This window comes from Ixodes scapularis, unplaced genomic scaffold (assembly GCF_016920785.2).
Source record: "Ixodes scapularis isolate PalLabHiFi unplaced genomic scaffold, ASM1692078v2 PGA_scaffold1__304_contigs__length_218370807, whole genome shotgun sequence".
Classification (NCBI taxonomy): Eukaryota; Metazoa; Arthropoda; class Arachnida; order Ixodida; family Ixodidae; genus Ixodes; species Ixodes scapularis.
Genome location: NW_024609846.1, coordinates 206,215,129 through 206,287,217, shown reverse-complemented (window position 1 = coordinate 206,287,217; position 72,089 = coordinate 206,215,129).

The following is a 72,089-nucleotide window of genomic DNA, read 5'->3' as shown; positions in this document are numbered from 1 at the left end:
TTAGCATTATTTCGCACGTTTAGTTCCCGGAAATTAGCAGCACATTCGGGAAGTTGAAGTTGAATGTTATTTTTTTTTTCATAACTAGCGGAAATAATGACAAGCGGTTTATCTAGTCATTTAGTCGCACATTCACAAGAAATATTATAATTTATGTTACATAATTATCAAACTCGCGGCGTTTCTGTAACCATCGGTTCGAAGCAGATTCTCTGTCACTCGGTTAACAGGTATTCATTCAACGCAGTAGCGCACTTCAACGACCCCCTGATCAATCTTGCCCTCTGCTACACCATTGTAAAATTTCATTACGGGCTTGAATCATCGTGCTATGTGTCATAAGCCTTCCACCGATAAGAAGTGTTTCAGAATTGAAATGCAGAAATGTGGTTATCAAATATATTATTTTTGTTTTACTACAAATTCTTGCCTCACTCTGAGTACCTATGCATTTAATCATAAAACGTAAAAACGAAACATGAGTAAACAACAGTCAAGGGGAGCACAGCGTCATGCACGAAGCACGAGAAGCCCGGGCTATTGGCGCCTCAGCGTCGCGTCCAGCCGGCGCGCGGGTGCGCCGGCAACCCGCCGTGGCCGTGGGGTAGGCGCCTCGACGTTGCGGCGCCGCGCGCCGCCGTCCTTTACATCTCAGTGTAAGAAGGCACACGGCGAATTCTACGAACCCATCGAGGGAGACCAGGGGCGGATCCAGAACTCCGTTTGGGTTTCTGGATCCGTCAATCTTTACCGCTCCCCTTCAAGATCTTGGGAAGCGACACGGCGACAATGCGGATTACTGCTGTGCGACACCTCAAGTAAGTGAAGTTTACATTAATCGTTGAAGTGAACGAAAATAAATGTGCAGGCTTGAAAAGTGGTCTGACCAAATTGTTTTGCAGACTACTCGGCAAAATAGCATATTTATACAAGTTGTTTTACAAGTCTCTGAGACAGCCATATAGAGAAATACAGTAGGAAACATCGGGCCGATTTTTGGCTTCGCTTTGACGTCGAGAATCAGGCGATCAGGCTTTCTTTCAAGCGAGATGCCCGTCGACCCGTTTCGGCACTCGTAGTTTTAGGCGTGCATTTAGTTGCGACCGCGCGCGCCGTTTCGCACGTGCGGTAGCAGCCGAAACCTTCCAAACCTGCGAGTTTTCAAATAGTGGATTTTCGTAGAACAAATTTTTGTTTGTTTCGACTACCAAATTTAATGCTGAGTCTAGTAACAAATCTGATGGCGTGCAGAAAACAGGGTGCAAAAGTTTTTCTTCAGAAAAAGGTCATGCAAAGCTTAAATATCCTTCTCTACGTATACTTTTTTGCCTGTCGCCTTTTTACACCAGGCTAGTGCACTGTTCTCTAGCACACAGAGTTTGGATCTAATTACCCACATTTTATTCTAGTGTCGTAGGGGCGTCGGGAGAAAAAGAGGACGGTCGAGCGAGGCGCGAGGGGGCCAGCCGGCGAGGAAAGAGAAAGAGCGGGCTGCACGAGGCTGGGGCCGGGCAGGAACGATAGAGCCGTTCTGGCGGGTCTGGCCCATGGCGATCCCCGGAGCATTCCACCAGCGAGGTTCGGATCGGGACCGGCGGAAACGGCGAGCCCTGGCCTGACCGTCCTGGGCTATGACGATCCAGGAGTGGTTCCGCAGCGAAACTCAGGCTGTGATAGCCTGGAACAGCTAGTCTGCGCAGTGTTGGCGTGGGAAGGACGATCCGCAGGCGTGGACACCGACTGCGACTGCGAGCTATGAACGACGGGCGACAACTAGGGTCGGCGGGTCCGCATCCTGCCGGCTCTCGAAGACGGGCAACAGGGAAGTACAGTAAACCCATTCGCTGCCTTCTCGTTGGGTTGTGTGACTTCCTGGGAGACGAGCGAATCACAGACCGATCGGGCGGCGACTATTATAGAGCGAACCCCACAAGTGGTGTTCAAATGACAACTCTAGAGTATGCTCTAAACTCTTCGACCTATCAAGGATTCTGGTGGTCTTAAAAAACCGCATAAAAAAACCAGGGACATGGCGCGCACGTGCACTGCTGAAATCGGGGTCGCCGCCGCTCGCCACGGCCCGACAGGCAGACTGGCCTGCCCATTGACAGAGACACCTCCGCTTGTGGCGCTGAATGCAGCGCTCTCGTGGCGCCGCCTGGCCATTGCCGGCTGGCTATCATGCACTTGCGCCATCTTGCCCCGAACGACACGTACAAGCGGTATATCACACAATGTGAACGATTTCACTCGAAGCTTCGATCGATCATGACACTGCCTTTGTTGCACTTCCTGAGTGATGACTTGTTTGTGAAAGGAACGGTGATGTGCGGAAAAAATGAAATTGTTTGTGCGACTGGGTGCTGAGGAGGATCATGGGAGTCATTTAATTTTATCGCAGCCGTGCGAACGTTATAGTAGACGTAAGCATAAAATTCTATGCCCACCGGCACCAACTTGGCAAGAGGAGCCGAAATCCACACGAGCCTTTCTTAGCCACAGAGAGGAGCGCTAACCGTTTGGAGCGCTTCCCCAACCCCGACGTTACCGCGCCGCCTCGAGGCGCCATCAGTCCAATGGCATCTCGCCGTCTGCCGGGAAGCGAAGAGCGAACACCGAGAGCGACAAAAGCGAACCCCCCCCCCCCCATACCCCCGCTGCTCTCCACAGCTGGTTGAGACATTGCGGAGGGCGCTGGCAAGGAGGAGCCTGCAAGAGCAAGCACTCCCCCCCCTCCCTCCTCCTCCGCCCTCGGCCCTCCAAAGGAACCAGCGCGTTTACATGGCGAAGGAGCAGGCGAGCCACACCCAAACCAACCTGAACCCCACGCAATAGCTGCGATGCGAGAGTCTCCTCGCCCACTAAGACGACCCGGGAGCTCACAAGACCAACCCAGCTAAAATAATACCAGCGCTCACCGCGACTCATCATGGCCATGGTCATCAGACTCACCTCAACACGCAGAGTAATGCAATCACCGGACTCATATCCACCCTAAGACTCGTGTCTTGATTCAGGCTTATGCTCATGAAACTCGAAACTCACAATCACACTCAAGAGATCTCAAAGCTCACGGTCATGAGTACTTCACTTAGAGCTCAAGCTCACACTCACACTGAAGAGTTTCCAGAACTCACGATCACACTCACGATCAAACTCACACTCACATTCACGAGTTCTCAGAACTCGCGATCCCACTCACGATCAGACTCACGCTCATGAGTTCTCAGGACTCACACTCACACTCACACTCATGAGTTCACATAACTCACGATCGCACTCACTCTCACACTCACAGTTTCTCGAGACTCGCGACCTCACTCACAATCACCTCAAAACTGACGGGGAGCGTGAGTGATCGTGAGTGATCGCACTCATGAGTGAGAATGCCGTGGTATGATTCGAGTACACTGCAGTAGAATGGCAGTATGATGTTAGGTCTGCGACGCGTGAGTAATTCTAATTTTGTGAAATACGAGCGATATAAAAGTCTTAGCTTAAACTACCACGTAAGAGAAGTGTAAGCGAGCACATTGATTCCGAAGCCGACCATCCAGGATCCAGGGAGCCCGCGATTCACACACCGCAATACCACCATCGCCAAAAGTGGCAAATTTTCTTGGAACACTGCTCGGTGTCAACTATCTCGTGCGACTCAGTTAAAGCTACTTGCACGGGCGCGTTGATTCGTTTGGCATCTCTTTCGCACGAGAGTGCGTGTGAATAAGACGCAATCCGAAGCCACGTGCCCTCTCGAAGCAGTGCTGAGCTGCAACACCCTGGAAGCTACCCTATAGCCTTGAAAACGCTCCCCAAAAACTTGACGCTAAGTATTTTTTTTTTATAGGTTCCTTGTCCACATGAAATACGTCACGTGTACGTCATGTTAAAGAAAAAAGGTGGCATCAAAATGAGAACGTGGGGCTGCAACACTTTGTTACTACGCTTTATATCGGCTATACGTCGCAAGTAAATATCTATCCTTTGTTCCTACGCCCGTATACGCCACAAACAAGATGGCGGCGGTCAGGAAAAAACGGCCTCTATAATGTGATGACTAAAAGTAGTAGTGTAGGAATATTGCTTCGAACTGAATAGAGTAGTGTCATGCATGTGGCTCAACACTACAAAGAGAGCCGCTACGTCGTTGCTTTACTTTGCACTGTAAAGGCTGTAAATAATGTGGCGCTATTCGACTTGAACCTCTATTTTCACCCCTCTACTAGTAAGGCAAAATCCCCTATTACCTTTTTTGTTCTCAGGCTCATATTGGAAGGAACAAACAGCATGATAAAAAAAACCTAAATAAAAGAAAACAAAACAAAAACGTGTGACTGAGTTAATGACAAACAGCTGTGTTTCGTGGCATGTAAGTTTTCTTGAAATCCGGACATACCTTTGACGGGTCGCTTGAAATGACATAGTTTATTTTCATGTTTTTGCATCTATTATTACTAAGTTTGCATTAGGCACCATGGCAAGACGTCGTTTTTTTATATTTCTGTATCGGCCGACGCTATTATGACTAACTTAGCTGGAATGAAAATACCATATCGTCGGCCGAGCGACATTTCATTATCACATCGCACTATAATGTATTTATATTGGAGATGGTTGGGCCAGACGCAGTGCTCCCATTTCGACCAAGTGCCTTGAGATGTTCGGGAAAATGCGAGAAGTGAAAAACCAGTTGTCCAATGGTATTCATCGCGAGCAGAACCGCCGTAATAGTGAAGCATTTTATCATCAGTCCCGGTAATAGCTGGAAAAAAAGGAGAAACAGTCTAGTTTAGGAGAAACTATTTATTTGCAACAGCACAGCGTTGAGCATACACACTAGATATATACCAAATAATATCGGAGATATAATATATGCTTTTATGTGCGTTTATGTAACATTTAAATGCTTTTGTTATTTCATGGAGAAAGCTTACTTTCTACTTTTCTACTATAAAATTTCACTGTTTAAAAATTTACATGAAGAGCGCATCGATTATAAAAAGATTTGATCAGAACGTGCAAACAAAACTATTTCTTCGACGTAAAAACTAAATGGAGTCTTTTGATCAAACATATAAAGTATTCGAATAAGTCAATAGTTACAGGGAAAAAGGAATATGATGAAATCACTAAGATCCTCGAACACTTTTGTTTTTTGTGTAAGCGTAAGCATGCCAAATAAACCGAGTGTTCCTGCTAATGCATACGAAACATCCTAAAACTAGGATGTTTCGTATGCATCCATTTCAGTGTTTTCATTCTTCGTGGGAACTACGAAAAATATTTAGTGAAATTTTTCAGTACAGGGGAATAGATTCACTTACGAACAAATATTTTTAATAATGAGATAGAATCTTTGTTGAAGTAGGTAAATGTTCAGCCAGGAATTTAGTACATTTTTACCGTTACCAAAATTTGACTGTGCGAAGTTCACATCACAGCTGGACAGCGGCACGCTAAGATGCTACATAAACATATGGCAGCGGTAGACGCGGTTTGCGGAAACATGCTTCAATGTTTCTTTTTTGGGTCTGTGAAACACCGCTTCACAAGCAGGGTTGGCCAGAAATAATCAAAAATGTATTTGCAAATACAAACACAGGAATACATTGTAGGGAGGGCAGAAACACAAATACTGAAATGCTGATATTGCAATACATTTTTCAATTTTTTTTTTAAATTACCCGAGACTGGGGCGAGAAAACTATGAAGCATCAAAACGGTGAAATAGAAAGGCAAAGTTCTTCCAAGTTTTGGTGCTTCGTTTCCTCTCCTCAGTCTCGGGTAATTTAAAGAAATGGCAATGCTACACCAGCTCGCCTGCGCTCTCACTGTTATTATATTTTTCAAATTTGTTTGAGACGACAACTGAGATGAAGCTTGAAGTTTGAAGTGGAAGTTTTATATCCCGAAAATACTTTCCCGCAAGCTTAACAGTTCGCCTAGAATGTTGCGGTTCTGGACGAAGAGGAATCTTCAATGGGCTCAAAAAACATTCAATCAAGGATTGGATGCAGTCCCTTCCCTGACATCCTGTCTGCCTGATGAGTGAGGCGAAAAGACCTAAAGCTCTAAATAAGCTCCATGTCACCCTAAATCCCAACAAAACGTCACCACGGTACTGCCCCTGTCAAAAGTGATCACATGATGTCACGGCGGAATGAACTCGTATTCTTGTATTTGTAGGTGTGGCCTTGCACATGAAATTTTATCCACGTTCTTGTATGAAAGGACAATACATACTTTCATTGTAGGTGACCTAGTTGAAGATTGTGCAGGCAGTTGCATTTTGAATTTTCGAGAATAGTAGAAATGGAATACATATGTTATCTTCTGTTACGGTTGAAAGAACAATACAGCGGTATCGCTGTAGCGGTCCTTCCTGCCGACCCACCGACGCTACGATGCATGAATGGCAGTCCTCTAGTTTCACCTAGCAACATCCAAACACAGGCCCTCGTCTCGTGGATTGCGACCTGAGATTTCCGGCACAGGTGCGAGCTCTCTGAGAAACAGTGCTCTCGAGATGAGTTGCAGCCTGCAGGTGTACCAAGTTTGGGTCGCCACAGCAAGGCCACATCTGGCCTCCTTCCTGGGTATCGGATCACCCGAGCAGCGGGTCGCGTTCACGTCAACTGATGACGTACCCTTGAGCCGTGCAATATTATGTGTGCAGACGCATTCGGATATGTGTTGAACTTCGCTACGTAAGTCATCCTACTATTTCAAGTCCACCACCGCCAGGTTAGTGCTGCAACGGTCTGTGACTCAGCTTTGCCGGTTGGGTGTACTGTGTACGCTAAGGCAACATAAACGGTTAGCAGCGGGCATTGGCTGCCAGCAAACAATGCCTCGTTAAGTCCCAACTAGGGACCTGCAGCAGAAGATGCTCCGCTCCACACCTACGCAATACGCAACACTCCTCAGAAGAGAGAAGAGGACGCATAGAAAAATAGTTCCGAAAATCGGAAGGAACCTTGTTCAGCAGAGTAATAATGCCCAGCATCTCCTTGACCCTGGTTACCTCAAAAATAAAAGAGGCGTTCGGATTTCTTTTTTTGGTGTGTGTGTGTGTGTGTCTGTGTGCGTGCGTGCGTGCGTGCGTGCGTGCGCGCGCGTGTGTGTGTGTGTGTGTGTTTGTGTGTGTGTGGGGGGGTATTCTTAAGAAATGTAATGAAATACATTTCATCCTGATTGTATTGCGATACAAAGAAACATTCCAAATGTGTTTCGATACAGGAATACAGATACTGATAAAAAAAAAAAAGAAATGTATTGCAATACATAAATACAGATACGAAATGTATTTCTGAAATACTATCGCGATACATTTGTATCGCGATACTGCCCAACCCAGTTCATAAGGAACGTATAGACGAATGATGTGTCCACTTCACATGTAAGATTTGAAGGCAAATACACGAAATGCATAATTCTTTGAAAAAAATCCAATACTGCGAGACTCCTTACTGCAAAGAGAAGTACACGGAGATGCAATGACATTCCCAACATAGATCACACTTAGGCATCAGCATCAGCTAGAAAGTTTGCCAAATACTGCCGTCAGGCTCGTGCTATATTCGGTCTCATGTGCACGTGCATCTGGGCCTTCGGTTTACAGCTCTGTCCTTCATCAGTCATGCGCTATAATATTTGCTTAGTCACCGCACCCGCGAGACTGACTGGAAAGCTCCATATCTTGAACAAATGGTTAATGCCGCCTGCCTGGTTGATATGTGGCGAATACGTTCGAGGTCTTCATGATAGATCTTGACACACACGTCGAAGTTGTGTCGTCCGCTAACGTCGCGGTGACAACAGCGCTATTGTGTCTAGTAACGTGGGACGTTGCTTCTACGGATATACATTGAAAATTTCAGCTAGATCGAAATTCCTAACGCTTTCTTAAAAAAATGTATGCCGCATGCTGTTCCAAGTTTCTCTACGTGGCCTGCTCTTGGAGATAAAACAAACAAAAACGGGTGATGATTAGAAAGTAGTCAAATTAGTGCCTATATATAAGAGTGGAGAGAAAAAGAACGCAATTATACACCGGTGTCGTTGTTGAGTACATGTAGTAAGGCTTTTGTACATTTCATCTTGAACCACATTATAAATGTTCTAGAATTTACAGCGTTTCTAATAGATTAAAGGACTCAGAAAGGACTCCAAGGACTAAAGTGTTTACCCGTTTTATTTAATATTCATGCGTATTTATTGGCTTTCCTCACTCTTTTACTGTTCTACCTACATCATGCTTTGGCTTTCAAAAGTTGGACAGCAGTATCTACAAACTAACGAAATAAATCAATTGCAATCTTGTATACGGCAATTTTCCAAAAGATGTAGAAATACTGCTGTTATTATTTTTTTTGTAATTTGAAACATTCAGTTTTTAAATGTCACGTGACGTAAATATTTCTGCTAAATATAGCGCGGAACCTAAATTCGTTTGTATGTCTCGTGACGTCAGGTCACTGTAACATTAATTTTACCGTCGAATTTAGCGGGGAAACTGTTTATTTTCCTTTACGTTCACGCCGCCGCGAAACCGGGGGACTGGCCACTAATAGCTGCCGCTGTTAAAATATTTGGGTGAACCGCTTTTAACCGGTTAGCGTTAAAGTTTTTTTTTGCGGTGCAGTTTCGGTTCAGTTCCAAGATAGCGGCGACGATTCCGGCTCTGCTCTGTTTCGTTTCGACTAAAAATAACGGTTCGATTCGATTTGGATCCGGTTGGACACTCTGGATCTGGCTTGAACTTTTACAGAGTAAAATACAGTACTAAAATATATCTTTGGTGAAAGTATAAACCCTCGTTATGCGCAGGTGCCAATTGGTTCGGCTGATATGAGAGCGAGCCCTCGAAGTATAACACTGTGGTGTGCGCGAAATACTAGTAATACGAGGAGTATTTCTCTTGCTATCATCATCATCGTTTTTGACGTCGCGGGTAGGAGAGACCGAGCTCAGATTCCTCTGCTTGTCAGCTCGGTTCATTCGGTGTTTCAGTCGCTTGACATAACCGGTTTCATGGGTTGTGTTAATTAAGTGGGGTGACACTTCTGTATGACATTTCATCATACTTGAAGTAGTTGCACGCGTAGTCGCGATAAGCAAACACTTTGGTTACTGAAGTATCAAGCGCCAGGATTGTGGTTAACTATTCGCTAACCCACAACTAAAGAGCTGAATAATAAAAATAGAATACCCAGCACATTACCCCAATACAAACCTTTCTCGCTGAACAGGGTGTAGGTTTACTATTATCTAAGTGAGATGAAACCTTTGAAGGAATGGTTTTATCATGTTGAAAATGTGCAATTCAAACTCGAGCCCCGCTCGCGTGTATTAAAGACTCCAGTAAAAGCAGACTTCGCGTACCTTGTTGGTTCCACTGCGTTATGTTAGGGCTGGTCCCTTATTACTTTCAAGTTGATTACCTTCTGAAATTCGGAAACTAATAAAAAAAGTATTTTCTAAAACAATTGGTTGGTTTCCGAAGTCCTTTCAACTGAATCCCTGCTTATTCACCCGGTCGACGCGAAGCATAATGAACAGCTGCAAACCTGTAAGATCTGAAGTCGGTGACATCCCAAAAATGAGGGATACGCCTGGTATGGATTTTGACCGTTTTTGCCAGCTTGTTTTGGTAACATCAATATTTGTGTAAAATCTGTGGTGAACTTTTCCGCGAGAGCTCTTGAGTTTAAGAGCAGTCCTTACCGAAATCTGGAGAAAATGAATTCACCAATTGCCTCAATATAACTAATACAAAGATGCAAGCGAGCTGGACAAGAATGACAATAGTAATCCCCGGAGACAATAGTAATCCTCGGAGAAAGGGACAAAGGACAAACACAAATCTCCAAACACAGTTAGGTCACTAGTTCGCTGCCGAAATAATCCGCCTGGTCCTGGTATCGAATCAGAAACCTCTCCAGACGTCAGTGGAGCAAACGGGATTAAACCCGTTTGCTCTACTGACGTCCAACGCCTGGTTAGCTCAGTTCGTAGAGCGCTCCACTGGAAATGAAGAGGTCCCTGGTTCGATACCAGGACCAGTCGGATTTTTTCTGTCCCGCACCAGTCACCTAGCTGTGTTTGGAAATTTGTGTTTGTCCTTTGTCTCCTTTATTCCCCTTCTGCGGAGATTATTATTCTCATGCTTTAATTAGTCGGGCCATGCCCGGCAATTTAAGTTACTGGAATATGCCGTGCTTTGCTTTAAGCAGAACCCGAGAGGTGACAAACTCATTTGTCACATATTCTGCATGGGACAGTAAAAACGTCATTGCAATAGAACATCAGTAACTTCTACTTCGTTTGCATGGTATACCATATGAATGACATCCACAAAAAATGGAGAGGTCCCGGGTTCGATACCAGGACCAGGCGAATTGTTTCAGTGGCGCAACAGTCACCTAGCTATGTTTGGAGATTTGTGTTTTTTGTCCTTTGTCCTCCTTGTTCCTTTTTCGCCATGGATTATTTTCGGTATTCTTGTCGAGGTTGCTTGCATTTTAGCTTTTGATGGCATTATCATCATAACCTTCAAAAATGTAGATCGTTCTCCCTTGTTGGTATTAGACTGGTTACAGCTGGTAAAACTTGTTTGCTCTACTGACGTCTAACTCCGGGTTACCTTAGTTAGTAGAGCGCTGCACTGGAAATGGAGAGGTTCCTGGTTCGATACCAAGACCAGGCGGATTTTTTCGGTCGCGTACAAGTCACCTAGCTGTGTTTGGAGATTTATGTTTGTTCTTTGTCCCACTTTTCTCATTCTCCAGGGGTTATTATTGTCATGCACCTGTTTTACTAATAAATTAGGACATATTAATCGGCACAGATGCGAACTAACACAACCACTATTTGCGATTGCCTAGTGTGTCATTTCCTCGAATCATACTCGCTACATTACGGGAGAGCGCCTGCAAGGTGGTTCCGCGAAAACACCGTCGCTAATATGTCTTATTATGAAAATAAACGAAAAACAACCAGAATGACGAAAACAGGACTAATTAGACAACTTTCGCTGTTTCGAGTTCAATCTCGTAATTAAGCACTCTCTAATGTGGAAAATCGTATCTTTAAATTTTTTCAACCTGTTTTTTAATACTTTACCAAGTCGGAAACGGTGATATCGGCGTAGGATATAACAACTGTGATGGCCAGATTTGATGCCGGCATCATCAAGGACGTGCTAGCTGCGATGGTCACGGGAAGGGCGTAGTAGACGGGGTCCACGCGGGACATCTCAGCCTGGAAGAGCGACAGGGAAGGCAGCCCTTGACAGTGCTGCTGTGTAAAACGTCTGCGGACGTTTTATGTATGAGACCGGAAAAATGACCCAGTGTGTTTTCTTGTCAGTCACTGGAGGCGCAAGGTGTGGCTCATTATGTTCACGCTTCCGTCTTCGTGATTTGTCCATCGGCTTTCTTATCGGCTGGTGCCTCAGTCAGGTTGGCTAGGAAGCGTTAATTAGATGCACGTTACTCGATACGCCCTACGTTTAGTACGTTTTTTTGTGAATATTGGTAAACGGGTTTGAATTTGGGCTAGTTGGGTGAACATGTTTTAGGGGTTAAAAGCGCTAAAAAACGACGGACGAGTAGAAGAGACGCACACCACAGAGCGCCACTTACAAGTGGTGAAATCTTTAGAAAAACACACCCACTGCGAAACCGGCAAGACACACATTCCATTCACTCGCAATCGCCACACATCCTATTTTCCGCTTTCACATTGTGCTTGAGCGTAAATACGGTAGCTCCGATTCATACAGGGTCACTGAGGGGGCACTAACACAATTATCCTTGTCATAATCTGAAATAAACAAAAAAAAAAAAACACTTCCGCTATCTCCCTTGTATTCTTATTCTTGTTTCGTGCCAACATAAGGGTGTTGTCGAAATAAAGTATGCATTCACACCTACTACAATGCACTGTTAGATTACCAGAGGGGGCTGACGTCAATGACAGGGTATGCTCCCTCAGCCTTTCGCTCACGCATCTCCCCAACTGCCCCACGTACACCCTCCCACAAGACAGAGGGATTCTGTACACAATCCCCACTTTGCAGCCCGCATACTTTGTCTCTTTCTGCCCCAGTCTCAGGTTTACAATCATGTTCATACTTTGTCGCGTGTTTTTTTTTTTTTTTTTATACATATTTACTTGTGTTTCTCCCCGTTCCACCCTTCCGCATAGCTTGCTTAATTGTCTTGAAGCTGAGAGGAGAACCAAAGTGCCATGCTTTTCCCCCACCTTTTTTTATGCTATGAAGAGCATTATGTATATACGGAATCCTTACTGGTCTCTTAGCTGGCTTGGCCCTCTCCCTCCGCTTCCCTCCTCTACCAATCCCCCAATGAGCTCAAAGGGGAAGCCCCCTCATACAGTTTCCTGACCTGTAACCAGAAGCTATTGGCTACCTTGTGCGGGCAGGACTTCGATAAGGACGCGTTCAAGCAAGTGGCTATACCCCTCTTAATAATCTTGGAGTGGTTAGAGTCATATTGGTAGAGTGCGGCACCTATAGACGGCGCGCCGCTCAATCTGGGCACAGAGCCGTATATGTAGAGTTTGGTCATTAATTGATAAGAATAAGGTGAAAATAATGGCTTGTCATTGGCCGAAATTGTTTCAATTACCTTGGGTACAATGATTGACAGCTCTTGTGACTAACCCCTAGCCACAAATATTCCCCTAACGAAGGCAATGAGCTTAACAAATTCCGTCCAATCACAATCGCTGGCTGAGGATGTATTGAAATATTTTTTTTCATCACGCTAAAATTGGCGACTCTTTGTAGCTGAAAGGGCAACGCAAGGGACGTTGACATCAAAGCGACATTCATAATGCACCCCATCACTTTTTTAATTGCAGTCGCAGCCGTGACAATGGCTGAGAGACCGGTAAAAACCGTGGACGTGTCTTCGTGAGAACTTCGACCCTAACCCAGAACGCGCACCCCATGCTCGCAATTTTGCCTCATATTTCAGAAAACCTTTCTCGATAATGTCCCCTTTTTGGCTCAGTAAACGCACTTAGTTCCTTGAAACTCCCTATTTTCACCAATCTCTTAAAATTATCAGTTCGTGTACTTTCAGCCTCACCCAGAATTTAAAAAAAAAATCCTGCTCCGCGCTACGCGAATATTTCAAGGCCATCCCAGCTCATTCTTACATCGGAAGTTCACCACGAGGGGAAAACTGCGGCGATGGCGGCGCCGCTGCTTTCGGTGCTCCAGAGCCGTATATTGGGAGAGTTTGGCCAGTGGGTGTGGCTACGAAGGCGCCGGAGAGGAAAAAAGTAAATGAAAGGGAGGAGAGCGCCGAAGGAGCGAGAGGGAAAGAAGGCGGCAGAGAGAAGACGACCGCCATTTTTTAGCAACGCTGTCGGAGACTGGTCAGAAAAGAGCACTGCTGAGGCTACGCGTCGTCTGCTACGGGCCGACTTCTTTTTCGCCTGAATAAAAGTGTGTGGCCATACGCCGAAAAATCTTCATTTATTAGCTTTTTAACCCACCGAGAAATAACAGAATGTAATTTTCTTGCCAGAGCCAGTGATATAAAAGGCAATAATCGAGATTTAGATGCCGATCCCACGCATTCCGCCGGGTGAATGATTGAAGATGGCGGCCCTCCCCACTCAGGTGGGAGCAGCCGGGAGTTCACGCGCATGCGCTCATGCCTCTCGCTCTACGCCGCGTGCTGATTGGCTCACTTGGGAGGAGAGCGTTACGGCGGCGAGATCATAGACTGACCAAACTCTCCCCATATACAGCTCTGCGGTGCTCCACCCCGGCTCCCGCCGGCTATCCCATTGACCAGAGGTTGGCAGCGCCACCAGTGGCAGCTTCCTCGTGACGCGGCAGAGTGAAGCGCTATCCCCTTGGTTTATGTTGTAGGTAGGGCTCCGTGTTTGCGGATAAATCCGAAAAACTCCGAAAAGCACCTGCCGGTAAATTTTCGGTCAATTCGGATTTATCCGATAAACTCCGCTTATTTATGTGTCAATGCCATTCCCCCCCCCCCCCCCCCCGCAAAAAAATAAAGTAATATATATATATTTTTTTTTTACAGTTTGATTAGCACAGTGCAAATGGTCCTGGAAAAATTCCACCATCATTATCTTGCAAATCTCCGACCGTTGTCAGTAGGGGTATTGCCGCTTGTCTCTTCAGGGTTGATTCAGGGCAACAGGTCGTTCGTTGTATATTCGGGTCACGACAAACGGCACTCTTTTGGTTTCTAGTTTGGGCCATGCGATTTGTGATTTAGAGAAAGGAAATGGTATGTTTCAGTAGCAGTGAAAGCTATGGACCATAGCGATTGTATAAAATTGGGAAGAGGGGCAGTTCAAACTCTCTATTACCTCCTTAACCACTCCACCTCGCGCGGCCGCGGGCTAGATTGATGGAATATGATGGGGTGACTACGAGCTTTCTAGCCACTACACTCCAGGAGTTTATTGATTTTAAGTTATCGGCGTTTATCAAAGCGCCACTTTTGTGTGACTTTTGTTGTGGATAAATTATTAATGCCAATGGAAACGGCACAAACGACAAATTGAACTGAAGATATCTCAATTGATACAAGCGCGTTTTATTTTTATCTGGCATAGGTTTACACTCGGTTATTATTTATTTATTTATTTATTTATTTTTAACAGAAAATAAAGCGAAATTAAATTCCGAATTTCAGAGAATTGGGAATCAAAAATTATAAACTCCGATAAACTCCGAATCTTTGGCAAAAAATAAACTTCGAAAAACACCCTCCGAATTTGACGAAAAATAAACTCCGAATACACGGAGCCCTATTATAGGATGCCTTCTAAGGGATGCCAAAATAATAAAGAAGCTATAAATCTGAAGACATTCCAGTTTATACTTTACACAAAATACTTACGATTCTTATGCCTCTTTTTCTGTAGTAAGATTAGCTTTTAAAGATTACTTTTGGTTTTGGCAACCCAGACTAAATTACACCAGTTCAGATGGAATAAAAAAAAAAGTTATTTAAAATCATCCTAACTCCAATTCAAAGTACATGGGGATGTTTGTGTAATGTGCCACTGATACACGCCAGTTTAGAAATTACATATACCACATATGTTCAGTTGAAGTCATGTTCTTAGCGAAGATCACCACCAAAGTTTTAAACCTAATAACTATATTAGTAGGTGAGGAATGTCAATTGGAAGGTTAATACTCCTATTTCTCGAACGCAAGAATTAAGCTTTGGTTTAATTTTTTTTTATGTTGAGAGTATTAGCACTAGTCCACATTTCAAGATCTTTTATGGTGTCATTAGCTACATGCGAGATATCATTACAAGATGCAACTGAGAAAAAGAGGCTGGTAAATGTGAGTAAATTATGTAGAGTACTTACTGTGCAACGTTAACAATACAATTGATATACTTTATATTAAAGAGTAACGGTTCTAGTAAGCTGCTTTGTGGCCCTCCAGATTTAAGTGGATTAATATCAGAGGAGTGATTGTGGATATTAACAAATTGGTGCCTATTTTTAAGTACAATTTGATGAGAAGAGCAGCTTGCTTTCTAATAAAATAAAGTAATAAAGTAATATTCAGTGGTTTAACAATTAAATTACAGTCGTTCTACTTGCTGCTTCGCGGAAAATCTAGTGGGTTCCAGTTTTTGGTGCTTTCTACCAATGCAAATGCTCCTTTCGTACCTCGGATATTAAACTCTCACCGCCCTATGCAATTCTTCATTTGAGAAAACCCCTCGCTTATCAAAACGCATGAAAGACGGAGCAGAGGATGTCCGCGACACACAGGAAGAAAGTGAACCGACCAGAGGATACAGAGTCTCCTGGGCCTCGTCTCATTGCGCGTACGATCGTTTCTTACCAGGCGTGCTGAAGGGGGCACGAGGATTCCGCAGGTGCCGGTGTCGTCCATGACCTCGGTAAGCACAGAGGCCATCAGCGTCAGGATCAGCTGACTGATGGTCGGGTCCGCAGACTGCAGCTCGAGCACCAGGTCCGAGATGGTGGCAGCCAGCCCCGACACCTGTCGAAGCGCGCCACGCCGACAAACAAGCTATCAGGGACACGGTGTAGGAGTCAAACCCCTATTCATGATTCGTGTACTCGCGTTCTTGCGAAAGGAAAGGCGCTGCTCTACACAATGGAGTATTCCTGAATTTCGAGGTAAGACGAGAGGAAAGCCGCATGCTTTGTAGCTGCGGAGACGATCACCTGCGAATGAGTATCTTTCAAATCTCCAGTTTATAAGGCCATGAAGGAGACAACACAATTGTGATTCGGGTTTTATGTGTACTCGTCTGTAAATGTTATTTCTGTGCATGTGCAACTGCATGTGAGCGCGTTTCTTGTAAACTCGTTGCATATAAAAACAATTCTCTAGGATTCTGCTAAGAGGATCAAAACGCTACTTTTAGGGTGTTCGCAAGCGTCCTATGGCTATGAATATAATGCAAATAATGTAAAGGTGCAAGCGAGCTGGACAAGAATATTGGTAATAATCCCTGGAGAAGGGGAAGAAAGGGGGCAAAGGACAAACACAAATCTTTAAACAGCGCTAGGTGACTGGTGTGCGACTGAAAACGTCTAACACCTTCACCAATAACCAGGGACGTCTCCATTTCCAGTAGAGTGCTCTACCAGCTGAGTTAACCAGGAGTCAGACGTTAGTAGAGAAAACGCTTCTGAACACCTAGTTGTGTTCGGAGATTTTTGTTTATTTTTGGTCCCCTTGTTCTCTATCTGCAGGGATTGTAATCGTTATCCTAAGGCTGTTGCTCTAATAGCCTAGGAGTATTAGCCCTCCGACAGTCTTGCTTACACTCTTGAAGCCCGACGTACACTTCGCGCTTTCCACTTTTGTCCGCCACCTTTATTCCTATATAATCTCCACGTTTTACCTTGCACCAACATGGCTCTCCCTCGCAGCTTAGGAGAGCGGAGCGCTAAGAGGATTATCTTCCCTGCAGAAAACCGAGGTTATACGTCGGCCTATAAGGGCGTAAAGGGTTTTGGTGTGCCCTGTTTGTCCTAACACAAAATACACTCAACGTCCATCAAATGTTTTTGAAAGTTTTGCTTTCTAGATTTTGTTTCCTACGTCTTCAGATTAGTAGACGTGGGGGCCGACCTTTATTAATAGAAAGCACGTCTATTACTCAATTAAAACTGTAGAGCCACTGACAGCTAAAAGGGCCCCTGACAACACCAACATGAACATTTTTTTTTTCTTTTGAATATTGCAGAGATTGAAAATATCTTTCGGAATCCGCCCTAAATACATCAAACTTGAGAACTGCGGTCTAAAACGATTTCTAAAAAAGGCAAGAAAGAAAATGACGTGTAGCAGCCCTTGGTGGTCGGCGTCAGGGGTGACGTCGCAAAGGTGCGGGATGAGAGGTTATTAAAAAATATCATTCGGAACCAAAAAAAAGAACAAAAACTTGTCCGAGTTGCCTTCGACTTCCCCTTCGCGCGCACCCCTACCAACGCCCCCTGCACAGCCGCCGGGTGCCGCCATGTTGAAAGTACGAAGAAAAGCTAGTAGACGGCCGATATTTCCTTATTAAAACTTCTGGTCTCTGATTTTTATTTTTTGAAGCCAGTACCAGTGCCTTTAAACTGTCGTTCGAAAACGCATTCAATAGGTGAAATAATAATTGTTACAGACATGCAGCTTGCGCCACTTCCTAACGCTTTCAGAAGTGCCTTCGCCAATTACGTGCCCAATCAAAGCAGCGACGAGCATGTCAAATGGGGGGAGAAGGACACAAACTTTAGTTAGCTCTTTCGTGCGCCAATTTTATTTTTTCCTTCGCGATTACTGTTTCGTGTGTCCTTTATTACTGGATACAATTGAGAAGGTTAAAAAAGTAGGTCGATGTTTGGGGTTGTCAGTGGCTCTTTAAGAAATGCAGGGCGTGGCAAGTTACGAGCACCTCATTATTGCCCCCCAGCGAATGAGAATGCAGCATTTGGCTATAAGGGCGCGGAAAGAAGAGCCACAAAGCAAGGAACGTAAACATAATAAGCGACACTCTCTTTGTCTTAAGCGCCGGTGAGTATAGTTTCCTTTTTTTATTTTTTACTGAAAACATGAACTCTTTTTTTTTTGTTTTACCTATAAACAAAGTAATAAAGAAACACTGAGGTTCGCCCACCTTGAAGGCAGCAGTCATGCACTGCACTCCGCCGTAGACCAAGAGCACCGCCCAAGGCATGTTAGCGATTACGACCCTCCACTCGACCATCCCGGACTGGAGTCCCTTCAGGTCGGGCATGGCAAAAATGACGATGAACAGGAGGTTCCCAGCCAGATTCCCGATGGAAGGCCTGGTCGCCAGGTAGGCACCCCAAATTCACGGACACATGTAATGGTCGGAAGGAGTGGTAACCTTTTTTGATACAGTGGCTGAGCAGCATACGTACACCCTACGACGCCTTGCTTCAATTTTAATAATTGTCAACAGCATTGCAGAGGGCTTACTGTAAATGCTTCAGGAATAAAGATAACGAATTCGACCGTTTCTTTACTACCAGTGCGTACGCTAAGCACTCATAATCTCCAAGGTTACACCGATGCACTCGCGCTGACTGGCAGCAAGAGGGTGTGGCGAGTTATATGGTCTATTAATGATAATATCACAATATCCCACCGTATATAGGCAACCAAGAACCAATCAAGAAATATTGGACGCCGGTAAAAGCAACGACGCGTCGCAAATAATATGGTTCTTTAAGATACGTGAGACGTCCGTTGTCTCTTTGGAGGGAAAAAAAAGGGGGGGGGGGGGGGGGGGGTCCAAAAACTTTGTAAAGCCTCCGATAATCTTGATGCTAATCGGCTGAGCCCAGCATAACGTCACGTATGGCGTCACACGCAAGCTCGCCGATGGTTGGCTGATTTTTTTTAAAACAACGAATATTCTTGGTATCTTCCTTCCAGGAAGTGTTATCAAGTGTACGTACATTCCACGCGTTAAGTTAACAGCCGAAGTAACTGATGAAGAACACAAAGAGCTTAGGTGCCAGCCCCCAAAGAATATGACTGAACGAAGACGACTGGCTCAAAGGACCAGGCGGGATGCTAAACGACCACAATCAATGTCCGAAGACGCGACCGCGAGAAACATTGTCGAATAAGACACACACGGCCAAGAAGGTTCACACACAACAGCCAGGACCGAACGCGCTGAACGAGCCGAGCCTCACCGAAGTAGCGAGATACCGTGACATTTCACGTGCAACAAAAGTGCCCAGCAGTTTGCTATGGATTTGTACGGCATGCCTCTGCGCATTCGAGTGATCCTCTAACACCTTTCCTCCAAGATGAAACCACCACAGCGGAGGACTACGCAAGCCGTCAACGTTTCGGATTCGAGGAACTGAGACTTACGCCAACACGACAGCGCAACTCTCGCAAGTTTTTCCTCAGCCTGGAAGTGTCACGCTGCCTCGACGTGTTCATACGCGCAAACGCCGTGAAGGGATCACTGCAGAATCCATATGAAGGACCATTTAAAGTTTTAGAACGAAGTGACAAGTACTTCACCGTTCTCGTCGAAGGACTTGAAGATACAAGTTCACTCGACAGACTAAATTTCGCACGTCTCGGGCCAGTCCAAGCACACACAACTCCAACCACAGTACGACGCGTACAATTCAAAGAAACTCCTGAACGCTCGTCTCCCGGACATCCTCGCTGAAATGGGGGGGGGGGGGGGGGGGTAGTTTGTAGCAAGGAGGTCTCCCGTTTTCTATCATTTACACTATTTACAAAATTGCCAAAGGAATTATCGGTTGTAGAATGTAGAGTACGCAGCCGATGGCAGAGTTATCTCGAGCTTCTCCATGCAGGTGATGATATTCTCTCCCGCTGGTGTATTTCGCCCTTGATTGCTGTAGCGTGCCGCTACACATTTATTTCGGTAAGTTTCTTTTCTATATGTATATATGTATATATATATATAATACATATATACATATATATATATAATATATATATATACATATATATATAATATATATACATATATATAAATACATATATATATACATATATATATATATATATATATATATATATATATAGAGAGAGAGAGAGAGAGAGAGAGAGATAGATAGATATATATATAGATAGATATATACCAGTGTGTCGAACCGAAAAAAATACGGGTTCGATTACGGTTCAGGTTCAGGTAAATTTATTTTGTTCCGGTTCAGTTCCGGTTCGATTAATTCGATCCGCGAACCGGTTCGGAAATTATAAATGACAAATTGGAACATCAAAATAAACTACAAATAAAACATCTGAAATCAGCACGTACGAAACGAGATACATCGTAGTGTAAGGCTCAGGGATTTCTACCAGGAATGGTTTCTTTATGTGCACTCAAAGGTTACCTCACCGACGTTTACGCATTCGGACTTCATCTAATTGGGTCCGACGCAGTAGCTGTAAAATCCGCGACCTCCTTACAAACCCACTTACAAGTAGAACTCGCTAACTATCCCGCCACCTCGGCGTGTAAGCAATTGAAGGAACAGTGGGGTCAAATTCAGCTTTCTTTATTTGAACTAGCCTTCGGTAACTCAAATTAGACCGTTAAAGAAGTTTTCATTAAACAAGATACGGAATATGAAAAACACTTCACCGAACGCAACGCCAGAAGGGCGTAATAGGATAAATATTAAAATAGAAGAGTTCGCTCTCTCACAAATGTGTCAGCTTCTAAGTGCCTATACGAAACCGGATGCATTTTTATCAAACTCCACAGCCTTTTCTTTTCTCATTCCGATGGAAGCAAGCTTCAAGAACTCGCGCGTTCTAGAAACGTGTTATGAAATGAGCACACAGCAGCATTTAGGATTTACGAGATTGTAGGAAAATGAAATCCCGTAACGCGATCTTTTTTTTTTTATTTTTTGCACAGCCTTCCAATTCTTTTTCTTCCGTGCAAGCCGCGACCAGCGCAATACTGGTTCCTATGTCAAGATTCATGGATGCAGCGTTTGTCAAGATTCATGGATGCAGCGTTTATATTCCTAAGACTGAGGGGAGAAGAAAAATATGTAAGCGAGGTGTGTGTCAGTTGACGGCCCTTAAAAAACAAATGGCATTGATAGCACATTCATTGCCAACAGCGCGTGACCGAACCGTTTTGACATGAGCCGGTAACCGTTTTTTTTTCCGGTTCAGTCCCGGTTCGGGTTCATCGCGATAACAATATAACGGTTCGGGTTCGGGTTCAGTTCCGGAAAAAATACCGGTTCGGTTCCGGTTTTCGGTTCGGTTCGGTTCCGGTTCGACACCCTGATATATATATATACAGTAGAAGCTATCTACATGCGGGGTTTGCATGAATGCGATCATCGGCTATCGAATCGGACAGGGACCAATCACACGCACCCTGTCTCTACTCCTTCCTCTTCTAACCATCTACTATCAATTGAAACAGTCAAATCTCGATTCGATACTCTCCGTTCGCATTCATGTAAACGCAGCCATATATCACGATTGGCTGCTCGTGGTGCGCGAGAGCTTCCTCCTATAACACCCGAAGCCACCGCAGCTCGCAGGCGCATGTGTAACATTACACTTCTCTTCACTAGATTAAAAGGGCAATCAAGCGGATTCGGAGATTGTCTGTTTTTGGTGATAACTCAATCTACGGGATAGCATCCTAAAAAAAACGAGATTACACTCATGGGTGGCCGATTTCCCTATTAAATTATACTCGAAGATCGTTACACGCCCCTCTTCCTGCTCGTTAGAGTATACACCAGGGGGCGCTGTCGAATAACATTAAAATAATAATTGCTGCATGAATTGTCTTGTGTAGCTGACGTTTTGATGTTTTTGTAAAAATATAATGCACAACGTGCCTGATGGAGGTAATAGAGGCCGCAGGTGCCCCCCACCCTCTCCCAAGAGAAAATAGTGCTCCTGTATTTCTATTTTGTGAGTGTACTGGAAGTCTCGTCATCTAGAACTGGTCATTTTTATTAAGTTAAGCCCAAAAATTGATATGTCATTCAATACGTCCTTCTACAAAAAGCCCTTGAGTGCCCCTTTAAAGGCGCGATGCAACGATATGGAATTGGAATGTTCTTCACTTTACATGAGCTTACTAGCACTATAGTGGGACTCAAGAATACTCGCGCGCAGCGCCATTGGCCATGAAACTCGTTTGTTGCGGTGTGATTTCAAGGACGAAAGCGAGGAGTTATCTCTCGTTCGCGAAACTTGATGACGTTACTGGGGGATCGCACTGTCCTCCAATGACGATATTTGAATGTGGCTCATAGATTGTACACGAGCACTGCGTAAGCCCTAGATTTGGGCTTAGCATATTCGACAGCTACAGAAGCATTTGGGTAGTGGCCCTTGTCCAATCGCTGCAATGACGAAAATAGCCAAACCATAACAATGTCTGGAACTCAGCGCGTCTCCTGTGCCTTGCCGACCCCAGCGCGTGGTTATGATCAACATTGGCGGCATATATTCGGCTCCAGATCACGTGACCGCTTGTTCTGGATGTGGGTTGAGGGGGTGGACTCTAAAGTTTTCATTAATTGTTTCTGCGACTTTGATTGCGTGTGAAGAAAGACGAACTGGTGTCTTACAGGTCGTTAACGTCAGGAATCCGTTCTAACCGGTATTTGCGGAAAGTACAAAACTCGTTGCATCGTCTCTTTAAGAAGCACAATTATTGAAGTAGGCCGGGCGGTGTGTGACTCTGCATAGCTGGGAAAGTACAACAGGCAGAACCGTTGATGCACTACGTTGATCTACCAGCGCGGTATAACCTAGAAAGAAAAAAATCGCCCCTAAGTTTTTAACAACCTATCAGATGCGCTACTTATAGTTAAAACTCACAAATTAAGAAGGCTAACTAAAACTGGATAATTTGAATCAACAAATCTTACCATAAAACACGATTGAAATAAAAATAAAAACCCCCGTTGAAGTAAACATAAAGGCTCTCTTTTTCTAACAGTTAAAGTTCCTGTTGTAAAATTTTAATTACAGAAATGTACATGTGCCAATAGTAATGACATCTAATTGTACCAGGAATTCTTTCCTTAAAGTAATAAAATTTATAGATTGCTACAAAGCAGCAAGTTGTCGGAAAATGCAGCCATGTAAAGTAAAATTATCGTGCATTGGTGTTTGCGTTGATTGAGCAATAAAAAAGCAGAAGTGCAGTCGCGTCCCACCTACAAGCCACCATTGGGTCATATGGGCTTTATGAGTATTACATTGAAGGAATATGTGAGTGAAGATAGTACTGTATTGCATTTTCGCCTGTGGGGTGCAGTTGACCAGAAGAGTGTAATCAAAACACACGAGCCCCCCTCTCCCCTCCCGGTCAAGGTGAGAATGCCGGGGTGTATAGATACAAAAAGAATCGAGGCGGGAAAATACAAGCGAATTTTCTATCTTAACGCACCTCATCGTTCAGTTCTACGCACTGCCAAGTGAAATCCAAGAACTAATTTGTGAACCCTTTAATCAATGAAGAGCAACGAAAAACAAATTGGCAGCGACCCTTACCTTGAAAGTCCTACGATACATGAAATGCATTATGGGAATTTGTTGAGAGAATTGGTGTTTCACGTGATGTAAATTCTCCCGCTAAATTTATGGGGGAAACTGAATGATTGTATAGGTCACAGACGTCAGATCACGGGACGTAGATTTCCACAGCTAAATTTAGCGGTGAAACTGAATTGGTTTCTAGGCCACAAGACGGAAATTTTCCCTCTACATTTAGCGGGGAAACTGAGAAGACGTTTAAATCGCGTGCCGTTAATTTTTCCCAAGCTGTATACGTTAGGTGACGTCAGGTGGCGCCACATGATGCCACTTTCCCGCAAAACTTTAGCGGGGAAACTGAGTTTGCCTGCGTCTCCTCTGACTTCAGGTCACGTGGCATTAATTTTCTCGCTAAATTTAGCTCAGAAATTGAATCCGTGCATAGTTCTCGTGATGTCAATTTTCTGGCTAAATTTAGCGGGGAATGCACAATCGAGCATTTCATGCTTTAAAACAAAAATCAATGTTCCTTGAAGCTTAATTGGACTCACGACAGTATCCGGTGATCCTCTGACAGCCACGCCTGGCCGAAGCCGCTCTGGCCGATGCACCAAAGCGCCAGCAAACTTATGATCAGGCACTCGCTTGGACTGCAAACACAAGCTCAGATTACACATTGCTCTTCCACTGGATGAAATGGTTCAGTGCGCAGAGCCAGAGGATGGGCGCTTGTAACTGTTTTTGAAGAGTCGACGGAATTATGCACCCCAAGAGATTTTCAAAGTGGCTATCGACCTTTCCTGCGGCAGTTTTGAGCCAGGCGGTTTAGGTGCGCGTCTTCGGTTTTGGGAGAGTACGTTAGTGTTGGCCGACTGCGTTGGGATGAGCGTTTTCTCGTCAGTGGGCTGTTGCAGCCTGTGTAAGCGCAATTCCTGACACTGATAGCGGATAAATTGCGGTCTTTTATTGTTTCTCGCGTGCTTTAGGGCGAACAGAATTTGTCGGGGCCTTTAGGAAAGTATTCTATCATCATCGGAAACAAATAAGAACAAATACGAGTTCTTTTAGGGAGCATATGCGCGACAAAATGAATACAACCCGAATGTTTTTTTAGTTTACGCAGACCTTTCAAGCCGCCCAGCATTCCGCTATGCCGATCTACAAACGTCTTAACTGTTGAAACTATTTGGTCACGAGATAGCCGAAAGTCATGGGTATTCCCAGCTTACAATATCGATATTCAATAAGTCTAATCAATCGAACAACATATTTCACGTTCCCAGCGGTTCCGGGTTGTCCGAACTAAATTTATTTGAGAAATAACTAAATACCTTCCTTCTTGTAATATTAAGATATCCTAAATTTTTTGTGTATTCTAGCCAAACCAATTTCGGTTTTCCAACGTTCCATTTTCGACATTCATGTATTGTAATAACTGGCGCTCACATATAAACACGTTTTTGACTGCTGTATTTTGAGTAGGGAGTCAAAAACCATCTTGGGTAAATTGCTTCCAAAAGTTATTCCTTGCAGTTACAGTTACTTTCGATAAAAGTAGTGAAGTTACCGTTACAGTTACCGCAACGAATGAGTAACTGGTTACAGTTACATATACCTTTAAAATGTAGCGGCGTTACTTTTTAGTTATTTTTCATAACACTAAAAAGATTTAGGAACAACAATAATTTATTTATTCATATATTAACCCTTTGTTGCATACTGGCCACAACAGTGAACAAAGTTATTTATTTTTTTAAATAAAGCGCCAGGCCGTATAGTAACCGTAAGCATGGTGTCCATTTTAGTGGACATATGTGTTTTCGATTGCCACTCATAGATGGTGCCACCATTCCGCAGGTGGTGACATATTCAGCATCTAAGATCGCAGCTTCCACAAGTTCCAGGAAAGGCACGTGCATCCTCGGAAAAACGTCATGAACAGTTGCAAAATCTTATTACTCCTCGGTTAAACATTTTCATGCCTTCAAGCAAGTCCTGACATGTAATCTCTATAAATATCAGTGATCAGTAAGTGCGCATTGCTCAGTAAGTGATATATTTGTGGCTTGTCCACTCTGGTGGACACTATGAGCAGCAACATTACGGGGCCATGTATTATGCACAAATTGTTTTAGGTCAGCAGCGCTGTAAATATACTGGATCGATCCTCTTTTTTGTTGTAATGAATAAGGCGCCATAATTCTCCATATTCAAAGGAAAAAATACAATATTTTGTGATTTTTCTCTTAGGTGCCAGAAAAGTGATGACAGGGATGAAGAAAATCATCACACGGAAACCTAATCTCCACCACTAAGAAAAATACGTCCAGTTCAAAAAGGAAAGCCAAAGTTATCGTCAGGCGACGAAAGGGATATTGTGCCCCAGTGCATGCTGTGCACTGTAGTAGACGTTCTGTAATTAACAAACTACATCCCTCAAAGCTAAGAAACAAAAACCTTTCAGCCTTTTCACTCTGGTGAAGAAGGAAGGGCAGCGGAGCTGTAGCTTCTGTTCTCGGCGTTTCTTTCCAAGCGAGCAATCTGCTCTTCTTTCGGAAGGGGATCTGAAACGCTCGACGCAGTGGAACTTTAGGCGATAGCGGCCTCGCGGCGGTTACGGAACCATTCGCTCTCCTGCGCACATCGCCGGTCATTTCGTTCCCGCTGTTCGAGCCGGGGTTTAGGCCGCACGTCCGGAGGCTTCCTGTCTCGCGACGACGTCCAATCCCCGAAGTGAAGAACCCAGGGGTTCAGTGGAGGTGGGAGACTTGGTAACGTAACGAACGGTTTAATTACATGGTAGCGATACAGTCGTCAAATCCGAGAGAACAACGGAGCAGCCCCGCGCTCCGCCTTATATAGGGTCCGTTTCTCCCTCACTCCCCGCCAGGGCAGCCAGTGCGATGCAGCAACCCACCGTCACGTGCGATGCAGCAAAGTCCGCCGTCCAGTGCGACGTAGCCAAAGTTCTCCGCAGTTAGGCCATGCCTCTCTCCCTTTCCCGAGCGCAGCAACCACCACGCACACACACACGTCCCGCTAACGTCACGGGCGCGTTGAGACTTGTTGCTGCAGGCCCCGTCACGCAGGCGACGGTCCCGGACTCGTCGGGACTCGTTTCGCGCAGGCCCCGACAAGCGGGCGACGGTCCCGGACTCGTCTTGACTCGTTTCCGCAGCGTTGAAACTCGGAAGAAGGTCGCCGAAGGTTCCATTCTTAACACCGCTCTTCTTCCCCGGAGAAATGTTGCCGCCATCTGTGAGCGACGGCGGCAAGCAGAGTTCGTGCGGACATTTGTTTGGTACCGGACACGATCCCGGGAAACTAGCCCTTAACAGCTGCGCTGTAAAAACTTTCAGCCTTTCTACTGTCGTGAAGAAGGAAACCAGCGAAGCTGTATTATGGTGGGAAAAAAGTATTTATGACTGTAAGGATTAAGGCAATTGGTTCTGTGAGAACCGTATTGTCCCCGGTTGTCTTTGTTATACCATATCAACCGCCTAAGGCTCATGAACGGTAGTCGATGCGCCACTAGTCGTTCCTCCACTACGTTCAACCTCGGTAGGTGCTCCCGTACGGTTAGGTACTTGTAGCCGTTTACGGTCGCGAACCGGGGCACCGCGTCTTTGAGCAGGGAATCTCGGCACGTTCTGCACGCCGGTTCTTTGTAGACGTCCGCCCACTCGATACACTGCCGCAGGGTCCATATCACAAGAGCGAATGACATTTTAGCGAACGGCGACATTTGAGCGAATGGTCGTTTTAGCGAATAACGGGGGCGCGCGTTAACCCATCCGTCGCGCTGCGCTTTACGCCGCTTCGCGGCGACAGTCTGCGGCAACTCATTACAAAAATATGAACTCACTTGGCCCACCCGAAAACGCCGCTTCGCGGCGTCCCACTATTCGCTAAAGTGTCGTTCGATGAAACGTGGGCGTTCGCTAAAACGTCATTCGATCAAGTGAGTGCCTCCCGCCGCAACACGCTCGCGCCCGTTTCCCGATTCTTCTCGTCTGACACGTCGCCTATCGTGGATAAGTTTCCAGCGAACCACAGTCGGTCGCACTCGGCGCACGTGACGCCAAACGGGTTCTCCACGAACTCCCTCCAGAAACTCGCCGTCGCACTCGGGAACTCTTCAGCGGGCGTGAAGTGCTGCCGTCGCCGGGCCTCGTGCTTGCGCTTGGCCTCCGTGGCCACCGGCGCCGTTTACATCACTGGTTCTATTCTCGGCGGCGGCTTTGCAGGCGAGCGATGTGATCTTTCGCAAGTGAGTCTGAAGCGATGGACGCAGTGGAAGCCGAGGCGACAGCGGCTTCACGTTGATTGCGGACCCATTCGCGCTGCTGCCTACATCGAGCTATTTCGGCACCCAGTCTTGTTTCCCCGAAAGGGCACGTGCACGGCCCATATTGAGTCTAAACCGAAACTGATAAGAGCGTAGGAAACAGCGCTCAAAACAGACGAGGACGGAGAAACACACGTGACGAGCGCTGCGCTCGTCACGTGTGTTCCCCAGTGTCTGTGCTGAGTTTTTTCCAAGCAACAAGCAAGTCAACCATGTTGTCAAGGAGCTATAGTTTAGGGTCTCCTGCAGATGTGACAAGTTCTTCCATTGGATTTCACAGTTTATTTCCTCTCATCGTAGTCTTGACATTGACTATGGCCCACCATGTTGCAGTCAGATCGACGACGTCTGCAGACTCCACGCTGTGTTGAATGTCGAGATGCTCACCAAGTGTTCTTAGAGTTTGAAGAACGTAGTTTTAATAACGTTCAGGACCGATTTCACTCTTTGGCGTTCCCCTACTGAAAACGATTTGTTTTTTCGGAATTTCATTTTCAGTAAAAAATTACTTTATTGTATTTTGGGACTCTTTTCACTTCTTGTAAAGCCGGAATTCACTAAAATGTCACCGCATTTTTTACCTTAAATGTCACAGGATATTTTACCGGAATGCCATCGGATTTTTACCTGAATTTCATTTTAAGTGAAACATCTATCTTACTGGATTATGGACTCTTTTTACTTGAAGTAAAGGAGAAATTTACCAGAAATCACCGGCTTTTCCGCAATTCACCGAAGCTTATCGTGTTTTTTTTTTCGGACGTCAATGGGAGGCATTTAGGAAGAAGTCTGTGAACAGCGGGTGGTGTATGTTTACAAGATACTGGACGAATCGGTAACAATTAAAACGCGGTTAATCCATATAGGCGTGAAAGTTCCAAGTCTCTATTTCACAAGGTCGATATCAGTGAAACGATTTGCACAGCTGTCGACAAAAGCAATCCGACCAAATAGAAACAACCGAGTTCTTTGTCGCAAAAAAATATCTTTCAAGGCACATCACAATGCCGCTGGGTAAATTCCTAGATGTGCGGTAGTTCAATTAATAAAACCGAGCAAGTGCACCACACGGACACGCACACACACACACCCTGTCAGTAGCAGGTTTAGCGAAAGCCACGAACGCGCACCAACATCCGCCGCCGCTGAGATTAAATCATGGACACAGTCACGGTCTCGTCACCGATGCTGTCGCAGCGAGTGCAGCATGCGGACACTTGCACACTGTCAGTAGCACGCTTAGCGAAAACCCCGACCGCGCGGAACGAAATTCCGCCGCCGGTGAGAAATCACGGGCACAGTCATGGCGTCTCCAGCGTCTTTTTTGCTCACTGGACGCTTCTGAAGCCGGACGGACAAAGAGGCGCAAGAAACAGGTCACTGAAAGATATAGTAGACCGCAGCTCTTAGGCGCCCGTTTCCGGCTTGAGAGACGTCGCCGTCGGCGTAACCGCGCGATGACGATGACGATGGCGCAAAATTCTCAGCTGAATTAAGCGGAAAAGATTTTCCCGCTAAATCTAGCGGAACAAATTTCTCCGCTAAATTTAACGCAAAAAAATTTCCCCGCTAAATTTAGTGGAAACAATTCCCCGCTAAAGTTAGGGAACAAAAATGCCCCGATAAATTCCCACCAAATTGACACGCGATGCTCTCACCAAAGATGTGCATTTTCTATGACTTGCATGAAGCACACGTCGGTCCACACCCATGTTAGTAGCTTCTCTTACCTGCTCCCCTCAGTACCCATCCCTCCTCCTCCTCAAGAGCTGTGCTCTAATTCGGTGTTACAGGGGATTGTAAACGTCTTTCCTTCTCTTTTTATCCGCACACCCAGCTGCTCTGGAAGGTACAGGTCGCACTCATGGAAGGGGAAGCCTACACTGAGCATCCGTTCGGGGCCGCTGCTCGTTGACGGACAAAGAAACCGGTTTTCTTCAAAAGAGCAAAAAGACCTCCTCACATTTTCCCCACGAACCCAATGCGATGGAGAGATGGTGCGTGGGGACTCGTCCTTGGTGCGTTCTAGGAATAGTAATTACACACCGAGTCCCCGGCTCGTCTCGGCTTCCCCCTTTCCTCGCGTCGGCTTCCAGTGAAGTTCGGTAAACGGGGAAACAAGTCACTCGTTTCCGGTGACATTTCCAGGAAAACCGACTAGTCTGGGAAATGAAAGTGGCTGCCGGTGACATTTCAACGAAATCTGGAAGCCCGCTGCCGGTGAAGTTAGACTGGTAAACTACGCTGGTTCCGGATGGAAACGCGTGAAACTTAACCAGTTTTCACCGGATGTCACTGAAAGTTCACCGGATGTCACTGGAAGTTTTTGCCCGATTTTTTAATAGGGAACGTAGTTATTTAAAGTATTCAGGACCGATTTCACCTTTTGGCGTTTAAGATTTGACGGATGTAATGCCTTGGAACTAAGTCCGTGGCCGAAGCTCGCCAGCTTGCCACTCCTGGGAAAGTGTATTTTCAGCAAGGCGTCCAACGAAGCTATTTGCAGTGATGTGGCAGCAGCTGCTGATCCGATGTTTTTGAGGCTTGGAAATATAATACAACTTTTAAACTTATTTTGATTCAGCAAATTGTTTCCAATGCATTTCAACGGGCGCATGGAATCCACAACGAAAAAGAGCGGACGTGCTTTGTCTTTTGGGTGACCGTGAACGATCTGGAGCTCGGCAGGGTAAAAAACTGCGACATCATCTTTCGGTTGATGGCATTGTTGTCTGTTACAACGGCGATTATTGTAAATCCTAAGCTTTCTAGTTTGAGTTTGTTTCTTCAGAAAACATTTTAGCTGCTTCGCGTGTTTCTTGAATAAAAGCGGGATTTGAACTACATCTTTGCTTGAAAAGAGGACGCTCTGAACCATAAAAACATGAGCTGTTCGTGACGCTTTGTATGAATTGGCAGAGCTTCCTCTGATGCTTTCTACATTCTAGTGAATGTGCGGTTTGAAGCGTACAGTCGGTATCAAAATGAGTAGGCTCCAAGGAACGACGGCCAGGGCTACATAAATTCCGCATGCGGAGCCCCTATCGCGATAAGCCGTTGAGAGCGAGGTTGGAATGGGTTGCTGCGATTTAATGTACGGGGGAGGTTGTAGTAATTATAAGCCATATGGATAAGTGTGCACCTAGCCAACAACATCTACTCGTAAAAAAATAATGGTCCAATCCACGCTGTGAAGGAGGTTGGACAGCGAAGCCGTAGTATCACCTGCAACGATTGCCCACCACACTTAGACCCGTTTTATGGCAAACACCATCAGGTGGTGCTCTAGTCTTTCATGTGACAGAGAACTTGCGGTTTATAAACAAAATAAACAAAGTCCACCTTAACACCGCTGCTTGAAATGTAGCTGGAATGTTTAACCACCAATTGTCCAGGTAAGCGCCAAAAAAAATTAAGGAGTGCGAGATATGTAAAATGTTTCGAGTACTCCTGTTAACCAACTTGCCTCCTCCAAGATGTAATAGTGTAAAGACGAAGGTCCTCGTTGAATCTCGAACTTTGTTGTCCGTGTATCATTTATGCTTTCTAGAACTGGTGACAGAAGCAAGCTCAACAGGCTTGCAAAGACGATGCGACTGGAAGTCGTTAGGGACCCAAGCGGTAGTTTAGTTTGTAAGCCTCAAAATGGTTTATACTAAATGATTGACGAAAGAAAAGTAAATGCACTGTACCGAAAATTTGTTATAAACGAAAGACTTTGTAACCTGCCGGTTCCGCGGCAGCGTATGAATCTGACACCTTTACCGAAGATATGCATACGGGGAGCGCTACGTGCTTCGCATTGTTAGCGGGCAAGCGATGTCACTCCCCACTTCATATTCTGCCGTTGCCGCGGCAGCTTAGCGAACCGAAATATTTACCGAGAAACGCATGCGGAAGCGGCTTATCATCTATCACGTGGTTTTGACACTTGCTTTTTTTTTTTTACTGAAATAAGTGTCAAATCCACATAATAAGAGATAAGGTGAGTGCGAGCGGTGATAAGGCGCACGCGATGGTTTTCTATGGACTATTCTGTCGACTACTCTTCTGTCGACGAACACGAAAAACCCCGACCGAGTCATATACAGCCTCGTTGTAGAAAACACGAATGGCGTGATGATGCATCAAAACCAATAGCCGGCCATGAAATGAGAGACGTAAAGTTCACCCTATACATGCTCGACCTATCATTTCTACAAACCTCCTCCATGCATGAAGCCGTGGCTCTCTGTTTTAGTATCACTCCCAGCGGCTTATCGCGACAGCGGCACACATGCGGGATTTTCGAAGCCGGGGCCGGCGCTACGACGAGCCAGCTCATTTTGGTGCTGACTGCATCTCATCCAACATCAAAGTGGGAATTTTTGCAATATCTTGAAGACGCGTTTTTTTAATGTAGGCAAGCAGACTATCGTTCTCCTCTATAGAAGGATCCAGCTGCTAGTTATTTTTTGTTTCTAGAAGGATCTGTAGGTTTGATGAGTGAGGAACTTATATGCTTGTACACATGTGGTGAAATTGTATGGATAAGGCTTGAAAGAATCAGATAACCTGATGTGAGTTTTAGCTTCTTTTTAAGCAGTACATTCACTTGTCATAAAAATGTTTGTGCATCTGCGCTGTCCTGAACCTCAATGTATTTCCTGAGATCGTCTAGTAAGGCCAATATGGGTGTTAAAACTGTACCTTCTCGTGTGGCGCAGCCGGTGGGTGTCCGTGATGGGTCAAACTTTCAGATTATTTCAATCAGGTGAACCGGCATGGCACGTTCTCCGCAATGTTCGATATAAAAAAGTCGTCTAAAATGTATATTTTTTATTTCTTAGCAATACACCGACATAGTCAGGTCCGGCGCCACACTAACAGAGTACTTCAGCTGCAAACACGATCAGGGGCTTGATTGATGTTTACGAATATCACATGTTGTTCTTCATACGGTTCTAGAAAATTGAAAATCTGGGTGTCTTGCGTTTATTTTATGTCGTTCCTATATGACAGCTTTTCTTTCTCGGTGGCTTTCTTGCCTTAATTGTTTTTAATAGTTCTGTCAGTGGTAGCTTTTCAATTAAACCGGTGTTATTGCAGGCAAAAACAGCTGCAACAGCATGCTTCAAAAGTCTTGGTCTGTCAAGGGGGACCTGGAGGATTGTTTCCGCTCTGGTGTCAGTGTACTCTGCTAATGTTACGACTGATCCCTCTTCGAAGTGTGGTGAAAACACCTAATGAAGAAAGTATATTTGACTGGTTCTTGTGATTGCTACTTTGGTCACCTGGGTAATATTTAAAATAAATATTTGACCCTATCAATGAGCAAAGCAAAATGAGCAATCACTAGTCATCTGTTACATTGCTAGTTCTGTTTAAGTGAGATATTTGTAAGGATACCTGCATATCTTAAATACTGATGTGGCAAAAACTGTTCATGTTTCTGCTGGTCTCGATTGCATTGCATAAAAGGAGAATGTAAAGAAATAGCGTGTGACTTAAGCACCTGTCAAAGCTAAGGTTCAGTACGAGTGGGCTTTTTCAGCATTGAAAGTAAAAAATTGTACACCCTTACGCAAACCGCAGGGTGAAACAGAGCCATAGCTGAGGTGGGTTGTCAGAGCGCTTAAGGTGTCATTTCTTAGAAAATGGACTGAATGAACGTTAAAGGTGTGAGCGCGCACAATAGAGTCCGCATAGGTGTTTCGTATTAAACCGCGTAACACACCAGACGAAAATTCCATAGCTTTTTGGAACCAATAAGGGTGTCGTTTGCCATGAAAAAACTAGAGAGCCTCTCAGCTGTCTGCGTAAGAGGGGATCATGTTTTCGTAAGTTACTCTGGTACAAGTAGTCACAGGAGCTAAACGAAAAGCGCCAAATGAACAGAGACAAGGAAGTAGAAAAGACGAAGTGCACTCTGGAGTAAAAGTTTATAGAAACAAACACGCACTATTAGTACCATCTTTCTGGCTAATCTTAGAAAATAAAACTGTGTCTGTGACGGGTCACTAACGCACTTGCTTTTCCCTTGCCTTTTGATAGAGACGGCATCGTATAATTCTAAGGCTGTTTTATCTGACTATCTCAGTGCACTGTCAAATTGCCCGGTGGGGACTGTTTCACTGACCATGCATATAATCTTCCTGCCATGCAGAACCGCGCATTTGATCTTGCTTGCTCGTTTTCTTGTTATCAGCAGCCCGTGGAATGTTTTGGCGGAGTGTGGAAAATGGTCCGCGTCGAAATGGAGCACGGTCGAAGGCGTGAAACCACAACGTGTCCCACTAACTGCTATCAGTGTAATAAACAATGACGATCAAGACGACACAAAGGCGACTACACTTCAGTTTAATAAAAACAATATTGGTATCCTCAATCTCGAGGCAGGTTTATTTGCAAAAAGTTCGGCCAGATGTTTTGAATAAAAAGAAAATGAAAGAGTTCGGTTGACTTCGTCGTTCTACCGCCGTGGGGCTTTTATTTATTTATTCGCTTCGAAGTAGAAGTGTAAAATCTCCATCAGGCTCTAGGCAAACGTCTCACACATGCGCCAGAGTGCGAGGTGGGGGCGATTACTCAGTTCCATTTATATAAGTTACTTAAAATACACCGACGAGTAACTATGCCTGTTCACACATAGCTGTTCATACATCATACAAAAGGCAGTCTGCAAACACGAGTCACCGCAATATTTGTGGTTCGAATGCCGCGTGACAAGTTTTGTCCTTCAAATCATTACCATGCGGCATTCGAAGCACGGATCTCGCGGTGACTCGCGTTTGAATCTGCATGCAGATTGTCTTTTGTATGATGTGTAATATAAGAGCCTTTTCATGGCAAACGACACCATTCGGTGCTCGAGTCTTTCACGTCCCATAAAAAGTCTGTTTTATAAAAAGAACAAACAAAGCCCACCTTAACACCGATGCTTGCAATGTCAATAAAATGCTTAACCACCGTTTCTCCAGGTGAAAGCAAAAGAAAGAAAAAGCGCGATATATGTTTAAAATGTTCGATTATTTTTATGAACCAACCTGCCTCCTCCAAGGCGTTAAAGCCTACGGCCGAAGGTCCTTGTTAAGTCTCCAACTTTGTTGTCCGTGTAGCACTTATTCCTTCTAGCACTGGCGACACAAGCAAGTTTGGCAGGCTTGCAAGGACCTGAATAACAGGCTGAAGTTGAGCTAGTTGGTACATAATGCAAAAGTAGACAGTCAGCTAAAACGATAGGGGTTTGTTTCTGTTTCCCCCTGTCTCTGTTTTGTCCCTATTGTTCTAGCTGACCGTTTACTTTTGCAAAGAGTCGCTTTGGACGTAAGCGACACTTGAGGCGGCATATCTGTGCAAGCACTTGCATAAACTGCTGCCTTTGTGGTTCATCTCTCAAAAAGCAAAAGCTGGTATTGTGTTATTAGACATGCGCTCAATTGCCTTGCAGTCCTTCACAGCAGTGGCAAGGCATTTCCACTGATGCATTCGACGCTCCGTGTTAATGTATTACTTCATCGTCTGCTACAGCAATGGACACGCGGCGTGAGCGTCTGTTTCTGCTGCAACAGCCTCCGCAGCAGATGATGTAGCAGACGATGGTTCTCAACAGGGCTACCTAGGGAGTTCTGGGGAGATTCAATAGTGGTGCCGTTTAGAGAAGAAGACGCGCAGGCATTGTGCTCGAGGTAGCATTACTCCACACCCAATGAACCATTTTTGCAAAGACCGCGACGGCTTTCCAGAGATTATATTAGCGGAGATACTCCTCAGGGAACGTCGAACGGCCCGCGTCGCGGGACGTTCGACGTTTGGTTTCTTTGTTCGTTTTCTACGAAGGCTAAACAGGCTCCGAGCTCTGGTTGCTTATCAATGCGGGTACCTCTCGCGGCGGTTAACTCACCTTTCAAAGGGATCTTGAGGTCACGTGACCGTTTCGGGGGGAGAAAGCACGTAGCGTTCCAGCCGATTCCGGTCAGCAGACGCAAGCCCCTTGCCTGTTTTTTCTAATACTCTAGTACCATGACTTTCCTTCTTTTACATGCCGCTTCTTAAGTGCATGACTGCGGTTAATTCCATTTACATTTCAAGCCTCTTGATCCTTTTTTTTTTTTTTTTTTGCTTTTTCTTTGCGCGCAAGATCGGACTTTTATTTCTAAAACAAGAAGGGAAAGGCCACAATTTGGCTGAAACGCTAGGCACCTTAATTTTCTTGTCCCCACGGTGCCTTTCCCGTGACCTCAAACTCCATCTTGCGGGTGAGTTAACTGCCGGAAGAGATACCCGCATTGACGAGCAAACCGGCCCTGGTATTTCTGGTAGTCACAGTAGAAATGAACACAAATAATGCAGACATCTTAAATAGGCAAGCAAAGCAAAAGCTCTCGAAAAAGGACGGCAAGTTCCGAAAGTACAATGCGGGTGGACTTAGAAGTGAACATATTCGGCAGAAAGTAGCCTGGTTTGGTGAGATCCAACCAAATTCTCGCAAGAACACCCATCGTTTCGAAACTAGCTAGTTTTCTTCTTCAAGAGTGACTGAAAGAACGCGGAGCAGCAGCAGCTTCTTACCTCTTGGTGTTAAAAAAAAAAAGTAAAAATTCGACAATAATTGTTTAGTGATGGAGACGATCATCTCTTTAGCTTACTGGTCAGGTCACAGAGGCCATATGAATACACAGGGGGCAAGGCTCCCAGGGACCTGTTTAGGTCTCCTGGCGTATGCTGGATTTGCCATGACTCTAAGAAAACAGTTCTTCGGATAATATGTGGGTGTGTGAATCACGCGCGCGTTCGCGAAGTCAATGCGATGGTCTAGGGTGTGGTAATGCTCGGCGATGGCGCTGCGCTCACTGTCGAACTTCTGCACGTCGTGCTTGATTTTGCGGATTCGCTCGGAAAAGTTCTTCGCCTCGCCGATGTATGTTCCGGGGCACTCCGTGCATTGAATGGTGTAAACCAAGGCCTGTTCTCTTTCTTTTCGCAGACAATCTTTGGATCTTGGACTGAACGTTTTCAGTGTGAACGTGGGTTTGTGCGCCACCAGATTTCTCTCTTTTCCCAGTAGTCGTGCCAGTGCTTCGATGTTCCACTTTACGTATAGGGGACGCTAAAGCGCGCGACTCGATGAGGCTGCTTTTTCGTAGTAGCTTCTGGTTTTGTCTGGCGAGACCTCGGCTTCGGGCGATGCGTTTAATTAAGCTACTGGAGTAGCCATTTTTGTTTTAAAGTGTGCAATTATGGTCTTCTTCTCCTTCCTTTTATGGGCTTCCGACGAGCAGATAGCTGTTGCCCTAAGCAGGACTGTCGCAACCTCTGACGCCTTGTGACTCGCTTGGTGGTTGGAGTGAAAATCGAGGTAGCGTCCGGTGTGTTTTGGTTTTCTGTACACCGTAGACTTCAAATCTTTCCCTCGTCGGTTCACCAGCACATTGAGGAATGGCAAGCTGCCATCTGTCTTGTATTCTAGGGTAAACTGAAAGGCCAAAACCTCGACAGTGCAGAAAAAATCATCCGCATAGCGCATGAACATTTTGGGGCCGTTAGAGAAACACACCAGCGCTTTCTGTTGGATTGTTTCTATTGTGAAGTTCGCCGTCGTGACAGAGATAGCCGCATCCATTGTAGTGCCACTGACCTGCTAGAAAATCTCTTTTTTGGAGGTTAAGTATGTGCTGCCGTAAGGGAACTCGAGTAGACGGTACAGCTTATCCACACTGAGGTTGGTGCTTCTAGTCAAGATGATGTCTTTTCCGAGAGCTCCGCGGGGCTGCAGAAAATGCAAGGGGAACTGGGCCGCTTGTGTAGATGGACACCACGTTGAAAGTGTCACAGTCGCTTAGTTGTATTTGCGAGGCGCGCACGACAAATTGACCGGCATTTTCTACATAGGTCGATGTATTTCCAACGAGGTGGGCCAAAGTCCGTTGAAGGTAACTGGATAGCGCCTGAAGCGGCGAGGTTAGGGAGTCCACATTAGGTCGTAAAGAGACGTTAGGCTTGTGGATATTTGAAAGGCCGTAAAATCTCTGAGTGAAGCCATTCCTGCAGATGAGACACAGGTAAAGGATCTTTGATTCTGTGTAGTTCTTGAAAATCTCTTCCAGCATTTTGCTGAAGTTCTTCCTTGAACCTGCAGAGTTGGGTCTTTCTTGAGATTTTCATAAGTATGGCTGGCAAAAAGATTCCGTAACCTTTTCCTGGTTTACCTACCGGTTCAGGACGACAGTCGACTTCCCTTTGTCGGCCGGCGGAAGTACCGTCTTGGTATCTTCTCGAAGTTTACGACGAGCTGTAATTTCGTCTGCAGGCAGGTTGTGTCGCTGCCGTTGTTGGGATTTTCTAAAAAATGCTAACCGTTTTAAGACGCACTCCATACTAGAATCTAGGCAAGTGATGTCGTCCTCCACAGCCATGCCCATTTTCGGCAGAGGCAGCCGTGCCGTGGTCATGTTAAATTCGTGGCCTGCGAAAGTTGTCTAGAGGAGAGGTTCTTGACAAAGCTTGTGTCATCGGCGCCTCGGCTTGAATCATCCGTTCTTGGAAGCTTCAGATCTTCTCTTTCTGAAATTCCCGTCGTTTATCGAGAACTGTATATGCGACATTCGTGGCAAAAGCCTGCACAGCCGGAAACACGTCCGGGATACGGTGCTCGAGTAGCCGGCGTGCGAAGTAAAGGTATAGTTCTTTGCTTCCGAGCGTAGCCTGGCAATCGTGAATTCGGGCGCTTACCAAACGTGTCTCTGCCTGCGGCACAATTTTGCGCCCTTCTCTGTGTGGACGAGTAGCTTGAGACGGAGGCTTCGGGAACCAGGTTCATATCTCGGCACGACCTTGTGAAGTCGAGACGAGTCATATAGGTTGAGATGCTGCGGAAACGTTGACAAACCGCTTCGCTAGCTGTGCTCTCTCCGGTGCGATATCTAATTGTAAAGACTTGAAAGTAAACGTATTCACCACAAATCTGCCTGGTTTGGTGAAAATTAAACGGCCTCAGCAATACTTGACTATCAGACAAACTACCCGCTCCAGCCGCAAGACGGCGGCGTCAGAGGCCGTTCTTGCAACGGCTTGAAGCTGAGCTAGTTGGTTAATGCGTGTTAAAATGCCAGCTGAACGTTTAAGGACCTACGCACAGGAACGAACGTGTGTCTGCCTTTTTGTTCATCTCTGTATGTGTGTTTTCAAACGTTGAGCTGGCATTTTAAGAAACCGTTCTTGCAAACGTCTATATGGTGAGCGCGGACCATCAGCAACGTACATTCCGCACCGCTGCATTTTTTCCTCCTCAATAACAAGTAGCAATGACCACCAGCCTTGTGCATATGACGTTGCCATCTTTGCCTGAAGGGCTAAGAAATGCGTTCTGAGCAGGTGCAGTTGCTTTCTTCTACACAATATTGGACGGCGCGCGTTACCACGCAGCACAGTGACTTGGAATTATTTTGTCCTGGTGTTAAACAATATTATGGCATATATGGGGCACGCACACCAAAATAAGTCACTTTTTCCCACCCAAATCTTTCTCAAAGTCAAGTGGAAGAGCTTATTGTCTTACTGACTGCCCTTCAAACCTTAATAAGTCCCAGCATTTGAGCCTCTGATAGCAATTCAACGAGGGGGGCTTGCCTGATTGGTTTTAGCTGATGGTGCCGGTGCTTTAGCACCTGGTTGATGGCATAACGGGCGTCTTCGTCCTCGTCTGCGTCGCTGCGTTTTTGGAGAGAAAATAAATATAATTTCCCCGTTCATATCTAGGAAAAAAGACCCGCAAAAAATAGAGACGTGCTCACTATCGCTCCAGGTATCCCATGAGGAGGATTATCCAACAGAAGCTGACTGCGCACACTGCAACTGGGAGCGTCACGAGAAGGCACTTCCGGGTACTCACGCCCATGTACCAAGGGTGACTGAAAAGCAACGAGGAGTTGTTTCGAGAAGTTAATATTTAATAAATCATAGAATGCTTATTACCGAAGCCCGATACTCCCAGATGTTCGTTCGTTTTTCCGTCCTTAGGTGCATTTCCCCGATATATTTATTGAAAAAAAATTATGTCACGTCCCGTCGCACCACGACTGAGCATCAGGGGGTAAGGACGGGAACAAAACGTGGCAAATACTGACATCGGTGGTCCGGAGTGAAAGAAGGAGAAAAACAGGAAGAGCGAGAAAGGAAGCAAATCATGTTGGTTATGCGTGCTCGTTTTGCCGCGATAAGTATAAGTTGTTGGAGCGTTTGCAAACTGTATTTATTTTTTATACAGTGCGCGATGCCGGTGTTTTTCTGCAAAATAAGCTAGAAAGAAACTACTACAGATCTCACAGGTGAGAGTTTGCTGCCTCTTTGTGTATATTAAAACGTCACCAGCGATATGAGTCCATCGCGACCAGCCACTGGATCCACGGGTGTCTGCGCCTATTCCCCGCCGTTCTGAAGCCACCAGAATGCATGGGACCTTTTTCCTCTAGATGACTATATTATTTGTGTGCTTGACCCCCACCATTGGTTTCACATTGTTTTTCCTCGTTGACGTTGACTTCTCCGCTAAACTTAGTGGAGTACTGATGTCACGTGACCTGGTGTTAAGGTGACGCCAGATCGCGTGAACTCGTGACGTCATGGTGTCACGTAACGTCAATTTTTCAACTAAATTCAGCGGGGAAACGAATAAACACTATGCTCTCTTAACCCCGAAACGACTGTTTTGCTTTACACGTGCTTACGGTTACGGAAAACGCCGGAGAAAATTCAGTATCGCTTGCCTCCCGGACTAATGTCGGGCAAACAGAAACAGTCAGGTGTTTTTCCTCGGTTCGTTTACCGTTATCTTTAACAATATTCCCCATGAATAGGGTCCATGTTTTTAGGGATCTACCCTGCTTAAAACGTTGTAAGTGTTCTGCGGCTTTTGTCGTTGCACTGAAAGGTCCCGAACACGGACCTGTATTATTGCCGGTACGTTGAGTGACTGCCGAGCGCATGTGCGAAAACCACGGAGTTCTTTTGTTCAAATTTCGTTGAGCTTTTATTGTTGCTACGCCCCGAGTTAAAAAAATCGCAATGAGGAACGCAATGCACTTGTGTTTGCTGAACAATTGTAAACGCGTGCTAGGCACAATTCAATGTAATTTTATTGGCGTGAGAAAAGTCATTAACACCGAGAAAGTTGCTAAAAACTGCAAGTGTGATACAGGGTTTCACAACGCAAATCAAGAAAATGTTGAAGAGGAAAAGAAAAAAGAACAAAAAACAAGGAAATATATGATATACATCAGTGAGTTCGACTACTTTTTTGGGTTGTTTTGAGCAAGGGTTAGAACTAATATTAATCAGGCTTTTATTATTCTAGAATGCTTCAAAGATTTTGTTGTAAAAAAATGTTGGTGTGGCGAGCACGACACGGCACGAACAAGCGATTGCCACTTTCATTCAATTCCAGTTACCCACTTTTTTCTGAAGTCACATGTTCTATATTTTGGGAACCATCTGAGCGGTAATCTCTAATGTTCAACGTTAACATGTATGAGCTGACTGTCAAAACGCGCAGCTGCGTAAAGACAATATTGTAGGCATTTACCCTTTGCCTGCCGCAAAAGGTTTGAAAAAAAAAACGACTTGAAAATACCGAATCTTTTTTTGTGCCCTATAAATGTTATATGCAATACAAAGGCCAAAAACAAATGCCAAAATATTTATTATATGAGAAATCTTTAAACAGACTACAGACGAAAAAGGCATTAAAGTTCCACTTCACAGCATTACAGCACATAGCTCGCGTCACCTTGGACATGGACGTTCAGGCCTGGCGTAGCAGTACTGCAGACCGTTCACATCACCTTGCATGCGAAATGAACGCAAAACGTGGAGGAGCTGGAGGGGGATTTTCTACATTGATTCTAGTCCAATGCCGACACGCCGACACAATGTCCTTATCAAAATCGGAGTCGTCTGAGCTAAAGTCTAATAACTCAGTTGCATCGTTCTCGCTGTTCGATGAACGGTTAATTTCCACGTCTTCTGAATCTGAAGAGATGTCACAATATCTTACTTTTCGCCCCAATTTTCAGGCAAGATCGTCACTACGAACGCAGCGACCAGAAGTTGACGCCGCCATTTTTAAATCCCCTGTTGTCTGCGTTGGATCAATTTTCTGCCAAATTCAGAAATTTACCAGGTTTTCTTTTTTTCGTGAAGCGCCATCTAGCCACGACAAAGCTCACTAGAAACACGTGGACTAGACCAGTTCGTCCATGGTAGCGTACTGGAGCCCGAATCAATGTGGGCGAGCCAAGCTCGTCTTCGGGAGGAGTGGTGCAAACAGTGTGTACGAACCCAGGTCGTCCATGGTAAGGAAAGGGTTAAAGTATTTTCCTTACGCACCTTTCTAGGTAACTGTCTAAGAAGACGTTGCAGTCGTTTCCCTTGATGCTCACGATGGACCCCAGACTTGCTGTCAAGGCGATGCCAATCAGCAGATCTTTTCGAATGGTCGTGTATCTCCTGGCACGTAAAGGAAAATATCGTCCATCCTTTAGTATCCTTTGTTTTAAATTCAACATGTGCACAAAGCGCTTGCATTTTGAAGAAACGACTGCGAAGACTATTGATACATATAGTTTATACACAATGACAGCTGAAAAACTCAGGCCGTAGTGTTTATGTTCTCGCTTCGTGCTATGAACTCGGACATTGTTATCGGCTAATGCAGCAATCTCTGCAGAGCGATAATAGGCTGCTTGGTACTTGAAAGGTCCTACGTTTTTTCAGCCGTCAGTGACTGTCAACGTTACTAGATTACCTCAGTTGTGGAATTCCCGCGGAGGGGATTACCCCCCTCTCTCCCTTCAGTCCCAATTCCACAGTTTGAAGCTCCATCTAGTTTTAGTTTCAAAATGGCGTCTTATATAGAGTACGGTAAAACGCGATCTAGACGCTGTGCTTTGAAACAGACGTACTCCATTGAATACGCTGCGGTCACTATAGCAACCGTAGCCCCCAAACGGTGGCGAGTAGTGCTCGTGCAAGCAGCACCTATGGGCAGTTCCGCAACTGAGCTAATCTTGTAACGTTGGTGCATGTATGGCGAGCGAGCTCTCAAAAACGCGCCACATAGGAATGCATTGAGGAGCACGCCAATCAAAACAGAACATTGAAAAGGCGCAGGGTTGGAACGCGTGATTACGAGGCAGCCAAACGCGCATCTCGAGGGTAAATAAACGTACGAGGTGTTTAAGGAGCCGACGTGCTTGCGCACCATATGCATCTAGTTGAAAAATTATCTATTTTTGTTGTGGGCAGTGATGGCACCATGACAGAAGAGCACACGACATAACAGCACGCGACAAAACAGCACGGTCAAAACAGCACAAGTCAAAACAGCACAGCGTCAAAACAGCACGGCGACAAAACAGCACGCGTCAAAATAGCACGCGACAAAACAGCAGAGCGTCAAAACGGCACAGCGACAGAAGAGCACGTGCCAAAACAGCACGGCGTCAAAACAGCACAGCGTCAGAACAGCCCAGCAACAAAACAGCACAACGTCAAAACATGACATTGACAATACAACTAGGGTTCGGCGTTTTAGGTTTCTATTATTTAAAATTCCGCGCACGTTTTTTTTTTTGTTTTTTTGTTTTTGTTTTATTTCAGACAAAAGTTTTCGGTTTATTGCGTTGAATATTTGTAGACTCATAAACTTCTCAGTTATATTATCTTTATTGACGAAAACCAGTATACTAACGAAAATGCAATAATTAAAATCGTTTGTGTAAAATGTATGTTGAGTACCAGGTACTGGTCTTCTTATTTGTTGCCGTCTTTGGCAGCCGACGCGACCTGTTCTATAAAATGCACTGGGGCCTTATCGTATCTGACATTATCGTCGTGTGCTCGTATTTGTGCACAGGACGAGCTTGAGCTTCAGTACCACTTCGGTCAGAGAGGCAAATATCAAAATGGAGAAATGAGCAAGCGTTGTACTTGGTGCGTTTTCCCCCATTTTCACGACTGCGAGAGGTGATAAATTCGCGCCGACGGCAGAAATGAGAATAAAACGCTCGTATTTATGCCCTCCTCTAGCAGACGGAAGCTAGGGGTGTTAAACAATGCGCGGCATTCACGGACGCTCTTGATTTCCGTTGTTTGATTTCACGATTAAACTCTCTTCTTTTAACAAAGAATTCGGCACAAATCTCTATCAGGTGAAAAACCCAGATTTCGTCCTGAAGACCCCTGCGCCCCTGGAGCTTATGTTGAAAGTTGAACCGATCTCGCAGACAAGCTTAAAACTGCGAAAGGAAGTGGTCATATGGTCAGTAATGAGTAGGGTTCCGTGTTTTCGGAGTTTTTTCGTCAAGTTCAGAGGCTGTTTTTTCTTAGTTTATTTTTCGCCGAAAATTCGGAGTTTATCGGAGTTTATTTTTGTTTGATTCCGAATTCCCCGAAATTCGGAGCTCAAATTCGCAGTGTTTCTTATTAAAAATAAACAAATAATATCCAAATGTAAGCATATGCTGGGCAAAAAAAAAAAAAAAAAAAAAAAACGCGATTGTATCAATTGATATTTTCTTCAGTTGGATTTGGCTATTGGTGCCATTACTATTGGTGGCAAAACTAATTTGTCCTAGAACAAAAGTGGCACACAAGTGTTATTTCGATAAACGTCAATACCTTAGAATCAATAACCTACTGGAGGTAGTCGCTGGGAAGCCTGTATTCATTCCATGCTATTCCATCAACCTACCGCGCGGCCGCAAGAGGTAGAGTGGAAAAGAATGTAATAGAGAAGTTTCAACTGTCCTCATCCCCACTTCATGTAATTTCTATGGTCCATAGCTTTCACGGTTACAAAAAAACAACCTCTCCTTCCTCTCAGGCACAAATAGTATGACCCAAACCGGAAACATAAGCAGTGACGTTTGTCTTGGCCCGATAGTACAATGGCCTGTTGTCTTGACCGAAATTCAAAAGATGTGTGTGGTGGCATTTTCCCAGGACATTCACTCTATGCGCTGATTAAACCATTAACTGTAAAATATATTTGTGTGTGTGTGTTTGTGTGTGTGTATGGGCGGAGAAAGGGGGGGGGGGGGGGAGATTGGCACATCGAAATTCAGAGTTTATCAGATAAATTGGAATAGACGAAACTTTTACCGGCGGGTGTTTTCCGAATGTATCCGAAAACTCGAAACCGTAGTTATAAGTCACATCTCCCCCCCCCCCCCCCCCCGTCACACACACACACCACTCCAAACGCCTTCAAAATACTGAACTTTTTTCAGTTAAGACCGAATGTGCAAAAATGAATTCGGCGTACTTTTACCGGTTATATTCGGCCTACCCGAAAACGCTGAACCCTAAATATAGCGTTTGGAGTTTAAAAAAATGCATGTCTCAAAGTAGGCACTGTAAAGGAATTGAGGTTATAGGCCAATTCATCGAAAGTCAACTCGTCGATGGCCAATTTTTCGAATCTGTTCTTTTGGAAGCAAGTTCGGAGTGGGGAGTATACTCGATGCGCGCATGACGATTCCCTGGGCAGTACCGAAGCCCCCGCTTGTCCGTATTCTGGCGATTTTGTAGCGTGAGCTACACAGGCCGATATTCAGCAGTTTCGCGTAGTTCGCATAATGAGCCGTGCCCCATGCTGCGCATGCGCGAGGAGCAGTGACGTCACACGACGCACAGCTGGCGCGCCGGAGCCGCCGCCGCCGCGCCCGCCTCGCCGGTCTGCGCATTCCAGCATTCCAGAGGAGTGACGTCATAGCCGCGGCAGACGCACTGGCGCCACCGCGTGTCCAGCTGCCCGCCTCCGTTGCGCAGTAGCCAAGTCTGACGCTGCACCGGAGCCGCTTGATAGCGCCTCTCATTTTGTGCGCATAAGCTCACGCTACGTATATCCTAACACAGCCGAGCTAAGCCACCGCAATTTTTTCGAGCAGTTTTGCTCATTTTGACGCGCAAGTTTGCTGGTAATATCATCTACAATAAATAATTCAATCGCACGGCAATGTGCTGTCGTTCGTTGTTAAAATAAAAAAACAACAGAAGGCATGTGCGGCAACGGTGCGTGCAGCCCATGCTGCAGTGTAAGGCCACAGCATTGAGGCTGCGGCATGTTACTGCTTCACCGGTTTCCACTCCATCAAGGCCTTCGTCGGCAATAGTCTGTGAATTTAACTGAAAACGTACACCTTCTCGCCTGAAAGCCCTAGCCGCGTGTCTCCAGGAGATTTTATTCACGGCGAATGAACCCCGCAGAATCGGTGCCCATGGTGCACCTTGAATACGCTCCAGATTAAAGTCACCTTATATTACCGGTTCTATCAATGCATCTGTAATCGGCGCATCTCCCGCTTTTTGTTTTGTTTTTGGGGGGGGGGGGGGGGGGGGGGCGTTTTACGCTTAGGTGGTAATTACGAAACAACGAGTACTACGGAACCTCACCGGACCGCCACAAACCAGGCAATTCATAACTTGAACTTAAAGATATCTTTTTCCGAATAACTTTTCCTCTTCCTGATACTTAAAAAAAAAAAAAAAGAAAACAGACAACGCAGCCCACTCTAACTACCCCGTCTATCTAGAGATTAGCGTAGTTAAGTAGTAGTAACTACTGCTAACTTTATTTGTTTTTTAGCAATCACACAGCAGCAGCTCTCGGGACACTGACTTGAGCGCGATCCCGTCGCCGCCAGCGTACATTTTTTTTTCATTGTTTCTCCCCTAGCTGTTAAATAATGCCATGCAATGTCCAACCCTTTTTCTTTACGTTCTGTTGTTTTCATAAAACGCTACCTATTACAGCCTTTTTACATGCGTGCTGTTTCGTTGTTGCGCTGTTTTGACGCCGTGCTGTTTTGGCGCGTGCTCTTCTGTCGCTGAGCCGTTTTGACGCCGTGCTGTTTTGCCGCGTGCTATTTTGACGCGTGCTGTTTTGTCGCCGTGCTGTTTTGACGCTGTGCTGTTTTGACGCGTGCTGTTTTGACCGTGCTGTTTTGTCGCGTGCTGTTTTGTCGTGTGCTGTTCTCTCGCGTTCCCGGCAGGGATGTGTACACTCGCTCCCCCAAACACACCCTCCATCTCCCGCGTTGAATCCATCATCCCAAGGCGTAAACACTCCCTTAAACTTATACAGAAATGTGAGACAAAATTACTCGCTTTTAGTTTTCTTTGTAGAGCAAATGAACAAAATTCGCCCCCACAATGTCTAACGTTAGGCATAATTAGGAAAGCGCGGGGATCCCCGAAGCGCCATCAACCTGGTTATCATTGTTCACAACACGAGATCCCGAACAGGGCGCTCTAAACTAGTGCAAAAAAGCGCGTTATGAATTCTAGGATGTTTGCCAAAATGTAAAAAAAAAATGGTACTCTGGTTAAAACAAGTGGAAACCGTTTATAACTCCCTATAACACCGAATTAGAGCGCAGCTCTTGAGGAGGAGAAGGAGGGAAGGGTACTGAGGGGGGGTCATGTGACCTCGGCGGAAGGGGGGTCACGTGACCTGGGGGTCACGTAACCTGGGGGTGTCACGTGACCTCGGGGGGTCACGTGACCCCCGAAATATTTTTCCGCTAGATTTAGCGGGCACATTTTTCCGCTATATGTAGCGGGGAAATTTTTCCGCTAAATCTAGCGGGGAAACTTTTCCGATAGATTTAGCGGGGAACGTTTTCCGCTAAATTTAGCGGGGAAATTTACCTATAATGCACCGCGCGGTTACGCCAACGGCGACGCCGCTCAAGCTGCGAATGGGCGCCTAATGGTACGTTTACACTTGCGGATCCGCCCAGCTTTTGCCGCTGGGGCGAAACGCTGGGCGGAAAATGCGGCGGCGAGCCGTTTAGGTCCGGGATCTATTTCTGCCGCCGAACGAGGCATTTCGCTGACCGGTGACATTCTTGCGCAGCGCGACGCTGCCTACGTCACGAGTACGCGTTCTTCCGGGAGCAGCAACGCCCGGGAGAGAGAGAGCCAAGGCGGGAACTCTCGCGCCTTCTCGCCATATTTGACGAGACGTTACGGGAGCCGCTGCCGCAGCTGGCGCTGCCGCCACTGCTCGAAAGAAATAGATGTAAACACAACCAGCTCGTCGCCGCCGCCGCCGGGAGCGGATCCGCTCCCGCGCCAGCGGATTTCTTTTCAGGTGTAAACGTACCATGAGAGCTGCGCTCTAAAAACTGAGGGAGAGGCAGTTAGATCACCGCGCTGTTGTCGGAATGATTCGTTGATAGACTTACAGCTAGATGCCTGCTACTACACTCACTGTTCGAACGTGTTGGAGCTGAGAATGCAGGTGTCTGACGTTCGGCGTTCGTGATTCAACGCGTTCGAAGGTTTAGAACATAAAGGCAGCTCGCTTGGCACTTATAATTCCAGTCGGAGCTTGGCTCCGCGGCGTCCCCTGGGCGCTCTCGTCTCGACCTCTCCCCCCGGGTTTCCACCCATACATATTCAAAACATCGAGGATAAAAAAAAAGAAAAAGAGAGAAAAAAAGACGGGGATAGTTTACGAAGTGCCTTACTCTTTCTCCCATTCAAGCTTCTCGTCGAGGTAGCTGGTGTCATACAGACTAGCCGCTGTGAGCCTTCGCACTGAAAGGACGAGGAAACATGAACAGGTAAAACCGGTTAAAAATACCACCGAGCGCTTGATAAAATCTGTGTGGGTGTGCTCCCAATAAATGTTGAAACTACTTTATATGTGCATGTTTGGCCTCGGCTGACAGTAATGACACCTGGTGGATAAATTGGGATGCCGCGAAAAAAGTAAAGGGCACCCGAGAGATTGCAAAATAATTTTACAGGAAGCAGTGACTGGATGCTATTCTACTTCAACCATTCCGATATGCAGTATGTACGTATATGAGTGACAGGAACGATGCGGATTCTTAAAACCCGATATTAATCTCGGCTTAGTGATAGCGTTTGACTATCTTTTTCAGTGTCCCTGGCTGTTGCTGCATGAAAAATATGTGGGCGTCATAACACTGCTTCAACAGATTAAAGCAGCGAAAAAATGAAGATGCGTCTTCTATTAGGTTGGATGAATATACCGCACATGTCTTTTTTTAATATAACCGGGAATCTTTTTTTTTTTTAATATTCTTATTTAAAGAAAGAAACATTTATATCTAGATCAAAAGCGAATAAGTACGGCGAATATCAAAATTTTGAAAACTGAAAATGCCAAAACCTAACGATAAAAAACGCAACACACAATTTAATTTTAAACTTGGTTACATCACGTTATGCTGTGTTTGGGCACAACTTGCTGTGGTAGTGCAACCAAGGCTACGAGCGGTGATCAAAAAGCCTGCATGCGCAATTCAAACTCCTTAAACAATTGTCTCCCCCTTTAACTACGAGTCATGTTACCCATTTCCTAACTTCTTCGGGCAGCTTGATACTTTAGTCCTATGTTTGAGGAAAACAGAACAGCCGTCGGTGGACATATCCACATACTTTCAGTATAAGGATCGTCAAAATGTTAGGCGTCGGAGAAAACCGGCCAGCAACGCTAAGTCCAAATTTCTAACACCTTTTGTTCACATTCCGCCCATTGACAAACACGACGAAAGGACCCGAGTACGCACCTGATCTCGATGCAAAACCATCTCCCTCCACACAGTGTAGTCCGCCTACTAGCTATGATCACCGAATGTCAATAGACGCGCTCGCCAACGCAGGGTTTAAAGCTAGAAAGCCTCTGCTACAGAGAGTTTCCAACTTCTCGGCGGGGTCACGTGGTTTGTGGGCCGTAATCGCACTACGAGCTGGGTGGAGGTGCCGAAAACGCGAATCCTCTCCGAACGACTTGGCCTTTCCGCCTGCTAACCTCCTCCCCACGCGAAAACACAGCGTATGGGCACTTGCGATTAATCTCCGAAGGATGTGTCCGCCGTTAAATTGCAAATGCCCCTTTGAGATGGGCCCTCTATTCAATATAGGCTCTCCATATAGAACCAACTACAGCCAGGCCATCTTCCTAATGCCTTCTGCTATCCGCGCGGCAATGCTAGCTTGGGCTCCAAGCTAGGCTGCCCAACAGCGGCGCTGCAGGCGGTCGCCGCACGCTTCTTTCGGAGAATCTTTCATATAATATCCCGCCCGAGCGCGTCCCAAGGCTCGTCGAAACAGCCAAGAATTCACAAGGCGACCTCTTTCCGCTTTCAGAATCCTCCTCCTCAACGACGCGTTTGACCATGACTATCGCTGTGGCATTTACGTTAGCCGGAAACATTCGGAACATGGCACCTCCAGTTGCCGGCCTCAGAAGCTGCGTTCGCGCGTTCCTCCATATAGACCTTTCCAATGTTTAAAAAATCACATTCCAGCGTACGATCTTCACAGCCCAGCACGTGCGTGTTCGTAGCTTTGGAAAGCGAGGAAAGCACGCGCCATGCGCACGAACACTCAAGGTGGCACTAGCCATACACTCTTTTTCGGAAAGGTCTATAGAAGACGCTTCGTTGCCAAGGAAACGCTGGCAATTGCAGACTGGCTTTATCGTGCAGGAGGGGACAACTGGTGGCAATATGAGCTGCCAGATTCACAAAACGATCTTACGCGAAAAATTTGCGTACTACAAAACCTAAGAACAATTTCTTACTGACAAAATAAAATTATCGTAAGTTTTGCGAAAGTTACGGTGCAATTCAACGACACCTCTAGAGGCGTCCTACTCACTTTTTTTTTAGATCAAATCAACATGACCAACGGTTATTCCGTTATTTCATCACGACGACCAACGACTACAATTTTTCTACGAGCTATTCACGCGCGTCCCGAGTTCAAGCAGCAAGAAAAAAGAAAGCACTTGGAAGTAACCACGACAAGGATGAACGCTGGATCCGCCATCAGCAAAAAGCTACAGCGGCAACGATCCCATCGACCCAGCGACCGCCAAGGGCTAGCTCGGCAGAATATGAGCCAGGCACTCCGACCTGCTCCAACGCAGCGTTGCTCCGACGTTCCCTGGCCAAGACCGCCTGCCCACGACCGGCTGGCTTGCTGAATGGAGTATGCCAGCACGACTCTTGTGGACCCTTCCCGCATTAATAGTTTGATCGCTGACCTAAATTTTCAATTAAGAAGTCAGTCTTTTCCCCTTGTCATTCCCTTGTTTTTTGAGGCAGCGGTAACGAACGCTGTCGTCGAAAAGGGACACTCTAAACAAATTTATTTCCTTGTGTTGTGTGATACAGAGTTCAAATAAACGCCATATGGGTTACGTTCGCAACATATAATATGTACATTCTATTATTAGTATGCCCTTTTTATTCTGACACCAAAGTACGTCAACAATGTCGAGCTAGAACAGTTCGTGGGACCAACTCGATGCCAGTCCAGCCTTCCCCTCTCAAGTCGTCATGGGAGCATCGAGTTGCAATCGTAAAATATCGGTCCCGAGGCGCTTACCAACACGCGGTAAAACAGCGCGAATCCAGCGCTTCGATCAAACGCGCGCGTCCGCTTCGAGCGTGAACATATATTTCCGCGGCTCTTGCTGACACTTTCGTAGTTAAAATGTATCTGCTTGGACGTCGGCTTGCTCCTGCATCTCAAATACCGCGAAAAAGGACGCGACGATTGTTACAATGTGCGCCGCTTTGCAAACGAGAGGCGCAGGTCGTCTCCTCTTAGCAACGATGACAGGTGTGTTGCCTTCGTAGTGATTGAGCTCGTAGCAGTCGACGAAGACGGTTATCACGGCTTCGGCATTCGTGCCCGTTTAAACCTCGGTAGCGTCGACATTTAACTGCACCTATACACGATCCTCAGACAAGCATTGGCAGAAAGACCACTTGCGTCTCGGGTTAAGGATTTAATTATCCGCACCATTCAGGGCTCTCCGATTGGTTGTTTGTGTTGCCGAAGACGATGCCGCCAAAGCAACAGCCCACTATCGCGGGGATCTGCAGCTGGCGGGACACCGGAAGTTCTAGTTTTCCCGTAACAGAACGTCACTTTCTTCCTCTCACTGAAGAACGCGTTCGTGAATACCGATTTCTCCTCCTCTTATGATGTTCGTAACTTACGAACTTCTTAGCTAAGTTGTCGTAGCCCAAGAAACTCTTCGCAAATTCGGTTTCAGGTACTTACTTGGGCTCTTTCGCAGTGCTTTCAGTGGACGGAACGTGAAAAATAGTTCGAAAGAAGGACGTCACGCAGATGGTTGATTGTCTTCAGCTCCTAATATTTTTACGAGTTTTACACGAAAAGTATCTTTCGAGTTCGCAATTTGGACGAAATATTTTGTACTGCATTGTGCAGCTAAACTACCGATGTACCCTATTGACGGCCTCAGAGATATAGCTGAAGACAACCACAGTCCTGGGTTATGTGCAGAGAAGTGACGACAAAACTATGATAATATTAATGTTTGTTTTATGTTTAGACGGTGAGCACGTTTGTGGAATTATATGTCACTGAAAGAATCCACAAAAGTATAAAATATCTGTCGTTTCCTTTGTGAATGGGGTTACTCTTTCAGAAATATAAAAAGTTTGTCCTCACCAATAAAATCAATAAATTACGGAATTTGACGCCCGAAATCCTGTGCCCTCTTTACCAAATGCCTTTCGCCTCAAACGAATGCGCCTCCTTTTTTTTTTCTTCTTTTTTTTTTTTTTTTGCCTTAAGCGGAAAAAAAGAGTATCCGCTCGAAATGCGAGTGTACTGTACTTTTTGTAAGGACACGACTCGGGCTGCCAGGCAAAGCAAAATAATGACTTCGGGATTACGCTCCAGCTCAAAAATGGTAATAGAGTTCCGCGAAAGTGGTCAAAAATGACGTCACTCACTTCCTGGACAAGACACATTTTTTTTTTGTGTGTTTAAAGAGCGTTAGTATTTGTGTTATTTAGTGGCTCGGCATGAAGCGCTAGTCAACAGCTCCCCCATTAGAAGGCCGTGGTGCCGGAGTTTCTATACCACAGGACTCAGATTGGACGGGAATACTACATCAGCGTTCAACCGGAACTCGTTTCCTCGCACATTGAACACTAATCTCAACCGTGCGCTGGCACAGCACTTGTGTTCAACTTGTGACCCACGGTGGCCTACGGAGAAATGCCAGCGGCATTTTTAACTACAAGGTAGTTAGAGATGCCTCTGGCATTTTTAAGGCCAGGGCCCAATGTTGGCCCAGGACAGACATCTGCCTCACTGAGGTATTTCTTGGCGCTACCAAAGACGGAGCTCGGCTTGCGTATCGGCGTCTTCTTGCGTTGCTCCGGGCTCAGCGGACTCGTGAGGGACTCTGGACTCTCGTCTCCTGGACGGATGACCTTTCCCTTCTCGAGGACGGAAATCTTGCGTTTGGCCAGGGCGGCCTTGTCCACTGGCTTCCTGGAGCCGAACCCCGTGGTTGCCGGAGGTACCGGGAACGGCGGGAGCATGCAGAATGGGTCCGGCACAACCTCGCTGCTGGCGTCCACTTGGATGTGCAGGCTATTAAGACGCCGACGGCCCTCCATCGGATTTGGAACCAAACTCGACGGTGAGATAGCATTTGGCGCCATACGAGCGACTAGAAGAGAGGAAGGACAATGAATGAACGGGAGCGAGCTGGTTAGCAACAACTTTCATGGTTTTTCAGCTTTGTACGAATTACAAACTAAGGAATCAAAACAGTGTTAAAATGACAACGACCGATAGAAGAACACAGACTGCTTTGATGGTTCTATACTGTAGTTCTCTCTGACCTCAAACTATACGTACAGTGCTCCCCAAACTTAACGCCGCCACTGGGTTCCCAAATATTGAGCTCGTGTCGGCAACTTAATATTAAATTTGTCATCAAAACTTTCGGGATGCCATGTCAGGATTGGATAGAAATCGGGAACCCAGACTTTCTTCAGATAGCTTAGTCGGCCGCCACAGGGATTGTCAGAAACGGCAAATGCCGTGGCGGTGTTAAGTTTGAGGCGCACTGTACATAAATGTAGAAATAAGCGCAGCATCTGTGTCATGTTCCCTTTTGTTCCTTAAGCTACCTGTAATCAACGAATTAACTTTTTTAGGTATATAAATTACTCCCTAGGTATCTGCATGGTAATATGCTATAGTGGTAGACTAAATTGTTCATGCATTTTTTTTTTCTGTCACAGCTTGTTTTTCTGCTGAAAAATTTATACATGTATGTTGGAGCAGCGTCAGGTAAACTTTGTTTACCTAACGCTTAACCTAGTCAGACTAAAAACCAAATAATGAGAAACGTGGTTATTCCAACCCCTTGGTTCATGGTCTAAAAGGCATGAAACCGACAAAAACAACAAAGACAAAGATGTTGTTTTTGGCGTTGTTATATCTTTTGAGACAAATAATGAGGCAGCCACAATTTGAAAATCGCAGAAACACAATAAAAACTCAGGCAGGGCAATCATGTCGTTTTAAAAACTCCAATACTGATTTCGTATCGTTTTCTTGCACCTGAATGAATTCTGAGCCCTGAGTTGCTTTTTTTTTTTCAGACTGTAGTAATTGTTTCCGAAAACGAAATAAATATAGCCCCGTGGGCTCTGTAAATGAAACACGCTAGTATTTATATTTGGGCAAATACCGTATTGCAAAACAAAACATATCAATCGATGAGGTCCTTAAACTTTTAAACTCAATGAAGGCACGAGCCTAATTGTCTTGTGTACTTTCAAAAATGACGTTCTTCAGACAAAGCCTCCTACTTCGCTAAATTCGTTTTGTGCACCAGAGTAATCGCCCCAGATTGTGCTTCGTGAGGCGGGGGAAGACTTGATATTTTTTTAAAGAAATACCAAATGCTGTAATACACAAGGAAATATTTTAACATCTTTCTGTTTTGAACGTAGAGGTCAAGTTATGCGGACAATGTTCAGAGTGTGAACGTCTTCGTTCGCCTAAAACTACGGACCACCGAACGCAAGTCTTCCTGCTTAAACTTTACGATGACCGTACACTTCACACATTATAAATTTGCTGTTTCACCTGCACTTTTTTTATTTTTAATGCGAAAGCATTAACTGTCTCATAAATAAACCGACGTCACCAGATTTGAAGCCACGCCAAACGCCAACTAAACGCTTCTTTTCAAATTAAGCGAAGTGAAGTCGATTTCTCATGGATAGGCTCCCATTGGCTGGCGCGCGTCATGAAGGAACGTGGCTCCCATTGGCTCTCGCGTTATCTTTTGACTTGTCTTCTTTCATAAGTTTGGCAATTTTCTTACTGAGAGAGGACCGCGCGGACACCACCAAGACTATGGAGCTTTGCCCTGCATTTGTAGCACCTATAGTATTTAATGCGATACCCCCTCCTTTGTGAGAGGAAAAAGATAAGGGCATCGGATTCGCTCGAGACTCATAATTCAACTGAGGAACCTAAAGCCTATTACTTTATGCTGCCGAAAAACAAGACCTGTTGATCGCACGGGGGAATGCTCGAATTCAATCTTCTAATCATTCAATTGCGAAGTGCCATTCTAAAGCCGACCTGTGATAGGCATTATTTGTCAAATCTAAGTATGGCATCTTGCAGCCCCAAAGTCACTAGGTCTTTCGAAAGTAGCGCCAATCTCCCCGCATGGTCGACATTTCGGTTCATTATATGAGCAATTCCTCCTTGACCTTTTCATTCTTCGTGAGGCGATCCGAATTCGTGGTGACAGGTGGCCTTATAAAGTCATTTTTATAGACCCAGATTTTGTTACTGACACACCGTCGAAACAAGAGCACATATCCGCATCGCCATCTACACGCGGAGTCGGTGCTTTGCGGCATTAAAGAATATTACTCTATATTGAAATACGCAAGAAGAACACCATAAAAGATCTGTAGAGATAATCATAATTGATAACTTGATAAAATGCATACTGTCAAAGACGCGTATACTCGTGAGGGATGCCTTCAGTACAATGACGCTCCATAGCGATCTTGGCGCGACTGGTTCAGAACAACATTTCGGAAATCGAACATTTGGTGGAACCAAAATGTCGACAACCATGGTGACCAAACTAAACTGCCAATCCTCGTGCGAGGTTTCGGTCATCTGTAGGTTAGTATAGTAATTATTCATTGGCGGTTAGAGCTGTGTGCGCGGGTGCTGAGCGCGTAATGATGGCGAGCTTCCGCAGTTCTCTTGTAACGTGCATTCCACACCATCATGATTGCCGGTCTCAGCAGGCTATTAATGTGATCTCGTTCTAAGCATGCGCTTCAAATATCGCCCTCAAATATGGCATCCAGTGAATACTCTCTATCTGCTCATGTTCGGCTAGCAGGCGGGGAAGGCAACGAGGCTTCTCTCTCAGAATCAGTGCATTTAGCACGCCCCAGTGAAAGACTGGGGAGGAATTTCTTTCGACTATCCGGGAACGTTTTGAAGTGCAACCAAGGCGTCAGTTTCACGACACCTTCTCCACAAGAAACCTCCGTCAGGTTGCGAATTCGACCGGGGTCCAAATCCGCTGACTGAGAATACCTAGGCCGGCGCCTCTCGTCGGAGCCTAAATCCAATTGACTCAAGTGCCAGTGCAATAGGTCCCTTTGAAAGGTCCGCGTCGACGCCGGTCCACCATTGCTCGCTCACGTGCTTTAAATATGTAGAAAACACAAGGCCTGCGTTAGCGGTTGGAGTGTTTTTGGTTAAGGCTTAGCTCGTATTGAAAGCGAGCACTGCGTGAGAGTCCGGCGACGATAAGGATTCAATCACGTTCTTAATAAGCAAGCGATGGTAACCACCAATGCTGCTCGACGGAGTTTTGAAAAGGGCCTGTTAACCTTCATCGAAACCTCAGCTATTCTTACAATTCATTTCTTTGCCAGGCAGTAAAAAAGGTTACAATACTGCTCCTTGCTTGCACTTACCTACAGATGACGGACGGTTCGAATTAGTGGGACCAGGCACCGCAGGACTGTCACGTCGAACGCTGTCTGCACTGGACTCCGTTCTGATGAAGGCCACCGAACTGCGCACCACTCCTCGGTTCTGGTCTTCGCTTTCGCCTTTCGCTTCCCCGTAGACCTTGTTGGCACCGCGCATGTACTTTTGCGCATACGCCTGCGGCAAAATTTGCAGACGGAACATGCTTTGATGAAGGAAGCATTTAAGCTTCGGCGAAGACAAGAGTATACTTTTTAAAGAAGTCGTAAATTATATTGCCTTGGAATATTTGATACTTTACGCAACTTTATCTTACTAGTGTGACCCTAGCCTACTCACACTTAACGCCGCTGACCAGGACGCTTCTTTGAAACCGTGTAATTTTAGAAATAAAAACGGATTTTTTTAAGCTTTTTTTTCGCAAGACGTGAATTTTTGATCGTCAAAGAATCAGACGAACCAGTGGCCCCACTATGTCTTCGATCGACAGGGTCCTCACAGTGCTCGGTTACAAGCCCGACCTCCAGCTGGGATGCTTCAAGGCCCGCGTTCGCGAAGACCGCTGTCCAGCCAACACAGGCGCCAACCCCTGGAGCTTTACGACGGCGGTGCCAGACTCCTTGCGCCGTTTGACATCCGGCCAGCTCGTCCGCAAGCTGGGCACGCTCGGAGCCCTCGCAAGTCGCTCGTGACCGGCCTGCTAAAAGTAAACAGCCCATGGCGGCCCCACGAAGACCACCGTTGCGGAGACCGCTGCTAGGCCTAACGCTCTTGACCCTCTTGACTATCGCATAATCATCATCATCGTCATCCCACATGCATCCAGTCAACAATCCCTCATCACCCGCAACATCAACCCGCACCCTTGCCCACAGGCACCATTTCAACATCGCCATGCACCTGGTATAATATATCAGCCAATAATCACAACAGACGCGGAACCGCAGGCCTCTATGGTCATTCCGCGGGTCCACGGCTCCCCCGAGTCATTTATTACTCTTCTTCTGCGTCTTGTTATTAATACTATTATAATGCACGGGAATGACCTTGGGGTGACAATAGTCATATACCACTCGTGTATTGTAAACGAGCACTGCCTGGGCACTCGAACTGGTCCGTGACATTCAACGCCTCGACGAACATTCGTATAGTGGCTCTAATCTCATCGCTGCAACGACAGCAAACAAAACTCTTAACAATGGCTAGTAGTCAGCTCGTGTTCTGTGCTTTGCCAGTCCCATCGCGTGGCTATGATGAACATTGACGGCAGTTAATCATCATCAGATGGTGGCCGCTTGTTTTGGCTGCGGGTTGAAGAAATAAAAGCTTTTTTTTTTATTTTCGAACGTTTACTGCGACAGCCTTTCCGCGGAGAAAAGCACTAACACGCGTTTGGTAGGCGAGGAGGGTCAAGAAATAATTCTAAGCGGTATTCTTCCGAAAGTACAAAACATTTTGTGCAGCCTCTTGAAGTTGCGCAGGTTTTCGCGAATTCTGTCGAGCTGAAGCACGCACCAACATACAGCGGCTCCCGGGAAAACATTTCATCGCTCGACTCGATCAGATCCAGAGAGCGTCGGATTACAATACCCGATTTCGGTGCCGCGTCGTCGGCGGAACTTGCCGCGCGCTTGCATCAGATCCGCGCAATATCCAGGTTGCATAACGTTGGATAATAACCTGATGAGTCATCATCGCACCGCGGATACTGCTCTCTCGTCCGGTTGCCGTATTGCCTCGCGATGTCACCAGTTCACGCCACCGCGAAGTAGCCCTAAGCACGAGGGTATAAGAGAATACGGTGCGAGATCACCAGGGAGTCTGCACAGGGAGAGTTCAAAACAAAATGGCACCAGACTGCGAAGACCGCTTCTCGTCTTCGGCCCTATCTTAACGATGTGAGGCATGGCAGGGCTGAGGCTGGACGTAGAGGTAACAATTAGAGACTTTATTGAAGAGCTTAGGGGATTACATGTTAAGAGGGCTACAGGCGAAGGCGGTCTGTTACACAAAGCGAAGTAAGCGGCGGGCACGGCACGAGAACACAGCGAAGAAGGCGGGTGAGATCTGTCTGGGAATGCGGAGGGGAGGCACTTGAGATGGCGGTGGCGAGAATGTACGGACGAGAGGGAAAGGCTTGGGAAGCATAGTGGGCGCGGTGAGCTGGTGGTTTGGCGTTGCGGTCTTGCGGTGGGGAGACCGTGGAGCCCATCGAGGGGGGCGCGTGGTCGCCTCTGACTTTATACGACGTGGACTCGCTCACAACTAAATAAAAAGTTAGTTTTCTTACCAACTGTTTCCAACCAGTTTAACTTCTAGTCTGGAACAGCCCAAGACGCTACACTGTATTCACTCTATTATAGATCAACAGCAGATTCGATTCAAACCATGTACTCGCTTAGAGCAGTGAGAGCTATTCAAATATAAGCCGACCCTGATTTGTACAGCAGCGAAAAGCAAGAAAGTTTGTGGAAACATTGACTTCACGACGAGTCTAGTTATCCAATCTAAAACTGACTTGTCTAGTCACGGCAGCGTCCGAACTTCCAGAACGATCAACCACGTGCGTACAAACAGCGGCACTCGAGTTGCGCGGCTCGTGTTAATCTTTACCGTTTTTTTTATGGCGTCCTCGAAGAAGTGCCGAAGCGGGAGAGCATCTCAGTTAGCTCATTGTGGTCGCAGCATTAACTCATTATTAGCGAGTTCTGGGGGGTGATTTTTGGTTCTAACGTTATCCAAAAGCGACCGGTCTATCTAAACCGTTCCGAGAAAAAAAAAAAAAAACTGTGTGCAATGTAAATAATTTTAGTTAATCGTAAATGTATGACAGTCGTGCACACGATTAAGGGTGTGGTGACGCCGTTTAGCTTACACCGCTGTCTCGTAAATGACATTAGCAACGCTTTCCAAAGTGAAAAAAAAAAAACAGGCGCTCGCATTTTAGAGCCGACGCAGTACGATGGCCAAGATAATATTAACCAGTAGGAATTGTAAAAGCTCTAGACGGCGGTATAATAAACGCTTGAAAGATGGCAAAGATGTGCTGTATAGGTTTGGTCTTCAAAGGTGAACGATCGTTCACGCATTGCGCCGTCCAGCCGGCTGCTTGGGACTTCCGTGGTGGCAAGTTATCACTACTCACTTTCTATCGTAAGTCGTCTTTGAAACGATTGTTTTTAACCTGTCAAGTAAACTGGAAGGTACCAGGACGGTAAATAACTATTTGTTTTCAAATATGTCTGCGATACTGTACCGCAGATAGCGCGCTTCTAAGCCTTACGCCGTGTCGCGTTGTCGTGTCGAAGGTCATCTAGTGACCTCTGAATCTTCACGATTCCGGCAAACACAGTTCTAGCATTCGGAGTGCAATAAGGTAGAAAAAAATGGTTCCCTTAGACGCAAAAACATTTTCTCGCATGCGCAATGTTATTGGTGAATCGTTCGAGGACGAATCGCTCCCGTGAAAACTACTAACTGACACTCTTGATTTAAACCGACCTCTTTCGTTTCCAATTAATGGTCGACGCCTAATGCGCTAAGTAATCAGAACATTTTTTATGGAATATTCACACCTTGTTGGTGACTCATCTAGGGTGGCACTGTGTGCAAAGCGAAGGAAAATATTGAAGGCGGGAATGAGAATTCAATTGGAGCTCCAACATACCACCTATAGTTGTAAGCTCAAAGATGTGTATTGTTATACTATGGAACACTCTCTGCCGGTTATTTTTATCTGACGCCATAAAAACTAATATCTTTGACAACCTTAAATGGGTAGCTGACGCACTTTTCCAGCCCTCTGGGTTAGTAGCGGACTTCTAAAGCTTTTTGTCTGCAAATACAGCGGTGGCGCTTAACTTAGGCAGAAGTAAACCTAATCCGCATTTATTTTGTCAAACACATGCAGCGATTGCCGCAGGGCATCTCTGGCGACTGTTATCTGTTTATAAAGCGTCGTGACATCATCTTCGGCATCCCCGAGCCAGGTAGTGCAACATTACCAGATTAACTCAATTACAAAGCTGCCCATAGACGTATGTTTGAGTTCATGAGTGGGCGGAGAGGTCGCAAGGCTCGTGGCTTCACTGCCGTAGGTGATGCATTGTGCCTGTATTTACTGTCTCTGCGCAGTTGAGAACTGCACGTGGTGCTTGTTCGTAAAAAAAATCATTGGGGGCTTCCAAGATCGACAGCATTCTATATTTGGGATGTCCAAAAGCATTTAAAGGCACCCTTAGGTTGCCTATAGCAACCTTAGGTTGCTAGGTCTGGGGCAAGCTGATTTATTCCGTTGAAGGTACGAAAGCTTTTAATGTGTATTTGAATGGATTGTTCAAGCGCTTGTTCAAAGCAAGATTCCCCTTTTCTCTAGAGCCACACTAATGATGTTTTGAAGTGTACGTTGCGGGTGAATTATGGAATCTATGAACTCAAGTATGGGGGCCGGTGCTCTACAGTGAATAATTTAGTATATTCCCCCTTTTAACATGCATGTTTTAACAATAATGGCATAAATAAGTCCGTAACGCCTGCCAAAACGGAGCGACTGAATATTGGTTGGAATTCAAAAGACGACTTGTTTTTCTAAACACGAAAAGGGTCGAAAGACTGTTTCAACTAAGATGTGCAGGAATCACACCTTGGCAAACCTCACTCATGACGGCCCTCACTCACCCTCACTCACCCTCGTCTTTACAGGTGAAATGAGGGTGAGTGAGTATCTGAACAAGGAAAATTCATGAGTGTGAGGGTGAGTGAGGGCCGTCAGGGCTCTGAGGACCGTGAGGGCCGTGAGGGCGGTGAGTGCGTGAGGGGAGTGAGGGCCTTGAGTGCATGAGGGGTGCGAGGGCGGTGAGTGGCGTGAGGGCCATGAGTGCGTGAGGGGTATGAGGGCAGTGAGGGCAGTGAGTCCGTGAGGGGTGTATGGGCCATGAGTGCGTGAGGGGCGTGAGGGCGGTGAGTGTGTGAGTGGCATGGGTGCGTGAGGGGTGTGAGTTCGGTGAGTGCGTGAGGGGTGTGAGGGCCATGAGTGTGTGAGGGGCGTGAGGGCGGTGTGTGCGTGAGGCGCCCTTCAGACGGAGCAACTTTCTCAGCAATTTTGGTGTTGCTAGTGGGTTGTTCCCTAGCTTTCCCTAGATCAACACGAATTTCTGAAATCGGGTCCGGCTCGAAACAAGCGAGCAACTCGGAGCAATTCGAAAACGTTCGAAGCGGCTGCATCCAATCAGGGACGCAATATTTTCACGTGTTACCTCGTGCCGGTGATGATGACAACAGAAACTCGGTTCTGGTTTGAATTTAATCGTTCTTGGAAATAAAGTGTTTCAGAAATATGGGTTAGTATTCTCAACAAGATTTAAATTCATAAAAACACGTTTATAGCGCGTAATTGTGTGTCTAAATAGTGGGAAAAAATTTCATGATGATGATGAAAAATTGCAGCAATTGGTTGCTGCGTGTGAATGTGGGCGGCTCGTGTTGCTGCACGGTGTTGCGACGTCAAGTTTCTGGGCCAAATTGCCCCATATGAAGCGAGTCTGAGTGGCGTGAGAGCCATGAGTGCGTGAGGGGTGTGAGTGCATGAGGGCCGTGAGGGCAGTGAGGGGAGTGAGGGTCATGAGTGCGTGAGGGCCGTGAGGTTCAGTAAGGGTGAGTGAAGAACTGAAGTTGAGTGTGACTGTCGGGATGAGGGTGAGTGAGGGGCTGAAGGTGAGTGTAGCTTTGAGGGCGAGGGTGAGTGAGGGCGACCGAAAATGCCGACCTCTGGCAGGAATAGCTCAGCCCCCAGTTTCCAGAAGAAAATCCTCTGCCCAATAAAAGCACTCAAGCTTCCTGGCGTCACAAAATGGGACTCTTCGAAACATATGCATATCTATAACTACACAAAATGGCTTAAAACTAAAAATTATACGATTTATAAACTTCCATCGATTGTGCTCAGCACCTGTCACTGTAATTTCTTCCCAGAAGAGGGCTACGGGAACATTAGACCTCATCCGTGTGGGTAGTGCTTTGATTTTCTAGGCGAAGCTTCCGCATAGATCTAACCCAATTTAAACAACTCTAAAAAAAACACTTCGAAAGCTCGGACACTGTCATTTACCACCAAAGTATGGTTAAGGGGTACATTTGTTTGGCGAAAATACAAAAGTACGCTCTTGTCTCAATAAAAAGTTACATAGAAAAACCACAATGTTCCTATGGCTATAAATATAGAGTTAAGCACTTCTAAGTTAAAAGTTAAAAGGCATTCCTGCTGGTTGATTGGGTCTTTTTGTTGCACAAAAGAGGGAACGAGAATAAATTAAATATGAATTCTTTTCACTCCTTTTTGTTCCCGCTACGTCAAACGTCCCAAACGCCGACAACTTTTTTTCTTTTTTAACACTGACACCAAAAATTACAGGTAAAACATAACGTCAATAAAATTCTGCAGCAAAAAAATGTCAAGATGGTTTAAGACATTAAAATAAAACTATATCCAATATACAATGCAATAAGGACACACATGTTTACAGTTATGACAAAAATAAACATAGTTTATACACGGCGGCAACTTTTCTTGGCAATGGAATGGAAGGTACATGCACGCGTTCCCTCTCCCATTTTAAGTGCTGAATAACGCTGTGAGCGGGCTCTCCTCTCCACGGAAATGCCAAGAAAGTTTGTCGCGAAGAATAGTAAAGAAAGCAGCGATTCCAGTAATAAAGTATTCAACAGCGCCTGACTTCTTGGTGTTGGCCCCAAACAAAATACGGCTTTTATTTTCAACCTCCGAATCTGTGGAGTTCGCTCTTTAATATAGAAAATACCCTATTCAGCCTTACCGCTTTTCTAAATCACTACGTCGGAACACGAGAAATTGGGTCTTTCTAAATCGAAATAAGGTGGGTTAGACTCAACGAGGTAGAGGGATTTAAAGTGATGAACCGGAAGCTCGAAAGTGGCACCCCCTCCAGTTGCCGCCATGTTGCACGCAAAAGTGACAAGTCATGAATGCGACCTCATAAGAGCAGTGACGTCACCGATAAGATGGCAGCGCCCAGAGCTGGTGGGTGCGAGTTTTTTCGGTGCGCGATAGTCGTGATGTGCCGCATCTTCCAAACAATTTCGGGCTTCTTTGTGCTTTCTGACGCAGTTATAGCGCGAAGACCTGAAGGAATGAGACTGCACTTTTTTTTTGCGCAAAATCGCCCTGCATATTAGCACCTGTGAGACAGCATCAGTCGTATCGCCGTACAGGTTCTCGGATGCCCGGATGCGTTCGTGGATCGATATAAATTGTACCATGAAATGTTCCCATTCCACTAGCTTTGTTTGAACGTTGGATTGTCTGAGAATCGATGCGAAATGTGCGTCGCATGTAGGGCCTAGCTGAAGTTGTTGCAGCCCTGGTTCAGCGAATAATCAACAACTTTTAGCGAGCACGATCCTGCGATCTCTAACCTTTAGCACTAATCGAACATTTTAGGATTTAGCGGTTCTCAAGATTTTGATATATTGTGCATTTAGTGCAGTAGGTTGCATTCGATCTCAATACTTTTTTTTTTCAAGTGAAAAACTGGCGTTTGCTCAAGTGACGTGAACGCGAACTATTACAAAGCATTCTAACAAATCATTCGGAAGAAATTTCATTACTAACATTCATTATACAGCTCATTTGACCCCTTGAAATTCAGAACACAGTTAGTAAGTCTTCAAAGTTTTGATTGATCTGTGCACAAATTACTGCATCCAACGTCCCTTAGAACTTAGCATTAGTAGGTTCTTGTCCTTGCCGATCGGTATCAATAGCCCACACTAACTTCCAGTGTATGATCACACTCCTTTTGATGGCTGTCTAACAAATTATTCCAACATTTATAATGTTGGAAAAAAAAACAGCCCCACTCCTTGGAGGTCCAGAGATAGCACCACACTTATCAACGATTCGTTAAATTTAATGCAACTTGGAAATAGTAGATTAACTGCGCATTTTTCCCTTTTGCAGCATTTAATGCAGCCATAAGTTTTTTTTTTATCAAGAGTGCATTGTATAAGTCGGTAGATTATTTACGTGTTATAATGTGTCTGGATAAGATAACTTGTTTCTGTGTTCGTCCCTTGGCCGAAGAAGCAGTCTTGGTGCAAATTGTTGATTAACATTCCTTTGAGTCTTTTCAATACACTTGTTTTTTCAAAAGTGTGTGCTACATATACTTCGTTTCACCACAGCTTGGCAAAGTGCAAACGTCACAGTGGGGGATCGGTGGCCGAGTGGGCTAGCGCACACCAGCTGGAGCGAAAGATCGCGCTGCAGAACCCAGGGATCTAGGGTTCAATCCCCCCCCCCCCCCCCCTGCCCGTTTCGATCTGGATGAGCTTTGTACCGGCGTGCGGTCGTGTATCACTACTGCGTTGTGGATGTTAAAGACACCAGGCTCGTGGTTGTACTGCACTGGCTAAATTGCTCATCTACAGCGAGTGACTCGTCGCAACTTTGAAAATGTCCACCCAACTACAGAATATGTATATACCCACAAAACCCCAATTATTTATCAAAAGCCACAGTCCCCTCGAGCCAATCCGAGAGACGGAGTGAAGGTATGTGACAAATCTCTGCAGAAGGAGAGCACTCGGATATGTCATCACGTGCCTCTAAGCAGCGTGCATATTTGCTCACTGGGACTGTAGCCTTCGCCATTTGCCAAATTATGATGAAACGAAGTACAGTAGCTGCTACGCTAATTACCCAAGGCCTTCCTACTTTGGGCATTTGTTCGACAAGATTGTTACATCAGAAATTACTGTGAACTCGGCTGAACACCTCGGCTGAATACCTGTTGGACGCGAAAGCTGCATTAGTGTTGAATGTAAACTGGGGCTCATTCACGTGCTTTACTCAGAAAAAATGCTGACAGTCAGTGTTGCACGATGGAGTTTTGCAGAGGGCCTATTGTATTATATGTATGTGAAATGTCCAGCTATATAACAATGCATCAACACATAACACTCTAGGTGCTCAGGGTTGTGTTCGTCTTTTTATTTACCAAGTTACAGAGATAATTATTTATTAAGAGTGTAATATTTATTTTTAGTAGCTGGGCCCGTTTAGTGCTCATTAAAGCCAGTGTGCTATGATGTTATTATCATGTGTGTATAGCCTTAAATACTCTCTCTGCAATACCTGCAAATCAAAAGCCATTGGTAGGAATAAATTAATAAATAACCTTTTTCACATTACTGGAGTTTGTTTTCGGATGCAGCACATGTTCAGGAGAGGTGGACGGAGTGCAGCCCCATGTGACATGTCTGCCAGTCTGGTTTGCCCCCTTTAATATTATTGGGGGGTCAGAGATCCAAGTGTCCTCAAAAATTCCACCGCATGCAGTGAACAAATTCTTAGTGCGCTGACACTGAAGGCATAAAAGCTGGGGTGTGAATATGATACGTACTTGGTTAGTATTTAAAATATGTTTATTTCCGCGTGATTACATAATTATTGATTCTTATCAAACGGTTCCATAGCAAGTTTTTCTTCAGCGACAGCATCATGTCAGGCGTCGAGTCCTGGTGCCTGTGCTTCTTGTTGTCGGATGACATTCCTGCCACGTCGTTGTTCAGTTTGGTCGAGTGTCGACTTTTCCTCACCGATGCCGTCTTGTGATCATACTTCATGTGCCGCCACTAACATATCTGATCCACTGAAGCTGCAGTGCTGGCTTCTAATGAGGAAATTTTCCTAGAAGTTTTCTGAGTCAATGTAGCAAGTTCGGGAATGTATTGCCTACGTGGTTCTGCCTTTTAATGTATTGTTGACTTGATGGCTGGAAAGAATGTTTGTTTTCTATCTAAGCCACTTTACTTGCATTTGGCAATGACGATTTCTTCTGCATCCCGAGACCACTGTAACTTGTGTAAGTCTTGTGTGGCAAAGTAAAGTCTGGTCATGCTTGGTGTACAGTTTTGAGAAGAACCAACCATTTACTTTTTTCAAGTCACTCAGCGTCATTCTCCCTCAAAGTCGGGAATCGTGTGCTTTGTGGAGTAGACACACGTAATTGGTGCCGGCAAGTTATTACCCTTGGACGAAGCTCGACACCAAATCAACTGTCATTGCACTGTCGCTCACCTGCTTACTCGTGCTCAGTATAAAAGCATGTGGCGTGCTTACCTCCCGTCCAGGTGATGAGGATCGGGAGCTTCGGGCTATTGTAGGCCCAAGGGACAGAGACCGCCGAAGATATTTTTCAATGTCCCACGGTCGCTCCTCGAGACGTGGTCGAGGGTCGTTCGGCACGAACCCTCGCAGACCCATTAAATTGTACGGGCACCTCCGGTAAACGTGGTCCGCCTCACGGCAGGGGTAACAGAGTGGTCGTCGGTCCGCCGTTCACCACATCTCGGTGCACGTACATTGTTCAGCGCGGACCTACACTGGATCTTCCCGTCGTCTGGAATGCTGCGACGTTGGGGTGCCCCGTTGAATTAGAATTGAACACTAACGGAAAGGCGGTGGCGGTCGTCGCGCCATTCCGGCGTAGGTCACTCTCGGTTTGTCAGATGCCTCTTCGCTCGCAGAAGTCTCCGGTTGAAATACGTGTTGAACTTTTTCCCGAATACTCTCGGCAATTTAAATAAAAGCCGGGCGATTGGTGGCAGGACGTAGATTCCTAATATCCTCCTTGACAACGACGTAGATGAAGTCGCGATTGCCTGGGGGGCTGGCGTCGAAGTAGCAGCTGGACGACTTGAGTGTCGAGACGCCGGGGAGTTGTTTATAGTGACGGGCAAAGGCATGCAGTGCACGCTTGATCTTGGAAGCCTCGGTGATGAACCCTTCGACTGTTGTCGGAGGGCTGACGATAAGGGTGCCGAAGATGTCGTCCCTCACCTGAAGGATATGACGATTCTCAACTTCTCGTCCTTTGTAGCATGAGGGCCGGCGCAGCCGTTAGATCAGGCGCAAAATATCCTCCACTAAGGCAGTGTTGCTCTCGTAAGGACCGTGTCCTGGACCGAATCATGCATTTGGCTTTCTTTAGCCGATGTTGGCTGGTGAAAGTGCGCTTACTCTCGAACTTGCAAACTTTCCACGACGTTACGAAGGACTTGTGGTTCTCAAAACCTGTGACTGGCAGTTGTTTACACGACACGTATAGGTTCTGTAGGTGCTGGTCGCCTGTCCATTCGTTGTGGCGGGCAACCCGGTCATATTGTCACGAATTACTGGCAGAGAGACGGTTGGTTTGAAGTTCCAAGTTTATTACTTTCGGATCAGAAGAAAAGTTAAGAGAGACTAAAGGCAAAACAATTACTGACGAAGGTCTCTGTCCTCATTGCAGTTCCTACATACGATACATGGTATAATACACTTCGTACAGCTGTATGGATCAGTGATTCAAAACAATGTTATGGCTTTGTAGGGCGCAGTAGAAGACTGAACGTTTATGAGGGGGAGAACTTGTGCCCAAAGCAATATTGCGAAGGGGTAGAGTCGCAGGTGTCAAAGGTAGGCGGAGTAAAACGATCGAGCGCAAGAGCGAAACTGACCCCCGACCGCCACGCGGAGTACCTTTTGTACACGCGTGTATTTCTGGAACATTCAGCGTAGAACGTTCGGCGCATAGAACATTCGAACCTCGATCGTACGACAAGGTTCTCGAACTTACGAGAACGCTAAGTTGAAAAATAAATAAAAGCAGCTTCCGCTTCCAGGAATCGAACCTGGGGCCTCCGCGCGAGAGCCAAACACGGTAACTATTCGGCCACACCCGCTATCGCTCCGCGATGCGCGCATTACTCCCCCTTTTAGAAGCGCATGATTCCGATGCAACGGGCCAGAAAGCAAAACAGAAAAAAAAAAAGAAAAACTGCGGAGGCTTGTAAAACACAGTCCGATCGAGCGTACTACAGAAACGCAATTCACAGTCCTATAGAGCATGTAAGGCTTGAGGTGCACGACGTAGACCACTACTGGTCGTGGAGGGCGGCGTAAGGAGTCTGTGTTCCGTCGGGCATTACCTCGTAGTTCAGATCCCCGAGTCGACGAGGCACCTCGTAACGTCCGAAGTACCGTTTTGACAGCTTCTCGCTGACACCGCGGCGGCGAATTGGTGTCCTTACCCACTCTCTGTCTCCGGGCTGAAAGTGAGCGTCGCGACGACGAAGGTTGTAGCGGCCAGCGTCGCTACGTTGCCGGCCTTGAATCCGGAGTCGGGCGAGCTGGCGGACTTCGGCGGCCCGTTGCGCAACCACCTGGGCGTCGTCGCTCCTATCGTCAGCTGGCTCGTTGGGCATCATCGCGTCGAGCATCGTCGTTACCTTCCGACGATGTACCAGCTGGAAAAATGCAATGCCGGTGGTTTGTTGAACCGCAGTGTTGTAGGCGAACGTGACGTAGGGCAACACCTCATCCCACGTCTTGTGCTCTATGTCGGCATACATGGAGATCCTGTCTGCGATTGTCTTGCTAAGCCACTCCGCCAGCCCGTTGGTCTAAGGTTGGTGTGCCGTGGTGCGACGGTTTTTGGTGTGGCTGAGATGAAGAATTTCTGGAATCAGCTGCGCCATGAGCGATGACCCCCGATCTGTAGAGAGAGCTTGAGGAGCGCCATGCATGTCGTAGGACGACGGACTCGAGGAAGAACTTAGCGACTTCCGCTGCAGTTTCCGACGGAAGGGCTTTTGCCTCGGCGTATCGTGTTAGGTAATCAGTGGCTACGATTATCAAACGGTTTCTCAGAGTTGACTACGGAAAAGGTCCTGTCTGCTGAAACGGTGCAGTTGGCGGAGTAGTTGGCTGCAGGAGACCTGCAGGCTTCGTCGGAGGTTTCTTGCGTCGCTGGCACTCGTGGCATGATCGTGCGTAGAGGGGGAACGGGTGTGGGGAGCTTGGGCAAGAAATGCTTTTCAGGAATACAGGCCAGTGTCCGACTGTAACCAAGGTGTCCAAACGTCGGATCGTCGTGGCAGGCGTGAAAGATCTCCTGTCATACGTAGGTCGGTATTAACAGCAGCCACGGGGAGTTGTTCCCGTAGTTCATCTTGTAAAGTACACCTTGACGAATGGCGAAAGTCAACAGGACTCTCGAGAAGACACGGGAGGTAGTACCTCCTTGTCCTTCAAGGTGCTTGATTTGCACGCGCCGCTCAGCATCGTCTATTTGGCGTCGATCCATGTCGTCTGTGTTCGTTGCGCCTAGGAAGCACTCGTCGTCATCGTCGTCTCTGATGCCGGCAGGTGTCTCGATAGGGGCTCTGGAGAGGCAGCCGGCGTCGCTGTAATTACGGCCGTAGTTGTAGACCACAGTCATGTTGAATTCCTTCAGTCAGCGACTTTATCAAGCGAGGCGTCTTGAACGGTCCTTGAGGTTCGCAAGCCAGCAGAGCAAGTAGTGGTCCGTAACTACGCGGAACTGGCTCCCTTACAAGTACGGACGAAACTTCGTGATTGCCCAGACGACCGCAAGGCATTATTTTTTAGTCGTGGAGAAATTTCTCTTTACGTTGAATAGTGTCCGATTTGGTAAGGTGATGACTCACTCGGTGCCTTTTTGCACTTGAACCAGTATCGCTCCAAGTCGTGCGTTACTATCGTCCGTGCGAATCTCGGTTTCCGCATCCTGATCGAATTGTCCAACAACAGGAGGAGTCTGGATTCTTCGCTTCAGCTTGTCGAATGCCTGCTGCTGCTCCTCCGTCAATTCAAACATCTAGGCGTCCTTCGTGAGGTTTGTGGGCGGTCTGGATATCCCTGCAAAATCCCGAAGGAAGCGCCGATAGTAGGCACAAAGTTCAAGAAATCTTCGCACGGCCTTCTTGTCTGTCGGCGCTGGAAATGCCGCGGCAGCTCGAATCCTTTCTAGGTCTGGACGAGCGCCTTTGGTACTAAACACGTGATCCTGGATCTTCAGTTCGCCATAGGCGAATCGACACTTCGATGGATTGAGAGCGAGTTCAGCGGTCTGTATGGCTTGGAGAACAACTCGGTTTCGTCACAAGTGCTTGTCGAAATTACTTGAAAATACTACGTCGTCGTCAAGGTAGACGAGACAGCTCTGCCATTTCAGTCCTGACTGTACGGTGTCCATGACAAGCTGCTGCTGGTTTCGTGCATGGTCCAAAGGGCATCACCTTGAACTCGTACAGTCCATCCGGCGTCACGAAAGCTGTATTCTCTCGGTCCTGTTTGTCGACTTCGATCTGCCAGTAGCCACTTTTCAGGTCCATCGATGAAAAATGTTGAGAGTGGCGCAGCCGGTCGAGCGTGTTGTATATGCGGGGGAGTAGATACAGTATGTGTCTTTCTTCGTCACCGCGTTCAGCTGCCGGTAGTCCGCGCAGAACCTAAGCGTTCCATCTTTCTCAACCAGGATGACTCAAGAGGCACACGGACTGCGTAGAGGTTGGATTATGTCGTCGTTCAGCATGTCTTCCACTTGCTGCTTGATGACCTCGCGTTCTTCTACGGAGACTCTGTACGGCGAACGATGCACAGGGAGCGCGTCGTCCTCGGTAAGATTCGGTGCTTCGCAATGGCGGTACGGCGCACCTTCGACGATGTCGTGAAGCAGTCGCTGTATTCGGCGAGAAGGTTAATCAGCTGCCGTCGTTTCGGGCCTGGAAGCTTTGGGTTAATATAGAGCTGCGCTGGTGGCGCACTGTTTTGCTGAGGCGGTGAGGATTCATCAGCGATCGCGCAATCTCGGCGGAGTTCCGGAGTTTCTCGACAGGGCGCACAGCGGCACCTTTTGTGAGGTGTTGTTTCTTGTCCGAAATTCGCTGCGAGGACCACAGTGCGTCCATTTTGAAGTTCAGTTACCCCCCTTGTGTTGCCGATTCCTCTTCCAAGGAAAAATTTAACGTTGCCTTCTAGAAAAACTTCGCCGGCGGTGGCTGCGTCGGTCATGGCGGGTACTACTACATTTGATTGCAGCGGCAGGTTCGCGTGGTCAGCATCGACTCGGACGGCGACTTACGCTGTTTCGATGTCGTCTGAATGCAGAACAGGTGTCCGCGGCGTCAATCTGTTTTTCCCAAGGTTGATGACGGCGCCGTATTCACAGAGAAAGTTTATGCAGAGAATGACCTCTCTGGCAGAGTTTTGTAAAACGACGAATTTTACAGGGCACGTGTCGCCATGAATCTAGAATTGGGCAGCGCACTTTCCGACGGCCGTAATAAGCTGTCCTCTGACGGTTCGGCTTTCTGGTCCACCCCAGGGCGTCGCAACATTTCTCAGGTTGCTAGAGATCCTCCCACTTTAGGCTGAGTAATCTGCTCCGCTTTCCACGACGGCCGAAGCCTCGTGGCCGTCGATAACAACTTTTAGGTTGTTGGGCACCATTTCAG